This window comes from Diadema antillarum, unplaced genomic scaffold, assembly GCF_040938485.1.
Source record: "Diadema antillarum isolate AM-2024a unplaced genomic scaffold, OU_Dant_1.0 scf00000015, whole genome shotgun sequence".
Taxonomy (NCBI): Eukaryota; Metazoa; Echinodermata; class Echinoidea; order Diadematoida; family Diadematidae; genus Diadema; species Diadema antillarum.
The window spans coordinates 1,071,357-1,143,445 of record NW_027270904.1 but is presented as its reverse complement, the minus strand read 5'-3'; the positions used below and the strand labels follow the sequence as shown (position 1 = coordinate 1,143,445).

General features: G+C 38.3%; 4 protein-coding genes across 4 annotated transcripts in view; 1 reads left to right on the top strand and 3 right to left on the bottom strand.

Moving 5' to 3' along the window:
* The window catches only part of LOC139724232 (nose resistant to fluoxetine protein 6-like), a 20,124-nt gene extending 6,579 nt beyond the window's left edge, over positions 1 to 13,545 (bottom strand). The window contains exons 1-10 of the mRNA XM_071635379.1: positions 13,293 to 13,545; positions 12,478 to 12,629; positions 10,983 to 11,064; positions 9,963 to 10,065; positions 9,376 to 9,614; positions 8,643 to 8,825; positions 7,814 to 7,907; positions 7,051 to 7,143; positions 5,378 to 5,537; positions 116 to 195 (exon numbers count right to left, since the gene is read on the bottom strand). Coding sequence (XP_071491480.1) covers positions 116 to 195; positions 5,378 to 5,537; positions 7,051 to 7,143; positions 7,814 to 7,907; positions 8,643 to 8,825; positions 9,376 to 9,614; positions 9,963 to 10,065; positions 10,983 to 11,064; positions 12,478 to 12,629; positions 13,293 to 13,545 — 1,439 coding nt within the window. The remainder of the gene's footprint in view (positions 1 to 115; positions 196 to 5,377; positions 5,538 to 7,050; positions 7,144 to 7,813; positions 7,908 to 8,642; positions 8,826 to 9,375; positions 9,615 to 9,962; positions 10,066 to 10,982; positions 11,065 to 12,477; positions 12,630 to 13,292) is intronic.
* An 11,805-nt stretch (positions 13,546 to 25,350) lies between these two features.
* Positions 25,351 to 45,394, bottom strand: LOC139724222 (nose resistant to fluoxetine protein 6-like). The gene is made up of 15 exons (XM_071635369.1): positions 45,142 to 45,394; positions 44,379 to 44,527; positions 39,851 to 39,932; positions 38,330 to 38,432; positions 37,151 to 37,392; positions 36,150 to 36,332; positions 34,929 to 35,022; positions 33,500 to 33,592; positions 32,605 to 32,761; positions 31,781 to 31,860; positions 29,823 to 29,924; positions 28,848 to 28,998; positions 28,091 to 28,277; positions 26,947 to 27,089; positions 25,351 to 25,479 (listed from the first exon to the last, which is right to left on the bottom strand). The coding sequence occupies exons 1-15, from the start codon at positions 45,392 to 45,394 to the stop codon at positions 25,351 to 25,353; spliced, it is 2,148 nt and encodes a 715-aa protein (XP_071491470.1).
* An 11,110-nt stretch (positions 45,395 to 56,504) lies between these two features.
* Positions 56,505 to 61,235, top strand: LOC139723641 (NADH dehydrogenase [ubiquinone] 1 beta subcomplex subunit 4-like). The gene is made up of 3 exons (XM_071634871.1): positions 56,505 to 56,636; positions 59,847 to 59,990; positions 61,047 to 61,235. The coding sequence occupies exons 1-3, from the start codon at positions 56,505 to 56,507 to the stop codon at positions 61,110 to 61,112; spliced, it is 342 nt and encodes a 113-aa protein (XP_071490972.1). The 3' UTR covers positions 61,113 to 61,235.
* A 6,022-nt stretch (positions 61,236 to 67,257) lies between these two features.
* Positions 67,258 to 72,089, bottom strand: part of LOC139724211 (calmodulin-alpha-like) — a 36,759-nt gene continuing 31,927 nt past the window's right edge. The window contains exons 4-5 of the mRNA XM_071635359.1: positions 69,082 to 69,214; positions 67,258 to 67,420 (exon numbers count right to left, since the gene is read on the bottom strand). Coding sequence (XP_071491460.1) covers positions 67,258 to 67,420; positions 69,082 to 69,214 — 296 coding nt within the window. The remainder of the gene's footprint in view (positions 67,421 to 69,081; positions 69,215 to 72,089) is intronic.

Sequence of the window (72,089 nt, the reverse complement as noted above, 5' to 3'; positions counted from 1 at the left end):
CAGCCCATACCTTACTATCCCTACCAACCCTCTCCTAGCAAAAAGATTTGCCCAAAGTTATTGCTTGCCAAAAATACCAAATGATTCATAAAAAAGAATAAGGAGAAAATCTCACCGATAGAGGAGAATCAGGAGAAAGGGGCTGATGATGAAGAACTGCATATCATTGGCCAGATACCACACCCATCCTATACACTGGACAGTGAGATATTAAAACATTTCATTACTTACACTCAGTCTTGTTCAAAAGCATCTGTGTAGTATACAAATGATAAAGATTATGGATGCAGTCCAAGAGCTTGCAGGACCAGAGGTTTGATACAGATACAATACTCATGGAATGTTGGTAAGTCAGGGAAGAGCTCTAAGAAATGTACAGTAAGATCTCAGGTTGTCTTTGGAATCTTAACAGAAGAAAATGTGGGTATAAACTTAATAGATATATCATGAAAGAGCTAGAGTGTACTCCTGTTATAACGAACACGGTTATAACAAATTCCTGTTACAACAAAATAAACATTCAGGCCACAGCATAATTGGCTCTATGTTTTTTTAATGTTTACATGTTCAGTTAAAAACAAAATTTCGATATAAAAAAAGAAAAGTGCGAATCCTGAAGACTTCCTTATAACGAGAGTCCACTGTATACAAATGTGAATGTCTTCATTCAGTCATTACATGTTTTATATTTTCATTCATTATCTATCAAAGCCATAGTGGTTGGAAGGATCAATAATGTATACCTTGCTCACAAATCTTCTTATAAGAAAAGCCATTCAGATCTCTGTAAATCTTTAACCTAAATCGTAATGCAGTTTAGTGTAATGCAGTAAAATAGCTACTACTACTACTACCACTACTACTACTACTACTAATCATAATAATAATAATAATGATGATAATGATAATCAGAATAATACAGGGAAAAGTGAATATTAGTGACAAAGAAAAATCATTACACGCACATGTTATGTGACAATGAAAGAAACAATAATGATGAAAAAAAAAATATATATATACACACATAATGTACAATTTTTGCAGAAAGCAGTTATGAACAAATGAGTCTTGAGGGCAACTTTAAAGGAGTCAACATTTGAAATGTAATGGATAGCTAAGGAATGACTCAATCTTCCGCTAAGAAGAGTATCAAAAATGTAACAAAAACAAAAATCACTTTAAAAGTGTCAAAAAGGGTGTCAAGAACATTGACAACTATTAACATGAAAGTTTTGATGATTGTTTTTCCCATGAATACATAATATGTAGGAATTCATATCATTTTGGTAAATATATGGCATGACACAATTTGGAATTAATAATAACAATAAGTAGAAAAGCACTCTGAGAGCGCTGACCTCCGCCAAGCAGCTACCTTCCATCGATGATCTTGCTCTTCCCAAAGAGATTTTTCTCCTCTCTACTATTGGGGAAAAGCTCTTCCATAGAGATCAGTGATTTCCACCCATGCCCGATTTCCCAATATCTGTAGAACCCTTTGTTACGTCATAAACCTTCAGCTGCGCGGCGCACCTCGCCCTAGCAGAAAGTGGAGCATGCACTTTAGTGCACATATGAAAACCTAAAAAATGGGCAGCTTGAACTCCCAAGTTCATTGACCCTACCTGCCAAAATATCAAAAATCCCTCATAAATTCCCCCAAAATTATCTGATCACTACCAAAATTTAATCATCTGTTTGTATCATTCTAGACCTTCCCTGCAAGTTTCGTCCCAATCTGTTAACTATACTTTTTGAGTTATTTTGCACAGGGACAAACTAACTAACAAACAAACAAACCAACAAACCAACGGTAATGAAAATATAACCTCCTCCCTTGGCGGAGGTAATAATTTTGAAGATATCCTCTACAGTTCAAATACCACCCCCCAAAAAAAAAAAAAAAAAAAAGATACGTCAAGTACTTATATCATGATGCACAGAATCTAAAGGTCATTCATTGTCTTCTTCTTCATAGAACAGGAATATTGCACAAGTCTAGAAAGCAGGTTCATTTGTGTTATCTAAGGTAGATGTTGACTTTGGAGTATAACAAGAACTTTCTGGGACAGCTTCCTGTGATCAATGGTCTCTCACTTTTCAAACCTGCATTGGGTAGTGAATACAGGGCCACATTTCATAATCAATGTTAGGCTGGCATCTCTTGCTGGAATGGTAACTTCCCATAGCAACAGCCAATCAGGAAGCTGGATTCCTGTCATTGCCATGACAATTGCTGTTCCAGCAAGAGTTGTATTATATCAACCTTTTATGAAATGGGGCCCAGTCTGTTTCTAAACAAGAACTGCATCCATGCGTATCTCAGCACCATGATATGCAGATGGGAATGTGGAACAGTGCATGATATGACTTCACACACGAATAAGAATGCCTGTCAAATCATGCAGTTGTATCCAAGTAAACAAAAGGGAAGCAGGGGACAGCAAGAAAAGAGAATGATATAGTGGCTAAAAGATAAGGAAATATGCTGACATAAAATCAAAATAGAATTCACAGCTGAAGAACAGTCTGTGCAGTACCAACAAATTATCAAGAGTGCATCAATGATGAACCACTGTGAAAACCTAAACCATCTCACATCACTGGTTTTAAGTGCACTGATGAGAAATAAAACTCACAGGGTTGGAACACGTTAATAAAAACAATGCCGATGAAATATATGATATACACAGGAATCATATCTCGGTGGGAGATGAGCTGATTGTCAGATGATAAGGCGAGTATGGGAAACACACATGAATGACAGTTATCAAAACACTATTAAAACAAAGTTAAAACACACATAAATAAAAAAGGCAGTGATCATGAAGTAAGTAACACTGGCAAATTTCCAACTTGGCATGATTATTTTCAGATCACAAAAGAGTTATCTCAGTAAAGTGGTTTGGTGTTACATGGAAGGAGTAAGCTTCTTTGGAAATTATTTTGTCCTGAATGTGCTTTTGTGGCTGTCATGTTGGTGCAGTGTATTTGGTATCTGTACTCAAGGATGTGCGCTGGCTTGCTGCATTCATGCATGCACAATTATTTTCGGTGTGCAGTGCCCCCCTGCTGTAAATGAATTCAGATGGCAATATTATGCTCGGGTAAGCTTTGGATCAAGATTACAGTCGGGATGTTTTGTCTGATGTTGGGTGCTTCGTCGCAAACTATCACAATAACATCCAGTGCAGTGGCAATAATAAGAGGTGAAGCACCATCTCTTGGACCCAACGAGGAAAGTGTAGAGACTGATGATACATGAGTTATTTGAACCCAAGCTCAATGGACTAAGCCTGATTGACATACTGTATACGCTGTTATTTTCACGTACAGATATTTTCGCGAATTAGGTCACGGACATTTTCGAGAGATGTTGTTTTCGTGAATTGACACAGTGGCCTACATAAGGCACTACTACCTTAGCATAATGGTGACATTTTCATGTGTTTTTAAATTCGCGGTCAAACTGAGATTCGCGAAAATTAAACCCTCGCGAAAATAACAGCTTATACAGTAGTATGCTTCACCGAATTGTTACTGTAGCATAACAAGATTACCAACCCACAAGAGTGCTATCTCGAGATATGATAGGTTAAATGTCAGAGTACCATAATTTTGGGGTTGATTTGTGCAGTATTCCACTACATCACATGAAAATTGATGAGAGATGAATAAATATTAATTTCGGACAGAAGACAGACAAAGAGATTTTCTTTGAGATAAAGTTTCATTAGAACGTTCACTGGGTCTTCCAGACTAACCATAAAATCCATTAGTGTACAAACCCCACACGTTAAATTTTGATTAAAGATTTAGGAAAGCCCACAATGAAAGAACCAGCCATAACAAAATAGTTTGGAAGAAAGTATTTTAGAGAATGCAGTCAACTCTGTAAAAGACAAAGATGAGAATGAATTGGAAGAGGTATAACATAGTATGTGAAGTTCAAGGATTTATTAAACACCCTTAAGACCAATAATCAACTCTTACTATGATTCATTCCATAATTGGGACATTGCTTGGCTTGTGTTCTTCATGCCAAGCCGCACCAAGGTCCTGCAACTAACTGTCAATAAATATGGATCATGTAATCCCAATAATAATTCAACCACCCAGGTTCGTATGAGGGACTGCGTGGGATTGCTACAATAAGGTAAACTGTCTAGATCTCAAACCTGTCAGGTCAAATCATCGGACTATTAGCAAATGCCACTGCAGCAGCCAGGGAACATGTTGACAGACCTCTAATGCCATTCTGATCAGAGGTGATGAAGCATGCACATTTGATGGGACTACACTAAAGCACTGATGGTTTGTGAAATGTGAACTATTCATGGAGCTAGAGCATCTTTTAAAGGGGAATATCAAAGGAGAGATGGATGAGCTCTTGCTGCTAATAATGAGAAAAGCTAAGACAATACAATGCTGGTTACAACTGCTTTTGAATCACAAACAACTAAATACAGATTTGCAGCAAAGAAAATGTAATGTGAGTTGACTATCATCAGAATACATATATGGAATGACACAACATATATCTTAAAGGAAAGAAAACAGAAATGTAAATCTTGTCATGCTGAAAAACATTTAATGATGCTCTTAACATATTCGATATGTGACAAAATTGTTCTCTGCCAACAATTTGTCCAACTTGTTTGCACATTCATAAATACCTGAACTACTGTAAAAGTGGATATTTTTCGTGCTTGGCCGTCTCAGATGACTTTTGCGTGTTTTTAATTCCACGGAATCAAGACATCTAGTACTGGAACATGTGGCATGCAAAAACATTTGCGTGCTTTTATTTTCGCGCTCGCTTCTCGTTGCATGAAATGTGCAAAACTTTCAACATCACAAAAATTTCCACTTTTACAGTATTGGATGGAAAAAGATAGATTGGCTTCATCTGAGCACACCAGAAATGTGAACTTGAGCAGTGCATTGCCTGTCAAAGTACTTAACCCTTTCTGTGCCTGGAAATTTGGACAGTATATCAGACCTCCCAACCTTTCTAACTGAAAAATAGGGATGATTTGGCTCAAAAGTAGGAAAGAAAGAGCAGTTCCCATAGGAGTGTGTAGTAAAATCATCCAGGAAATAGGAAACTCTTGTTGAAACAATTCAAGAGCTGGGAATGGTCGAAATTCATATTCTTTCCTCCAAATTCAGTACAGTTGGGAGGTCTGGTATATATGCAATGCTATGGGGGTTTTCTGTGCCAATCTGTATTAAGCACACAAAGGTATTAAATTCACTCAGTCTCCTAGGCAATAATGTTCACTTGCAATATCAATAGGAATTTAAGCTTGCGGTCCTGTCATGGTAAAGGTATGAAGCACTTGACTTAAAAGTTGCATGGCTTTATTCCACTCACCGCGCCCGAGCCTACAAAGTTGTTGATGTAGAGAACGTTGGTCCACCATTCCTTGGGGCAGTAAACATCTTGGACCTGGACCTGCCAGATTGGTCCACTGCCCAGGTGGGGCCGTATGTACATCTGAATCAGCATAGTCATGACCAGTGCTGGGGTCAGTCTGAAGCAAGTAAGAATTAAGGAAGAAATAAGTGACTTTTTGTTAACCTATCCCATTCCAGAAACCATATCTATGTGTTTTCATGCTGTACCTTTTTAGTTTTTAACCATTCAGTACAATCGCTTGATAAGGTAAAATTTAAAAATATATATATTTGAATAATTTGTTGTCTATGGTGTGATTGTTGCTTTCTGTTGCACAGTAGTCAGAGCCTACATATCTAATTCTTTAAACTTGCAATACATATTAGAAAATAAAAGTTTCTGTTTCTCTCTCAACTGGCAAATTGCTAAGATTTATATCTGGTTCGTGAATATTTAATGAATTCAAAGAGATCTATTCAATCTTTCTCTAATATAAAAAAAACAAGTAATGAAATAGTTGCAGAAAAAACACTTTGAAACTTTGGTTCCAGGAGGATAATAGTTGAATCACAGTCTAATCATTCATCAGTTTCATATCTCTAAAGTTTAGAAAACTTTCACTTGTCGCAACACCGTGTAAAGCAGCGTGAAAATATCAGTTTGGAAACTAGAATATATTCATATTCATAAACCCTTGATGTTTCATCAGCTGATGCAGTTATTGAATCAAGATTCTCACATACACCTAAAATTCCCATCCATTTCATTTTCAAATGGGAGCGGTTTCAATCAAATGATACAAGCAAATCATATTCAGAACTTGATGAAAAAGGCAAGTGCCAAATTGTGTCTCGCCCATTTGCGTAGAAGAAATTAATGTTTTTCTAACTCCTGGAAGTTCATTGACCCGCCTATGACCTTTGACCTTGTGGTGACCTTCAAATCCCCAAGGGACATTTACCATCCAAGTTTGGTCACAAACGGACAAAGGGATTAAAAGTTATGAGCCATAATCGAAACGCGCCATAAAAACTTAACATTAGGCCCTAAAAGTTCATTGACCCCTGTCTGTGACCTTTGACCTTGTGATGACCTTCAACTCACCAGGGACATCTACCATCCAAGTTTGGTTACAAACGCACAAAGGGATCAAAAGTTATGAGCCATAATCGAAATGCGCCGTAAAAACTTAACATTGGGCCCTAAAAGTCGTTGACCCCTTTCTGTGACCTTTCACCTTGTGGTGACCTTCAAATCCCCAAGGGACATCTACCATCTAAGTTTGGTCACAAACGGACAAAGGGATCAAAAGTTATGAGTCATAATCAAAATGTGCCGTAAAAACTTAACATTGGGCCCTAAAGTTCATTGACCTCTGCCTGTGACCTTTGACCTTGAGGTGACCTTCCTGTTTGGTAAAATGTGTAACTTTGTATATCCACTCTTCCTTTCAAGTTTGATTGAAATTGAAGTCCTCAGTAGAGAGTTATTCAAGTTTTTGTAGCGTCACGGACAGACGACGGACAGACAGATGCCGCAGGCGATCCCTTAGTCTCCCCACACCTACGGTGGGCTCGACAAAAACCACACATGATGCAGCACATATTAGTAGCGGCTTCATTCTAATCTGCCCTCTTGCAAATGCTCACCTCCAGTAACGATGAACATAAAACCAAAGCCACGGAATGTGTCCATTGGTCTTGGCCATTCTCCCTAGCGTTAGGTAAGCCACAAGTAAGCCACTGAGAACAAGAGAGACATACGACATGACATAGTTTATTAGGCTTAGCAAGCATTAAACTCTTTGAGTGATAAAAGTGTCCATTAAAAAAAAAAACACTGACAAGAACATGTTGAAAATAATGCCAAACCTTCTTCTTAAAACTCTCAGTGTAATGCATAACAAGTCTTTTCTCTTAAAATTTACTTTAACCCCAAAATGACCGTCATCATTCTCTGTCTATTTCTCTTTCTCTCTCTCTCTCTCTTTCTAATGTATGAGTAAAATCACTGCAAAGAGTTGTAAGGTAAGGTATTAACTGAAATATTATTTCACAAAATCATCATTTATTCTATAGATCCTTCGCCTCTGATGACAATTTCTTTTCTCGCATAATAATTGAGTAAAGACTACAGAGCAAAAGCTGATCAATAAGAGCTGGTTGTAGGAGAATTGTAGATAATACGGTTGTGTCGATTTCACACTGAACATGTTCAATAATATATGATATCCTACTCCTGAAGTAATATATTCATGGTGCAGTCAGTGCAGACTTTTGCATGAAGGTTTCTTATCAAAAGAGAGAGATCTTCAAATTTGAAGTATGTTGAATACAGTAGACATACAAGGAAGTTCACACAACAACATTTTGAATACTGTAATGTGAATTGCAATACCTGACAATGGATTACCTGAGAAAAAAGAATGAATCCACCGAAAAGAAAGCATTACCAATCGCCTGGAAGCCAAAGCCAGAAAAGGCATTCAGCATATTTAGGGGGTTACCTGTTTGGAAAGAGATAGCACCATTTTCATATTAAGCAAACAAGCATAGATCTTCTCTACTGGATAATCCTACAAAAATTATAGTAGCGTAGCTCTGGCCTGTATGGTACTTGCCATCAGATTGACAACTGAAGTGGAGATCAAATGGTTGCAAAAATCCATGCATATGTGAAGCAGGAAATTATTTGAATGTTCACCTGCAAACTTCAGTTTATCTTACTTGATAAAGAGACAAAACTCTTTGTTGTGCTTGCAGCTCTTCTCCTTATTCTTCATGAGGATTTTCCATCCTTTCTTTGACTTGTTTTGGACTATTCAGAAGTGCAACTTGATTGGTTGTTGTTACTGGAATGCTACTAATTCATGACAAAATTGCGCTTTACATAATGATGATTTAGATCATGACCATGCCATGATTTTTATGTGTCACTTATTGAAATTGTCTTTCTTAATCAACCTAGTTCTAGGAAAAGAAAAAAAAAAGAAAAGAAGTGGTATCTGTACAATTTGGTGTCTGGTTGCCCAGTCAATCATTTCTATAAAACTTATAAAGATATATCACATCTGAACAGATAAATATCTATATATTGTTTCAGTTCCAAGATGACCTGTCCCACAAGTGAAAATCATTCAAATGCCTTCAAACAATCTCTTTAATGCCATATAAAACTTGAAGTCTTCAGGTTATTGTCACACTTGACAAAGAAAGAAATCCAAACAAGGGGGAATTCTCACCGACAACGGGTGTGCCGAGGACGAAAGATGCTGTGTGACCGAGAATGACCCATGACATACTGATGACCCTAATCCCGTTCAGACAGCTGATACTGCTATCGGAGGTCTTGGCGTTCATAAGCTTAGACAGGTTGAGGTTGACGGCAAAGCTTAGCAGAAACTGATGCCACGCCCGGGCGCATTCTTCAAGAAGACAAGCACAAATTTCAAAACGAAATGTTAAAAGTACTACGAATTTGACAGAGGCCCTCAGTGAGCAACAAAAATTTCAATGGAGAGCCATTTGTGTCTTTCACAACTTTCAAAAGACTTTCATGACAGTTGTATAGAATAAGTGTGATAGAGTTGAAGGATATCATACAGAGCTTGAAGAAATTGCCATTGATCTCATTTAGTGATTATTGTTGCAAAATGTGCACTCAAAAACAATGGTAATGCAAGACATGTGATGTCACAATTACATATAAGCAACGCTGCACACTGTCAAGTGGTTCCAATTTGTGTAAATATCACAGGAATATATTTTCTCACCCAGGCGATGCTACCTGCCAAGTTTAGTGAAAATGAGACTATTCATCACCATTACCTCCGCCAAGGGAGCAGGTTATGTTTTTCAAGAATAAGATGAAACAGTGAATTGACTAATAAAATGAATGATCATATTAGCTCACTTTGGCTCAGGTGAGCTGAACAATTTCTGACTGGATTAGCAAAAAATCTCTGCAGTCTTCACCTGTTGGTACTTCCTTCTGCTCCACCTGTTCGGGCACTCCGAGGTCGGCATCGCTACCAGGACTGAACTCTGCGCCGGAATCTGTCGCCCTCTGGTGCACGTTGGTGCCAGAAGTCCCAGCGCGGTAATTGACGACAACTTTCTGTGACGTGGCCGTGGGTTTGTAATCAACCGACTTCAGCGTCTTATCTAGCAGGGCACCCATTATCATCAATAAACCAATGAGTCCCAACAATAGTCTGTAGGAAACAGTAAATGTAGAGGAGGGTTTTTTTTTTTTTTTTGTGGTGTCAAAATCTTCTCATATTTGGGACTCTCCCAAACTCTATACAGCAAATACATATAGGCCTAATATGCAATTTTTTTTTCGTTTCTTTTTTAGAATATCAAAATGTACGCCGCAAATACATCAAACACATATATTCAGACCGTCAGGATTTATGTATCGGAAGACTGTTACCCCATTGAGGACGAGTCCCCAGTATACTCGGGCAGGTGTCTATGGGAAAAATCAAACCATCCTCAACGGGTTAAGCAAGTCTGAAGATAGTAAGTTGCCATCCATGCTTTTTCCTTGCATCACTTACACTGTAACAATGAAGCCGCCATCATACGGAGCAGGTGGATCTTCTGCACACACCACATTTGTAGCAGTCACAACAGATATGTCGAAAGGGGCTTGCACTTCAGCTGCAAAGAAAAAAAAATGAAAATGAAAATAAAAAAACAAAATGGAGCTTTCCATACAGCATTGAACAGATTCACATCCCAGATACGTATGAAAGGAACGGACCAGTATTTGCAAGAATGGCTATTGGAATAGATGGTTATTTGACATTTCAATGCTTGATTAGTTCAATGGACTTAAAGCTTTGATTCTGTCGTACATCTGTGTTTTTACTTGTTGATGCATCATTCTGTATACTCTTGTCACCACTTTCAACTTTTCATATTGTATTTGGATGATTTCAATTTTGTTTTGTTCAATTGCTAAACATATTGCTTTTTTTTTGGGGGGGGGGGTGCACTAGATTATTCATTCACAAATAAAAGTAGTGAACTACATTCAAAGGTATTTTAATTTTTTTTATCTCAAAATGCTCCCAAACATCTATCATTCTGCCATATCACATCAGCAAGACAAGTTTTTTGGTAGACCCTTTTGATGTATTGCAGGGCAAATTTCAAATGGTGGAAGATGAATTTTGAACCCTTCTTAGAACAATGTTTTATCCCTTTAAGACAACTTAACCCAATGAGGACGAGTCCCCAGTATACTCAGGCAGGTGTCTATGGGAAATGTGTGTTACAGCAAAATAAGCCCATCCTCAACGATTTATTGTAACATCAAGGCTTCCGGAGTGGTGGACCAGCAATGACAAATCTCTACCTATCTCAGATGAGTCTCAATGAAAGTCAATTCCTCAAGTATGATGCCACACTAATATATCCTAATAGAGTATCAATCTCTCATGTTTTATGGATCTATCATTGAATAATGCATACTTTTGGAATAAAGGGGATAAAATATATATCACATAAGTAATCTAATACATATAAGGCTTGGAAAACAAAGTTTCCGAATCTTTTAAAGATAATTAGCTCACCTAGGAGGGACTCCAGTGATGAGAGTACATCTAAATCAGAGCAAGATTCTGGAATGCACAGACCCCAGGAAAGCACTGGAGCCTATCACCAAAAAGGATGAATACGACATGTTGTAATTGAACGGTCAATATTAAACAAAAACATACAAAACATATGACCACAAATACATGTATAATTGAGGAAATCAAACTTAAATGTGTACACTAGTATCCTTCTGTCATAACTTCAGTGCATACCAAACTTCACTCCCTCCCCCCCCCCCCTCTCTCTCTCTCTCTCTCGTATTGCAATTACTGTTTATGAGTCAAAGTTGTGGTTTGATATGTATGTGTTTGTATATACATAAATGTACTGTCTGTCTGTATGTATACATGCATGTATGTATGTGTGTATATGCATATATGTATAATGCATGTATGATAATGGTATCATGTGTATACATGTATTTCATAATCAAGAAGTTTCACTCTTGGTAAATTGAACTCCCTCCTGTACTCAACTGCAGTTTTAGGACCTCTCTTGGTCTGTTGCAGATTTTATAAAAAAAAAAATTCTTGTTGACACGGGCCGTAAAGCAATCAGCCAAGCACACACACACACACATACACATGAACACCCTACAATTATGTTGTGCGCTCATACCAGGGAAGATGGTGTACATTTGTGTACATTTCTGACACCATACAAACAACCACGTGGTGATGCCTCAAGGGAAGGTCACATGATCCTTTCCTCTGAACAATAGCAGGGGTTAAAGTCCGTATTTGGCCATTTCATGCAAGTCATAATGCAGCTCATAAATTGTTAGATGTCTGGTAGCGTGTTTGCTAAACACATGCTGCATAATGGCAAGGAGACAAATATGCCAGCTAGCTGCCATTTTCAATTCAAGCAACTGGTATATCACCCCCCCCCCCCCCCACCTCCAAACCCTACATGTACCTCGAATAGATATCTATGTGGTGATTAAAATATCTCACCCTGTTCTAAAATTCAAATATACAATGTAGGACTGAATTACAAATTGAAACACTTTATAAATGAACAAGTGTATCTATAACAGATGTAAAATTAATGCCATAAAAACCTTTCAATCTCTTGTTAAAGACTCATTTCATATTCAAGTTCATGCAAATGCTTATTTAGTTGAAGGACATATATTTTTGAATTCCTCCAAGATAAAAACCTAGATCTGATACTACCTGGGCCCTGTTTTATCAAAAGATATACCCGGTAATCAATTTTAAATTTCCTTAACATACAAGCTGCCATAGACTTACAGTTGAAATCAACCATATAATCAATTTTAATTCTTCATAAAACAGGGCCCAGATTTTATGATTGAGTTAAAATTGATAATAAAGTTAATTTCTATGATAAGTCTATGGCAGCCAGTGTGTTAATGAAATTTAAAATCAATAAATATCTTTTGATAAAACAGGGCCCAGGAGCACTAACTCCAACAGTATGTAAAACAGAACAATTTCTACTCACCACATGTGCAACAGTAGTCACAGATATATTGAGTTTGAGTGTGCTTAGACAGTACCGAAATCCTTCAATGGCAGAGCACTCATCAAAATGGCCAAGCCAGACGAAGTCTCCCGCCACCATCCCAGCTGCAGGCTTGCCAATCGAGTCGACAACTGGACAAATGAACACAGAAGACCCTACCTGAACACATTTCCTTTTTGTTTGTTTTTGTTTTTGTTTGTCTGTGGACAGAGTTCTGTAAATTATCAAAATACAACCTACAATCATTTGAAAGAAGAGTTCGGATGTCATCTTCTAGTCACTGGAATGAGTGTGACACAGAGAAATAATGAGCAATACCACACAACAAATTTTGTAACATAAGCTCGCTTTGATAATTAGGCAAGAATCACACTTGAGAAAAAAAGGGTACACATGTAATATACTGCACATTGGTTCTTATTTTTCAAGTGAAATTCTTTAGGGTTTGAGTTTTCTTCAATTTGTCTCCTTCTGTACAAATGAAATTTGTAAGATTGCAACTGCTGATTGTACATTTTTAACAAACAAGTCAGAAAAATAGGAAGTAGCTGGAATCAAACCTGTCATCTACAGGTTTCTGGGTATTTGTTCCAAGTTCATTGTGTCACTGTTGGCAACCAGGGATAGCCTGGTGGTAGCATCTGGGTGGTAGTGTTGCTGCAAAGGCAGTAGATGACAGGTTTGATTCCCGCTGGTTCCTTCTTTCTGATATATTTGTTTAAAATGTATTTAATTTCTTGCTTTCAAATAAAACTCTTGGATAAAGATAAATTAGTAATATTGAACAGGGTTACCTTTCATGAGGTTTTCAGTGCCCATTGTAAACATCTCCCGCAGGTCATTCTGACACTGGGAGGAGACAGCCCCCTTGACGTATGGCTGGAGGGAGAGGTGGTCTCCGGTCATTATATCAAGAGCCATCCTAGGGGGCAGCAGAGCAGACGTACCATGGATGGACAAGCAGAGTATGCAGAGGATGGCAGACGTAGGTGTTGCAAATTTGAAAACAGGTCGCAAGCTGTGTGCGTGGGTATTCCTGAGGTCCATGTTGCTCATTACAACTTTAATCAAATTCTGCTGGAATTATAAAAATTAAATGGATAAAACTTGTATCAGATCTATAGGCCTACTCCATGCACCAGCACGTGCAGGGATCATTCTGCAATGTCTTAAGTTATTTCTTTTCCTTTTTATCAAATATACAGTTCAATATCCAAGGGGATGAGGATAGTAGATTTGAGATTGTTTAATCATGGGGTTAAAAGCCCTCAATCAGCCAGGAGGCTGCATGTTTTTCAGAGAGGCAGTGAGCAAAGTATTTGTCATTTAAAACAGAACAAATCAAAGATTCAGAACGAAACAAAATTAATTCAAACATAGAGGTGATACAAATACCAACAAAGAACAAAACACAACATAACAAAACACAGAATAAACATACTCTATACTACTTTCATGCACGGGTACATAAGAGTAAAGGTAAAAATTACATAAGTCTTATATAATAGTATACTGTATTCTAAGGCACAGGTGGAAAAGACCATCATCAATATACAGGCCCAGCAAACACATAACGTTTTCAGAATGTTTCCGAAACATTTTTTGAGGTTCCGTACATCTTCGTATAAAATGGACATTTTAAAAACGTACATACAACGTCAAAGTTGGGACTTAACACTTACCGCAATGCACAGGTTTTTTTGAAAACGTTTTTAAAATGTCAATGAACGTTACAAAACGTTTTTATTATGTTTGCTACGTCTTCGTCCTTTATAAACGTCCACAAAACGTTTTTATTAAGTCTGCTGCGTCGACTTCGTCTTAAATGAACGTTTAAAAAACATTTTAATTTGTTCCGCTACCTGTTCGTAATTGGTTTCTTTATCATGAATATTCATGCCTATTTATGAATAAGATTTGAAAACTAGTGGAAATAAGTAGATAAAAGACATTGAAATCTAAAGATTTATAGTGGGTTCAAACTTTCTGTGTTAAAAATAAACTTACCTACGTTTACAAATATATTGTTCAGTTATTCACAATTTCAAATTGTGTTATGAAGAGGTATTTTCATATGCTAATACTACAATTGTAATAGGCCTAATTAAGGTGTGTGTGATCTAATTTTAGTAACTTTGTCTTCATGCATCTTAACATTTTGTTGGTATATAAAAGAATGTGATACAGATTCATCAATTGGGAATAGGATGTAGTACACAGGTATAGGTGGTTGGACATTAGGAACAGGTTAGGATAGGATTATATAGGATTAGGATTAGGGTACATTAATCCCAGATTGTGCCTAAAATCTCAACTATATTTTTTTTCAAATATCCAATAAAAAAATGAAAACATTAGACGTTCTTAAAAGGTTTTCTGGACGTTCTAGACGGATATGAAAGGTTCTCTAAACGTTCTGGAACGGGTCATAAGACTTTTTAGACGTTCTTTAAATGTTTTTTGAATGTTCTAGATGGTTTTCAAAGGTTTTCTGGACGTCTGCAGAACGTCCACAGAACATTTTGAATATTCTTAAAAGGTTTTACTGACATCTATAATGTCCAAAAGGTTTTCTGCAGGTCCTTAAAAATTCCGAAAGGTTTTTTATTGGGGTTTTTTTTTTTACGTTTAAAAAAAGTTTTTATAATGTCCATTTGAAACGTTTTAATTACGTCGAAAACCTTCCACAAAAAGACGTTCTGAAAACGTTTTGACAAAACGTCCAAATAACGAACTTGGAACGTTTCAAGAACGTTCAGAAAACGTCCAAATGTTAGCTGGGCTTTTCCTTGGCTGGGATAACTGCATTGATATTCACAAAGGAATTGCATCTTTGTATTCTTTTTCTTTTTTTGGGGGGGGGGGGGACTGAAGGAACAAAAGAAAAAATGATGAAAGCGTAAATAACTCAACATTTATTGAGTATTGACACACAAAATACTAGCAGCATTTTATACAAGAATGTGCATGTGTTAAATACGCAGCAACTAATAGCCTGGTTGTGATCCTCTATCTTAACAGAGAGTTCAGACATGTATCTATAATAATGAAAGCTAAAAATCCGCCAGCCATGGGGAGAGGATGGAATTAAAAGGGGATGGGGCTATAGTAAAAACAGAGTTATAAGTACAATCTACGTGATGGATTTGATTCCGTCGGCCTACGCAACAAATGTAGTATTATACTAGTAGACCGGTGCTGTCGGCAATACAGTATTACGGAGCATGGTAATACAGTTGGCCCCTCACGACTTTCCTATGAAACAGTCATTAATGACATTTATTTTGACAACTATTTTCGGGAGACCTCATCGATCATTTCTAAATGGAATTGGCAGTTAATATTTGCATCGCTTTAAATGATTGGTTTTTTTTTTTTTAATTCATTCAAGTACAACGTACAGCGAGTCCATGCACAAAACAATCTGTTTCAACAAGAACACAATTAAACTTTTCTGCAATGTGATGTGCCAATGAGTCAAATGGGCACAAATTCTACACATAAACCAATGGACAAGAAATAAACAATAAGGCACACAAGTCAATGAGTTAGAGGCCTACAATTAGCCATAGCACACAGTAAATGTACAGTACTTATGCGTGAGTTAGTGTACAAATAGTATGAGTACATGTACTGGAACTACCATGGGTCATTGCAGTCACTGGAAGATATTATTGCCAGGGCGGGTACTAATATGCGTCTGCATCGTACAGGTAAATTTACTAGGTCCTACCTATAATATGGTAACCGTCGCGCTGTAACCTCTGACTGAGTTTCCACTATCCACTAGCACTTCTGACTGGTGATGATGGTGGTGGTGTACTGAAAACGGGAGTAGGAGAACAAATCACGCTCACTGTGCAACGCCCACTTGTACTTCATTCCACAGCCCCATCTAGATACAGTTGCAGTGACCAAGATCATGAGCTGCGCTTACAGCCAACCGACACTGCCCCGTTCGGTTCAGAGGTTCAAGGGGTGTCTCGTAAAAGTTGCATCTCTCGTGGCTGCATGCGCAGCTGTTGTGTTGATGTTATATTTAGCCGCTGACGTCGCTCAAGCCTGACAACATAACATTGCGCAATCACAGGACAGCTGATCACACCACGTGAACGAGACTATGAACAATAATGGAATGGTTATTTGAAAATATACACAGATGGATCAAGGCAAGACAATAACAATACTGGAGCTGCTTTTTATGTTGATCAGTATGACATAGGTAAAGTTATTAGATTACCTTCAATATGTATTACGAGAGCAGAATTAACTGAAATTATAATGGCATTAGGAATGGTTAGAGACTTTTTGTTGTATTTCGATTCTCTAGCTGCATTACAGGCACTAGAAAATTTGTCTTCTATTACAAGTGTCTTAGTTGTAGAAATTTTAGAGAAATTGAAATGTTTACAATTGCAGGATATAGATGTAAATTTTGAATGGATACCCTCCCATCGAGGAGTAGAAGGTAATGAAATAGCTGATAATTCAGCAAAAAGGGGGTCATTTAAAGGAAATATAGATGTTGATATTGCTTATACGAGACAAGAACTTACCAAATATATGGTGTCATATTATAGAGATATTTGGCAAACAGAATGGGAAACATCTGATCGAGAGAGGAAGAGATTTCTTCAGAATACAATCGCAGGTATATCTAAGGGAATACAGTTACAAGGAACGAGTAGAATTTAGTAGAAAGGATGAAGTGTTAGAACGTCAAATTCGTCTTGGGAAATTTAGGTTGAATTATTCTCTATGATATTAATTGTCACGAAAATGGATTATGTGATTCATGCCAAGTGTTAGAAACAATAGGACATTATTTATAGGAATGTAAACGGTACTGAAGAAAATTGATGAAAAAAATGATGAAAATAGATGCATTGAATATTAGAAATATAATGAAGGCTAGTATAGAATACTTTTAGGGCTTTATGTGTGCATTTAAAAAATACAAAGCGTTTATAAATGACGCAATAAAGATTAATTATTGATATTGTTAGTATTTATTAGCAATACGCACACTTTGTGAGCTCATATGTTTACATGATAATTTAAAGTAGAATGAAAAAAAAAAGAAGATTATGTTTATATGTATTTGTATATAGATGCACTGCACATACTGCACTATTGACGGTGGAGGGAAATTGATCTCACACACTGCCACTTGACAGGTAAGCCGAAACCTAGAACAGAGTGAGCGTGATGTGATCAACCGAACTGAGCTTTCATGGACTCCTAATACTATATAGTATGGAGAAGACGTGGCGCAGATAATCAGACTGATTGAAAAGCGCCAATAAACACGTACAACAACAACAATGCTCGATACTCTGTACACGCCGAATATTTCGCGAGGTTTTTATTTTCGCGAATTTCACGAGTCAGGTGCTATTCGCGAAATTAAAGACACGCGAAAATATTGACTCTGATCCCGATGTGAATGTGACGTACGCGTGTACATTTCTCCGTTCAGTACAGGGGGGCATTTCATCAACGAGTTCGTCGGAGTTTTCACCGACAAATTTGCTATCAGCCAATCAGATGCAAGGATTTCATTAGCTTTTAACAGTCGTCAGTGTAAATCCTTGCGTCTGATTGGCTGATAGCAAATTTGTCGGTGAAAACCTCCGACGAACTCGTTGATGAAACGCCCCCCAGGACTTCCCGATCGCGAAATCGTCGGGAGTTCCCGATTCGCGAAAATTTAGACTCGCGAAATATAATATGGCGTATACAGTATGTAGGCCGACTGTTGACTTCTTCTTTTGTTTTTTTCGGTCAAATCTGAGAGGTGTTTATAGTCAGCAGGTGCAGCAAAACGGGCGCGGAAGTGATCCAGTACTTATGGTGCTCGTATAGCTGGGTCACCAGACGATATGGTGACCATCCCCTCCTCCCCGATATACATCCCCATCATTGTATTGGACCCTCCATCCGCGAATCTACTCCGTCTGAGTGGATCAATGACCCTCGAAAAGTCAAGCCTTTGTTGTTGTTTTTGTGTTCTTTTATGTTGTTTTAGGGGTAACAGCTGGCCAAGAAGGGAGTGGGGGCTCCATCCGTTCAGCGGCCTCTGACAAGCTACAGGATACCTTCACCCCCACCCCCCCCCCATCACCCCCCTTCCCTATTTTAGCTCCGCCGATGATGAATGAACCTATAATGACCTAGTTGGTAGGAACTATATACATACCACGCCGTGTAGGCCTATTTGATCACATGGGGTGTCGATCGGGAAAATGTTCTTACTTCTTTCTTTCTTTCTTTTTTAATAGAACACTGTACAAATATTTCGCCCAAAGTGTGCGCCACGGACTGTTGGATTTCAGTTCTGATAATACAAAATCATTTTGCCCCCAAATAATTCCCAAGATGCAGAAAATTTTCTTCTTTTTTTGACTGAAAATGTCCAAACATTTCACCCATAATTATGTATATTTCGCATGTTGTTATGTATACTGTTCTGTTTGTAATACCTATATGCACTCTGCACAAATGTCCAAAAACAAAATCTCTTCATATTTTTACATGACAATAAAATATCTTTAATTGTGAATGGTTTTTCCATCAATGTTACATGAAATAGAAGTCAAGTTGGAAAAATATTCGTGTGCTCAATTGGCAATGCAAATATTTGTTTTGTCCAATAATTCACTACTAAACCTATTCACTACTAAAGTTTGTTTTTTGTCTTTTTACTATTGCTTGATGTATGTGATCTTATATATGATAACATCAACTTATATGTTCTTGGAAAAGATTTTTTTTTCTTCAAATAAGGAGTATACATTCCTGTCACAACCATACTACAGAACGTATCAAAAAAAAAAAAAAGAAAAAAAAAGAAAAGGTAATCCAACTTTGGAAGGCTACGCTTTCACAATCGTCACCAATGGAGAGTGCAGTGTTGGTTGTGAGGAAAGGAAACACTTCCTCTTTCCAATGATACCTGATTAAGTTGACAAACGTCATGCATGACTGAGCACATGAACTTTAAAGATAATGATGATGAATTGCACTTTTTCCAAGTTTGAGTGTTATTGTGAAGGAATCAATTAATGTCTCATTGAATCAATGAGATCTGTCATGAAAGTGGCCAAATAAACAGGCCAGCCCGTACGAATACAGATTTGTGTTTAACCCTAAAAGGGCCGGGGAGGGGGGGGGGGGGGGGGGGTTGAATCAACCCCCCTCAACATTTTTCGCGACCATTCTGCCGCGCGAAATTTTTTGACCGCGCCACTCGCTGACTTTTCACTTTCAAGTCTTGTACATCTTACGACACTGCAGACCTTTTGTACATGCTTGTCAGACCGAAAATGGCTCAAAAACGTGATTTTCTGTAGAAAGTTTATGAAAATAGAGTTTTTTCACCTTATTCAAAAAGGTATGATTATTTTCACTTTCAATGGCTAAAGTCAATTAATTTTAGCATAATTATTCTTAAAATAGGTTCTGTAATAAATTTTGTGGAAAAAATGAAAAAAAGGTAAAAAAACAGAGAAATACATAAGAAATTTGTGAAACAATAGGATACATAAGAAATTAACTTTGATACCAAATTTTTTTTCAAGTCAATTGTTTAGGAATGCTAAAAGGAATATCACCAAAAATTAGGATGCCATTAGCTTTATTTTCTGAATTAGAGCAGAATTTATGATTTCACGTATATTAATTGATAATAGATATAACAAAATGAAAAATTCAATTTTGTCTTTTATAGTTTGTTAGATTTTGCAACAAGTAATGTATATGCCAATTTTTGGCAATTTTCAGGGCGATTGCGCCCTGAAAATTGCGCCCATCGACGGCCGAGATCTCGGGGGGGGGGGGGGGGGGGGGGGGGGGGGGGCCACAGAACAGGCCAAAAAGCCCGGCCTGGTTAGGGTTAAAGGGATGGTACAGTATTGGTGGAGATGAGAATTGGGCTTTTAACTTTTTGCAAGATACCAAGAAAACACTTACGAAATAGTACAGTGCATACCATTTTAGGAGGAATTCAAAGTTTATTCTATGAAAATCGGGTTTGGAATGACTGAAACATCGAAAAACAAAGTAAAACAAAGTGATTGTAATAAAGTGTGGGTCCCACACTTTACTAGAATCGCTCTGTTTTGTATAGGTCTATCTCAGCCATTTCAAAAACAATTTTCATCAAATAAACGTTGAATTCCTCATGGAATTACACGCTCTTTCATATTTCACAAAAGGTTTCTCATTATCTCACCAAAAAATGTTAGAAACCTGAAAGTAGGTCTCAACCAAAGCTATACGATCCCTTTAAGGTTTTGTTTAGGGTTTCTTCTAACATTTTATGGGCCATGTGTCCGATAACGTGGTCACTCCAACTAAGGCCAACCCGCACAGTCCATTTTTCTCTACTTGCATTCAACACATAGTTGGCAGCCGCAACAAACCATGTCTCGGATATGAAGAGAAAAATGGATTATGTGTTAGCCTTTGTGAGAGTGACCAAGTTATCAACAACGGTGGCCATGTTGAAGGTTAGGGACCATAAAATGTTAGAAGCAACGTTAAACACAGACCTGCAGTGGTGCAGGCTGGCCTGTTAAATTGACCACTTTCGATAGATCCCATCCCTTCAGTGAGACATTGTTCCTTCATGTTTCCCTCAAACTTGGAAAAAGTGCAAATTGTTATTGTTGTCTTTAAAGTTCATGTGCTCAGTCAAGCATGACATTTGTAAACATAATTAGGCATCAACTACCATTGCACTCTCCACAGCTGACAATATAAAATGGTAGCCCTCCAAAGTTGGATTACCTTTTTTTTTTCATATGCTCTGTAGTGCACAAAAAACACAGACAGATACACACACACACACACACACACACACACAGGTCACATACACATGCCCACACATGCTCAACAAACACATGGTTGCAAAAACCTTCAAACATGGACCTCTCCTGTAAGTATGATTAAAAAAAACCAAAACAACAACGACATGTACACGGGTAATCACAAGGCACTTCCGTTACAACAAAAACAGTTAACAAATCTTATTACAAATGAAGTAAAAGTTCAGTTCCCAAAATTGATTACCACGAACGATTATGGTGCCAAGTTAATTCTCTTCATTATCAGTCTAGAGGACTTAGTTATAACAGGAGTAGCCTGCATAATACTGGATCCAAGTTTGGGGGAGTTAATTACAATGAAAACATTGCCCTCAAGTCTCATATCACTCAAATTTAAATGTCGTCTACTCAAAAAACTAATAGCCTGTATCCTAACAAACAGGAACCAAGTTGAAAATATTTTTCTTGTATGTGAGATATGTTGCACCTGCAAGGTAAGATAAAAAGACTTTTGGTGTCCAATTCTAAGATTGGTTTGTGTTTGGAGGCATTCACCAATGCATATGTACAGAGAGACAGAAACATAATTATACAGACATATAGATAATGAACACAAACACATACAACACATACTCCTGTACGTTTGGCTAATCTAATCAACAAGGCCCTTTTCCACAATACAAAGTTTATTTGATGGCTGGCTTTCTGACCATTTCTGTTGTTGGTTTGCAGATGGAAAGTGGAACAAGCTGTACAGGATATCAAGTTTGGAGAATACCACAAGAAGAAAATAACTGTTCGATGACTTCATCCAGGTCACATATTCACACACATACATTTGAAATGTATTGTTTGAAAGAATTCAATCAATTACAAATTGCAAAAATGCAGCAAGGTATCCATGAGTAGTTATTTTAATTACCATCATGCCAGTGAAATTCATTATACAGACATACAAACAAAATTTGTGTAATATTTCTTAACTGGGCAAATACAAGATCTTTCCCTGAGCATGATTTACGTCATTTACAATCATACAAACAATTCATCTTCAGCTTTTTCTTTCCTTACTATTTCAGGTACTACACATACAGTGCCCTCCCGTTATAACGAACATGGTTATAATGAAATTCTGCTTACAACGAAATAAAAATTCACGTCGCAACATTATCCGTTCTATGTTTTTTCATTGTTTATTTGTTCAGTTATAACGGAATTTCGATATAACGAAAGAAAACTGCCTGTCCCGAGGACTTCATTATAACGGGAGTCCACTGTATTATCTAAGCAAAACGATGAAATGAGAAAGTTGGTTTAAATTGTAGATGAACACACTTAGAAATGCTGGTTTGAAGGATGTGCACATATGCCGATGACAGAAGACAATAGCTCAAGCTTCTTTATATTTTCAGATCTTCAACCTTCCCACCAACTCTATCCTTCACCCATCACATAATCATCTTTCCAATAAAAATGCAAATTTCAATAAAAAGCAGATGTAAAACACTTAAGAATGCTGATGATTCTGTCAGTGACATTATACTTTTGAGTCCAGCAAATGCAGCAAATCAGGTACAATACTGCCAACATAATATATCTCCATAAAACTAAGTATTGCACAGCTAGCGCTAAAAATATTTGGTACAAAAACCATTATCAAATTTGCAAAGCTATGGGCACACGCCATATGGCATACATGTACATGTTGCAATAATGTAATGACATTACACTCAGCAATTCTGAGGTGGAGATGAGCAAAATTTTGTGATAAGGGAACAGAATTACGGCTGTACTCTTCAGTCATTGATTAAAGCAATCTCTTGATCTTATCTTGTTAATTTAGTCATGTGACTGGTAATTTGATATAGCATCATATATGCAACGCTCACTTTTTCAGCAGTCACAGAAATCTTCTAGCATTATTTTTTTAAATTATTTTCAGAAGTGGTTCAGGAGGTTTTAATTATATGCTGAATTAGATATGTGGTCTTGTCACCTCAGGTACATTATGAAGAGTGCAAATGATTGAAAAATTGCCTTACTCCAAAGTCAATAAGCACTGAATTAATCAGTATTTAATTCAGTGTTCATTTACATTGATGTGGGGCAATTTGTCAACCAGTTGCAATAAAAACAACTCGAGGCAAGAATTTCATTAATTTGAATAAATTAGGAAGATTGTCTTGAGTCAAGTTACGAATAGATAGTGGAGTTTTCAGGGATCCTCCACACTAGAATCAGGGAGGCTTGACAGCTCTGCACAACTTGACATTATCAAAGGGAAGATAATCTCTCTTTAAACTCAGGAATTTATCTTATTAACTAGAAATGTCGCTATGGCGACTGATGCCTCCGCCATAATGCATGATTCTCCCAATAGGCGTATAGTACAATGTCTTCGCAATGTGTGATCCATGACAGTTTCACATAACTGGTAAAATATTGATATGACAGGTTTGTCAGAAATGACTTGAATCTTCACTTTCCTTGAACTGGGTTTGCTATAACTGTCGAAGAGTGCAGGTACACATATTTGGGAAATTGAGAATTTTTACTTGAATTCTGACGGACCCTTTTATAAGTTTATGCATTGAGTAATTCCCAAGGTATGAAGAAAGAGTGTAATCATAGTACAAATTTTTTTTTTTTTCGGGGGGGGGGGGGGGGGGGGGGGCATTGAAACCTGGCCTTTCACCCTTAACCTTTGACCTTTGACATTCTGGCTGGAAATTTCCTGGAGAATCTCCATTAGGTAATGCATGTATTATATTAAGTTGGAAAACTAATAATGCAAGCATTTCATATACTAGTGTATGAGGGAAATAGTAAAATATTGAGGAGTTGACCTTGACCTTTGACCCCATGACTATTGAACTATGACCCCCAAATTCCCTAGACAATCTCTGCCAGTCAGTCCATGCGTATGTACCAAGTTCCATGAAGATACATTGAACCATTTGTGAGAAAAGTGATATTACAACATTTTCACCAAACCTTTGACCTTTTGACCTTTGACCTTATGACATGAAACTCTCTCTGGAGAATCTTTATGCAGTAGTACATGTCTACACCAAGTTTCAAGAAAATACCTTAGGGCATTGCATAGATATTGGGGAAATAGCAATATTTTTAGCATTTGACCTTGACCTTTTGACCTTTGACCTCTTGCCAATGTCACTAAAATCTACTCAACTAATTGTCCAACCATACATCATCCTTGGACCAAGTTTGGTGAAAGCTGCTTCATCCAGTTTTGAGTTATCACGTAAACAGATAAATTTCAGGATTTGACCTTGATCTTTGACCTTTGACCTCAGTCCGATTTCACTAAAAAACTATTCAAGTAATTGTTCCATCATACATCATCCTCCGACAAAGTTTGGTGAAATTTGCTCAATCCAGTCTTGAGTTATCGCGTAAACGGATACAATTTCATGATTTGACCTTGACCTTTGACCTTTGGCGGATTTCACCCAAAATCTAATCAACTAATTGCCCCATCATACTTTATACTTGGACCAAGTTTGGTAAAATTGAAGTCAATATTACTCAAGTTATCGCGTAAACGAAAGCGGACGGACGTACGTACGGACGTACGTACGGACGTACGGACGGACGGACGGACGGACGGACAACCCGAAAACATAATGCCTCCGGCACCTCTTCGTGGCGGAGGCATAAAAAGAATGTTGATGGGAGTGCAAACAGCACATCAGCATGGAAACAAGACAGCATCACAGATTATGGATTCATCTATGCTGTACAATGTCATTACTAGGATCACATCATTCAATCTTCTCCATGATACTGAGCAAAGTATGTAAACGTATTTGACTGAAAATTGGAGAAATGGAAATTCACAAGAATTCAAATTTCACTGTATCATTACACAAAGCCACTGGAATGATGGTTGTAAATATTAGATATAGATTACTCACAATTATAAGATAAACAAGTTTAATGACATTGCAGGTCTGTCTAATTATAATTTTCTCAGATGTACTACATCAAATATCATCCAATTTTAGCTCGCCTTTGTTTTACTTGAGGGCATTACCATCTTTTCCAGGTTTCCAAGCGGGAACTCTACTAACAGCGCCATCAAGACAGCAGCACTGTACGCCAACACGAATACACCGGCAAACTCAAATGGCTGGGAGAAAGAAAGATTAGAATGACAGAGAAATGAATTCATGAATTGTCTTTTTCTTTCATTTGTCTCACATTTAAAGTGAAAAATCACTCCATACTAAAATTGAATTCAGAAGCTACAGGAATATAAAGAAACACAGATGTTAAAGTATATCTGTACCCTGAAATTTAAATTTGAGAGGTGTAAGAACATGTCCTTAGTACCCTAGAGAAAGTTCTTGCTCATCGAAAAAAGCACCCACAACTGAGAAATATTGATTTTTAATATCCATCCAAGACCATGCATGCTACATTAGTAGAAAAGTTTGTGAACAGTAGCCACACTTAGCCCTTTGGTGTGTGCACGTTTCCTTAGCTTGTCTCTGTCTGCAAATATTTTTATCAAATACTTTCTATCAGTATCACCTCGCTTATTGATACGCCTACACGTACGTGCCTGCATCTGTGAGTTCAGAAAGCGATACCGTACATCGAAGTTTGCACAGAAAGCTATCAAACTATGCAATTGAATGCAATTTACACCGCTAGACGACTAGTTTTACATCAAGGTGCCTATAACTTTACGTGTTTGGGGCTGATCTTTTTAATTCAATATCTCTGTATGGGAGCTACCTCACACTATAAGATTTCTCAGCGATATTACCAATACAATAAACTACAATGTCAGAAAATTCAATTTTGGTGTGAGATACACTTTACGTTTGGTGTATGATAAGGCAGTTAACATGTCATGAAACAGTGACATCCGTCAAACTACAAATGCGACCCTGCATCATAAAACCAAGAAAAAGTCACCTGACATGAATTATCTGTTAGAAACAGATTCTGAAAGAGCAGACTCTTAAGCTTTAAAATGATGTACAACTCAATAGAACTGGACCTTCCTAACCTGTTTAAAACATGGAAAGAAAGAACACACCCGAGAAAAGTGTTTACTGAGAAAAGGGGCTTCAAGTTTAGGGTCTATTCAAGCCTAATTTCACAAAGCTGTGCTCTGTGCAATAAATGGGGCGAACAAAAAATACGATGTAAAACTCTGTAATACCACAATGAAGGGATTATCAGATTAAGCTAAAATTTTCCACTTTCATGGAACATATTCTATTCATGACTGATACCAATTTTAAATGCAGTAGCACTATATTTTCAAATGTTATCAGAGTTGAAAACAAACAGTGTGTAAACAGTCTTATTGAAAAAGCACCTCTGACACATAGGCTTACTTAATCACACTATTTAAAAAAAAAATGGTTCTGTGAGAAATAGCTAAAATTGCCATTTTCCATTTATTTTATTAACCAAAACTTTAGAACTACATAGAAGAAAAATTGCTCTTTCACGCAAAAACAGGGCTTGCGACTTTTTGTTGGTTTTGTAATGCGCGGTCACAAATGCAAAGTAGATGAGGAGATGATGCCATCATTATTGCATTTCTTTCCTTCTTGGAAAGGCTGAAGCGCAAACTTACCACAGTGAAGTAGGAGAAGTAGTAAGGGTTGATCATGTTGAAGGAGTAGATGTTTAGGATGATTGGGTGGAGAAGGTAGGCTGAGTAGGTCAGTCGACTCATTGGTATCCACAGCTCCCATGAGAGGAAATCGTTGACCCAACCTGGTAAAATACAATATGTCCAAAAAAAAAAAATACAATCGGATTTTTGCATTGATAACTTCCAATATGATTAAATCATCTAAATGCTACTTCAAGGTCTTAGAATATAACATCTTAGCTCTATTTTGAAGAAAACCCCATTAAATTTGGTTAAGCGGTCACAAAGGAATGTGGATTGTTGTAAAGCACATCATGAGTCTGATTCTTCCAAGTTCAGCACTTGGATGCTCTTGGAACTGCACATTTATGTGTGAACACAATGGACAGAACTTCCGGAGGGAAGGGATTCCTGACATGCTCTACAAAACTCCTCATTTCTCTTTGACCACTGAAGCAAATCAGATGGGGTTTCTGTAAGATGTAGGCAATAAGTTATACTGTAGTTTCAGACCCTGAAATTGTATTTGGATTGATTCACTATCTTTAAAGATATCATTGTGGAGGGTCCTGTTGTATTTTTTTGGGGGGACATACGGTATAACAGACCAACACAGTGCAAGATACTGTAAATCGAGGAATATTCGCATGCATTTTAATTTTGCAAACTTCGCAAGAGCCAAGATTCATGAAATTAAATGCATGCTTAAGTTCTTGTCCAAACTTTATGCATTGAATGCCAGTGGCAAATTTGCGAAAATAACAATGCATACAGTAAAGGGCAATATCAGTCCCCCTCCCTTCTAAAGAGGCAAGTCAAATGCTCTCTTATTATGTGAGAAAAGTGAAAACAAGTTGAATTTTCTCTGTATTTTGTTTTCAATCGTTCTACACTTGTGACGCCACAAGCTGTAGGTAGTCTTCTCATCCAGTCCTGAAACTTCAAAATTTCATAACTTTTGAACCGACCATCTAATCCACCTCAAACTTTCACTAACATGTCCTATCAAAAAAGGTGCATTCTCTCAATTCACAGTACAACGTATATGAAGGTGAAATTGTCTTGCAGTCCCACAACATTGCTAGAATACATTGCGTATGTACTTCAGCAAATCTGAACTTACCTGCATATCCGAATCTGCAGGCAAAGACAACCCAAGACAGACACACCCCCCACGCAAATTTAGAGAGAGACATGTAGGCAGCGCGTCCCACCACAGGGATAGGGTGACCGTGGTAGTCACCGTAGAGACCGTAAACAAGCGCCATGGCGACGGCTGTTGCCACGGCCCACCCTGTGGCTGCAAGGATCTAGGTGGAATTAGATGGAACCAAAAATGTAAGCATTTTACTTTGATCAGTTTATAATAAACAGAAAGTATCCAATAAACCAACATCTGTGGATGAAAGGAATGACAACCCAATCATGTTAACATGGAAGAGAAGAGTGAGGGATAACAAAGACCAAGATAAAAATCACAAATGATTGATTTTTACACCAAAACAGGCATTACGGGGCAAAATATGTAAATTGGCTAGAACACCTGAGAGATGATACTTAGCTGCCACTGCCTCGTGTGCAAGAAGAAAAATCTAAACAGACAATTACACATATTTTCAGAGAGTAAATAGGTCTTACTGATGGATTTTGAAAGAATTAATGCATTCCATTTCAATGCAAACACTCAGTCATTTACACTTGAAATGGTTCCTGCCTGTAAGTAATCTCTGACGAAATCAAGAAGTGAGACTGCACATGTCATAAGCATCTATTCAGAACTTGAGAAGGAGTGCCTGAACATAGTTTTGACAGACGATATGGACTGGAAAAAATCTGGGGCGGGGTGGGGAAATAAATAATTGTCAGTTTACTGTACTTACTGGATGAATCTTTACTGTCTTGTCTTTGTAATTATGCAAAAGATATCCCATTGCCATGCCAACCAAGTAGGGCGCGATGCGGCAGTACGGTTTGACGTAGATCTCATTCTCAAACGAGTGGAGGGGATTTGAGGTGGGGTCTGCGAAAAACCTGACATATTGAACAGCAGATAACACATCACAAGGAATGAATGCATTTAACAGTTTATGAAGTGATGTCTCATATTTGGGTAGGGTTGTTCAATAATCTGGCTTGCTACATATATCTCGTGGGACTTGGGCAAACTCAGGAGGCTGTTACCATGGTAACGCCTTAAATGATGCATGAGAACACACTGTTCCTGAAATGCCTCGAGTGCACTGATGTATACCCTCCTCAATAACGACTCCACAAGTCAAGATTATTCTGCTTGCTAGAGCACTAACATAGAAATTAGTGATAAAACTGTACATAATTCCTTACTGAGATTCCCAAGCACTGTCTATTTTGAGTCGGCAGCCTTCCCATTACATTACGCGTACACCTGGCAGTTGCGGGGGCACAGCTGGATGATAATGTTGATCATGTTAGTAATGATACGAAGATTGCTGAAGTTGAGCTGTCATCAAGAGTAAAGCACGTAGGTGTTGCTAGGGAACGTTGCCTATGTTGTCTTCCGCACGCATCACGCAAGTATATAGTATAATGCCAGGGTGCGTGCTTCTTAGTATGACGTTACAGAAGAAGTTTGCTACAGCTGTCACCACGAGCCAAACTGTGATTCGACCACTGACTACAGTGGATCGGACTTCTGCAAACTCATGGAAGTGGGTTACAGCGTAAGTGCTAAAAGGGAGTTGATAACATACTAGGTCTCTGTAGGAAACTTGCGCTGTGCACCCAAGTATGCATTCATCTAAACCACCAGGGCTATGTGACTTTAACATGGTTCTAATGTACATGTATAGTGGTAAAAGTGCATGTTGCTGACTTACACAACATCTATTCGGAACTTGTACTTCACCATAAGATATGCTGTTACCACAATACTGATGATAGTTAGCACTGCCAGAGACAAGAACCCACAAACTGGTTTCCTGAAAGGGAGAAATGAGTAATATGTTATGTAGTGCATCAATGCCTGAAGGCACCCAAATCTTAAATGTGTATGAAACATGATAATAGAAACAGACTATAACATTCAAATTTATCTACTCATTTATCTATTTATTCCAACATATTTTGACAGAATAGCAAGATCAGCAAGTAAATGCTGTTTCACATCAAGATACTCTACAATCTGAGTTAGCAAAATTAGCACATTAATGATTCTTGCATTGCATTGTTTTTATTGCAACTGATTGACAAATCATCCTTCATCAACGAATTAATGAACATCGATAATGTATTCAGTGTTTAGAGTAATAGCCATGCTATAAATCATGGCCATACAGTATACTGTATCCCACCCCAGCATGTATGCTCATGCTTTTAACATGGTTATTACTCTAAAAACTGATATGGGTGTTCATATACATCGATGAGGGCAATTTGCCAATTAGTTGCAAGACTGCAAAATTATCTTGAATATGCAAAAAGACAGTGTGATTCTATAATCTTGTACAAACTAAACAGTTGATCTCACAAACTAAAGCCACTGTTCTTACACTCTCTCACAATCCTATTTTACATATTGAGCTGCAGCAATATCATATGTCATAACTTCATTGCTGAGCTGCTTTCTTTGATTGCATACACTGAATTTGAATATGAAAAGTATTTAAACACTGCAATTACTAGTGCATAAACACACACACAAATAGATGCAAACAAAGTACTAAAAAGATTTTGATAATTTCAAGTCTTTGCTTCTATGTGTATGTCCAGTGTCATGGTACTGGAAAACCAGAAATGCTCGCATGCATGAAACTGTCATGAATTTCGTAAGAGGCAAAGATTCGTGAGAGTAAAATGGACCCCAATTTTTTTCTACACAATGCACTGAATGCCAGTAGCAATTTGCAAAAGTTTCATGCCAAAATGCATCTCTTTTTACAGTATTACACTGCAGACATTTGTTTTAATTAGGCCTCCTCTTCACTACCAAAGCATGCCAATGTCTTCATAATGAATACAGACATACACAAAGATACAAACACACACACATACACACACACACACACACACACACACAGAATCTTGGTTCTGTTTTCTATCAATCTGCATTCTAATGCATTAGAAGTGTGTGCTTTATCACAGGTTAAGATGACTCACTTGTGTAAATGCCATGATTACGAATACAACGGGATGAAAAAAACTTTAATTCTCACATACTTTGCTAACAAACCTCTGCCAGATTAATGAAAGACAATTGGAAAGTTAAGACTACACAAATATAAAAAGAACATCAGAGCACCATTTCACAAAATGAAGCTACAATTATCAAATAGCAACAATAGCTACTCTTGCTGCAACAGCAAATGTCATGGTAACGATAAGAATCCTGCTCCCTGATTGGCTGTTGCTACTGAAATTTGCCATTCTGGCAAGAGTTTGCTATCCTTAGGTATTTTATGAAATGGGGCCCTGTTGTATGCACTGCAGAAATATGAGAATTGCAGGATTACTGATGAAGCTACTTGTGCATGCTCTAAGGGCATAAAGGCAATATCTCTAACAATCACACAAATGCTAAAGGATATGATGAGAAAGAATTTTTCACAAGTTAATGTTTCTTACAATCTTCAACAGCAAAGAAGCATGATAGGTGTCAAAATTACATCTTTTATGCACCTCTGCAGAAATGCTGACCGCTCAGAAGTAAATGTTCATTCATCACTATCAACAGTCTCACAAATACACACATACACACACATATATGCACACTTTTTGTCTCCTATTCATACATGAAAGAAAAAGAAAAAATGAAAAGGAAATGAGTTCTTAAAGTTACCTGTAGAGGAGAATCAGTATGAAGGGACTGATGATGAAAAACTGAGTATCATTGGCCAGATACCACACCCAATCTATACACTGGTATCAATGTAAAAAAAAAAAAAAAGGTGAAAGTGATTTCAGTTAGTATGATATGACACCATTTCGTTGTGGGACGACATTTGAAGCTGGAACATTATTTGGCAGTAGGACGTCATTTGAAGGTGGGACATCACTTGTAAGTAGGACAATACTTGAGGTGCAGTGTTAGTAACCCTTACAAACCACTATGGTACTCACATTGCAAGGTTACAAGCTTAATATACCACCCATAATGGACATTTTTATGATGTTACAGAGCCATCTTTACATATGCATACAATGTAGGTACACCTTGAACTAGTCTGGAAGAAGTCTGAAGCCAAGGGAAAATACCGTATACATGTACCACCAATCACCTGGTAAATTTGATTTAATGTGATTGTCATTTTGTCAGTTTAACTTTTGCTTTTTAATTTGCTAGTTGGCCACATGTGTTGTCTGAGTACGATAGGAATGTAAACATAAACATGAATGAATGAACAAATGTTTGCCCCCAAGGAAAAATGCAGTATCGTCAGACATTTTGGCATAAACAATCCATTTTCATGTGATAAAGTCTGTAAATTCCGTATGTGATGACACATACGGTATGTGGATGTACACTTTTCACAGGTCGGCTAATAGTGATAAACTTTCTTTGCATATACTGAGTAATTGGTATATATGTGTTAGTATGCTAATGGGTTCAGTGCTCTTTCTCCTTCTCGTTCATTTTTCCTTCATTCTGTCTCTCTTTCTTACCTTATTATCATAGAAGTTGTTGATGTACAGAATGTTGGTCCACCAGTATCTCTCACAACCTGGGTCACTGACCTGAGTCTGCCAGGCTGGGCCTGTGCCAAGGTGTGGTTTGAGGTACAGGTGTACCAGCATGGTCACGCCCAATGCTGGAGTTAGCCTACAGATTGCATGAAATTAAAGGGAACCACAATGGACGCAAAAGAAAAACAGAAAATGAGACATGAAATCGTCTGTTGAGAATGAGAAGGGCTTTAAGTCTTCTCGAACACTATGGGTTTTGTGGACACTTATCGCCCTTATCATTCTCAACCGAAGAAATGTAGTATATATAATGCATTATGCCAAATTGTTTTTACATATACAGTGGACTCCTGTTATAACAAAGTCCTCCGGACCCGCAATTATCTTTCGTTATATTGAAATTTCGTTATAACCGAACAAGTAAACAATAAAGAACAAAGAGCGGATAATTTTCCGGCCTGAATTTTTACTTCGTTGTAATCAGAAATTTGTTATAATTGTGTTTGTTATACAGGAGTGCACTGTACATGAAGTCCTATCTAACTCTTCCTTACACACTTTTATTGATATACACTAAATTGATAATTATTTTCCTATCACCACATTCAAGAGCTCTCTGCTTTATTACAAATATGTATATGTATATGTGTTTTAGTTTTTGTTTATTATCGTTTCAGCCAAAAATATTGAACAATCACTTAAGAATGGAAACTTCAATGGAGACTTCAATAAACTGCTGAAATTACAGAAACAAAGGTTATTGCTTGAGTTTTCATTCATATCATATTTTAAGAGATATGCCTTCAATCCAATATGATTTGTTTTCCTATAATGGAAACAATGTATGCAAACAAAAGAAATCTGTCCCTCTTACCTCCAGTACCTGTGAAAATAAAACCAGAGCCACGGCACAGATCCACCTGATTTTGCCATCCGACCCAGTGTCATATACGCCACTAGTAGGCCACTGTTTGAAGGGGACATATAGGGTTGAATAGTATGATGCTATTTCCATATGATTTCAACAATATTCTTGCCTCTACTTACTATAATTTCATTCATGTGCATATAACTATAATCAGGTTGTACTGGGTTTTGAAAATTATAATGTTCACTCAATGCATGCAGAAAAATTAGTCATACACTCGGTGAAAATTTGTCAATAATTGGGTAATACATATTGTATGTTTGGGGGGGGGGGGAGAGAATTGTACAGTTTGCTCAAGTTTGCTCCGTGCACAGACCTCTCACTATTAAAATATTTTGAGATGTTACAGTAGTAGAAGAACATACAGGAAAAAAAATCGTAGGAATATCTTCAAATATGACACAGTGATGAGCACTTGACCTAGACTCTACCACAAGCATGGAAAATGATGTTTGCCTTATCATAATTTAAGGAACAAGTTTAAAAGGGAGAATTGAATTTATATAATAGGTTAAAGATTTGTGACAATTTAAAGTTTCATAAGTTTTTAACCAAATAGTGCTTTGGTGGCAACAACATATTATGCATAATTATTACATGATGTGATGGCATCACAAACTCCTTCCCGTGCACCAAAATATCAAGAATCATACCATGTTTGACACTTTACATTTATACAACTTCTTCCCCTAAAGAAGTAATCATTGCTATGTTATTGCACCATTACCAAAAGCATCTTTTTATACCATGGATTCATTTACATCCCTATCTGATTTCATATCAAAAGAAAAAAAAAAAAAAGATTTTGTGAATATTCGTGGGGCACTTGTAAGATAAATGACATCATCACTTTACCATCTTCGCATGAGGCTGCTACAAGTATCACTCTTTCATTAAATAAGAAAAAACAAAACTCCATAACTTTAAAGGGATCGTAAAGTATTAGGCGGGAAGAGGATTGGGCTTTTAACTTTTTGCTAGATACCAAGAAACTACTTTAATATGTAATAATACAGAGCATACCATTCCAAGAGGAATTCAAAGTTTATTTGATGAATGTCGGTTTTGGAACGGCTGAGACATCCTAAAAACAAAATAAAACAAAGCGATCCTAATTACAGGTGGGACAGACCTTTTATTAGGACTGCGGTGTTTTGGATATCTCACCCATTTCAAAACCAATTTTCATCAAATAAACGTTGAATCTCTCTTGGAATTACATGCTCTTTCATATTTCATAAGAGATTTCTCATTATCTTACCAAAAAATGTTAGAAACCTGAAGTTAGGTCTCAACCAAAACTATATGATCCCTTTGAGATTTTACATCATTTAGAACCAAATAAAAAAAAAAAGAAGAAAGAAATAACACTCACCTGAGAAAGAAGAATGAGTCAACTGAGAAGAAGGCATTGTTTATAGCTTGGAACCCAAACCTTCCAACCTGGTTGTAACCATACATAACATTACCTGTTAAAGAATGTACACAACAACTGAAAAAAGTCATGGTGTCATGCATTAAAATCCATGAAAACATTAGTGTAATACAGCATACTATTTTCAAAATTATATTTCTTCATTAAGAGTGATACAAAACAGGTCGAGAAATTATGTAATAATGATTGTGAACACTAAACACAGATTACTAATGATGATTAAACATTTCAAGTGATCTTTCTCTCCAACATTGATTTCAGTGGAACACAAATTAACCCTTTAGGTTCCCAGACACTTAGCCCAATTTGCCAAACTCTTTTAAGCATTATGCCATCCCACTTAAACTTAACTTAGTTGTAAAGGGAACGAGCCCACTGGCACATGCAGCTCACTCCAACAGAAAGGCCAAGGAACACAATAAGGATTAGGTAATCTCTAGTCTTTGACAATAAGTTTCCAGACATGTGAGCCAACTGGCAAACAAAGCGCTCCAGCTTGCATGCCAATCACCATACCAAGTACAAGAGTAGAGAAAAATTCAAAGAGTTGGGATACATGTAAGCAAACCGGCTTACATAAATAAATGTACAATATTTGTCTGCATAAGAGTATAGACAGAAAACAGTTTGAGCTTCTCTGATGCATAGCTCACAGGTGCTTCATCAGGCACATATAGCAACTGTGACTTTCTGAAACTGTGGCCGTGTTATCTGGAGCCCAAAGTGAACCTAACTGTACCATACTGTACCTGCACTACATTATTTGCCATTAGGAGTATTCAAGCACTTTGTGGAGATAGCGTTCCTTGCGAGTTCTGTTTGGGACTCACTTCAGAGGGGTCACACATTGCATAAGAATGGTGTCAATCACTTTGCCTGCTCACGCTACAACCCAGTGTTGCTAATGCACAGAATCAAGTCTTTGTATTGTGTGTTAAGCGCACTCTTCTCTTTACAACATACAGCATGCTTTTAAACTAGGTTCAAGAGTTCTCTGACGCGTTATGGGTATGGTACCATACTGCTTTTGGACCAACGTGGTATGGTTTCGTTAACTTTGGGAGCATTTGGGTGCTCCTCTAGTGCGAGTATGGTGTGATATAGTATGCTTAAAAAAGAGTGATTGACTACACACCCTGTCACTACCAGAAGAAAACTCACCTACTGTGCCTGTTTGTAGGACAAAGGTAACAAGATGACCGAGGATGACCCACGACATGCTGATTACACGGATTCCATTCAGACAGCTGATGCTGCCCTCGCTTGTCGCCGCCTTCATGAGCTTGGAGAGGTTGCGGTTGACGGCGAAGCTGAGGAAAAACTGATGCCATGCCTGGGTACATGCTGGATGGGACACACAGTTTGTTCAAGTAGAATATACATGTATGCATTGGGTATTGTCAGAAATTGTCACCTCATTCTAAGTATGTAATTGCAATATTATCTAATACAATCTCTGCTAACACTTGGCAGTTGCATCCCAGAAAGAGTATACGGTTGGTTCATTTGATTGTGTTCAGGAGTTGTGTTTATCATTTATTTCTATAGCACATTGCAGGGACACTTTCACTTGTTGCATTATGAATTATTACAAATAGTTGTAAAGGATTTCTGTTGAAATATATCATGTATTATTCATAACAACAGCTTTTCTTGCAAGAGGGAATAGAAAAGATGGGTGGCTCTCATTACAATTTATGTAAGGAAAAACAGCATATAAAGTTGTTTAGCTTATTAATACAGTAAAACTCTTGTAAATGCCATGTCTGATTGACAGTCACAAAAATCATCGCATTTCGGTCTATTCTTGTACGTGTATATAAATTTGACACCTAACCGTAGAACCCAGTATTTATCATTTCCCCTTGTGATCCATTGGGCCTTGCCCTCAACTTGAAGTTTGAGGTGTGGAATGATCACAGAAGCACGGGCAGATCCATGAATTCCAAAATGGGTGTGGGGTGCAAAAAATATTTCTGGTGCCACTTTCAGGTTCCATTTCATTTTTTTCTCTTTATTTCTTTTGTTTTGACAAAACATAAAGGGGGAGGGGCGCACGTCCGGTGCACCCCCCTCTGGATTCACCACTACAAAGTAAAGTGCCATGACAATTACACCCAGGGTATTGAAGACTTAGGAAGGACTGCTGATATGTTACTCACCTGTTGGGATTTCCTGAGGCACCCATGGCTCTGAAACAATTGGTTGGTCCCCTCTCTCACTCCGCCCCCCTTCAGGGGTGGGATCCACCACCCTCTGGTATGGGTGTGTGCTGGCGGTGGCCGCATTCCGGTTGATGATGAGCTTTTGGGTGGTGGGTGGGGCCTTGTAGTTGATGGACCTCAGAGTCTTGTCCACAAGGGCACCCATTATTACCAAGATGCTAAGGACAGCTATGAGACACCTGCAGGACAACACAAGGTTAACCCAGAAAGTCGCTCAGTGATTTGACGGCAGAAATTATCATCCTGCCATCATCAAATTGACAACTCTGAATTCTACTGCAAATCATATACTTGAAAATATCAGATGAAATTTGTATGAACTACCACACAATGATGTGAAACTCTTTGTACTATGCACCCAAGGATATGTCTAATTATGAATTTATTTTTCCAAAATGGAATAAATCATCACTTTGACTATTAGAGGGATGAGAGGAAGATGAAATAACACCTCTTTTGTCATATATGCAAACTTTCTTGAAATGTGTATGAAGTATTCTTCCACTTCAAAGAACAGTAAACCTGATAATGCATGGCCCATCAATAACTTTTCTTTTTTTACTTGTCCTTTGGGCAAATAAAATCATCAATGTTTAAATTTGAACTTGCCCAAGAGAAAAAGAAAATACTGATTTTCACATTAACCTGTTGAGGACAAGTCCCGAGTATACTCGGGTAGGTGTCTATGGAAAATGTGTGTTGTAACAAAATCAGCCGTCCTCAATGGGTTAAAATAAAAATTTTACCCCCCCCCCCCCTCAACCTGGGCTGGTAACTTTAAACATTATTAGATTTCACTTGCCAGACACACAATTTCACTTGCCCTAGGCAAGCAGGCAGGTGCTAGGCAAGCAGGCAGCTGCACATAATGGCTGCTCACGTTTCTCTCATCATAACCTAGCATTTAAATGAGAACAAGATGGTACGCACTAGCTGGTAAGAGGGTGCAACACACCTCCTATTGGAATATGGAAAAGGATATACAGGAAAAACCATTACGAGAGCTACTTTACAATGAATTCAGGGCAACAACGAATAGGAACTGGTTTAAACTATCATACATCTGAGTGACCATGCAAGTCTAGATTGGGTTTAAGGCCAGTGATAGGAACTCACACGGTGATGATAAAGCCTGTGTTGTAGGCTGCAGGGGGATCTGTCGCACACAACGCTGCAGAACCATTCACAGCAGACAGGCTAAAGGGTGCCTCTACTTGTTCTGGGAAGAATATGAACAGAACAGAAAGCACAAAAGTCATATTTAGATAAACCTCTAAGAAATCAGCCTAAAATTCTTCCATCCAACTGATAAGATTCTTTGGCTGTGTGTGTACTAATACATAGAGATCAGTAATAAAGCTATGGTATACAATATCTTGAATATATTTGAGTCCCTTCCTTCTAACTCAAGATTTTCCCACGCTACTGAGTATTCAATGTTGACTAAAAATTTCTCTTTCATATGATCCCTATCTTAATGGAAGAATTATCAAAAGCCTCTTATTTGCTTTTTTTCAACTGATTCTTAAAACATAATAAAATATTTAGGAAGATTTAAGTTAATGTTTCTGTCTATCATTGGCAAAATATTGTACTTCCTTTCTGATTTTGAGCAGACTTAAGATTTTTTTTTATCAGTTCTGTCTATTCTTTCCCCAACAATAAGTATGAATATTAGTAAGATCATGTAGAAAGTTATGGCTACTTGCATGGGTGCATACAGCACCTGTGATTGGTCAGTACCCTTGATAGTACCCTTTCCTCAACAACCTCTACCTGGTCATGTCATTGTGAAACAAAGCATCATTAGATCCAAACGCAATCTACCAATGATTTAAGAAATAAGACCATTCCATGTTTGTCAACATTCTTTAAATGCTCACTGCATATTCTAGTCACTTTACTGGTAATATGTGGCAGTATTTGAATGCAGTTCATGAAATATCTACCACTTGGGCTAAAATTCTCATCTATCGTAAGCCTACAAACATTCAAAAATCCCTCCTCCCTTCCAGACTGTTTGAGAACAGTTTGCCACCATCATATTTGTCATTAAACAACAGGCCCAGATTTATGGCATCAGCCAATCAGGATAGTTTGTGACTTCTAAAGAAATCTGCTGCCCTCTCTGATTGTGAGGTATGAACATCTAGCAGTGTATTCAAAGCCTGCGGCATGCTATACGACTTTCGGTTGCATGACTAAGCGACTTCGGATCTGGAATAAACAAGCGTGTTTATTCTGAGGCCATTGTGATTTATTTTGGACCAAAAGTCTGCCAGTTGTGCGACCGAAGGTTAAATAGTGTGCAGTGGGCTTAACCTAACAAAGTCTCTCTCAGCCTACCACTGTAAAAGTGGATATTTTCGTGTGACTAATTTTTCGCGCTTGGCTGGGTGAGAAGAGTTTCGCGTGTTTTTAATTCCGCAGAATCAGATTCTGCGGAATTAAAAACACCTGTCAATCAAGACATCACGCACAGGAACATATGGCAAGCAAAAATATTTGCGTGCTTTTATTTTCGCGCTAGTTTCTGGTTGCGCGAAATGCGCGAAAATTTCAACACCGTGAAAATTTCCACTTTTACAGTATGGCACACTCATTGCTGGAGGGACTGGGGTGAAGACAGATCCTTACCTACAAAATAGTTCAGTGATGACAAGACATCTGAATTGGAACAAGATTCAGGAACACACAATCCCCATACCAGTGGAGGTTCCTTCACAGTGAAATAGGCAGAATCAAACAAGGAAAAAACAGAATAGATAACATTCCCTGGATACACTCAACCCACATGCACAACATTGCAGACAGAGAATGATTGACATGCCATAAGCCGATCACGTGCATGGATTGTAGCCAGTGATCTCTATGTAGTTGGGATCAATGATTGTATTTGCATAATCTAGAACAATAGGCACTACTGGCCGGAAGGCATGGTAGTCACATCAGTGGACACATCCCCTTTGTGGAAACCTACCCGGAGAAGGTTTTTCGGTGTGTGTCTGTTAAATTCACAGTACCCCTTGCTCTCTCCTGCAGTTTTATTGGAATTTTGGAGGAATTTTGTTTTCTGGACGTTGTTGCCAAGTTGTTGTGGTAAGGTCTTTTAAACAGGGCTTTGCAGAGGCAAGTCATGTGCTCTTTCAGAATGCTACAAAAATAAAAATATTAAGAATTCTCTTCATATTTTCTTTGAATCATTGTCCTTCAGAGACATTCTGAACTGTTGCAGTCTTTTAATTCAGCAATAGTGATGATTTGTATGTTATTTTTCATCAATAACAGGGGCGGATCTAGGCATTCCATAAAGGGGAGGCACCTGCAAAATTAAAGGGGGGCGCACGCATCCCCATTTTTCTTTTTAATTTCTTTTGTTTTAACCAAAAATAAAGAGGGAGCGCCTGGTGCACCCCCTATGGATCCGCCACTGAATTTTAAAAAAAGACTAGATATATCTCTACGGCGACTGATATGCCTCCGCCATAATGCATGGTTCTCCTAATAGGTGTATAGTACAATACTGAATGTCTTGACAATGTGTGATGACAGTTTCACACAATTGGCAAAATATTAAAATGACAGGTTTGACACAAATGTGCTGAATGTTCACTTTCCTAGAACTAGGTTCAATTGGATGAATGATTAAAATGTCGGAGTGCAGGTATTTGGGGAACTGATGATTTTTACTTGACTTTTGACCCTTTTATAAGTTTATGCATTGAGTAATTCTCAAGGTATTGAGAAAAAGTATAATTTCAGTATCAAATGAAAAAATAGCATTATCTAAACCTTTCGTTTGACCTTTGACCTCACAGATCCACAGAGAATCACTGTTGGGTAGAACATGCATAAATATGTAAGTTTCATGATGATACCTTGAGTTACTTTCGAGATATGGAGGAAAAAGTGCAATTTAGCACTTTCACTTGACCTTTTACCTTTTGACCTTTGACCTTTTGGCAAGAAACTTCCCCCCAAATATATATTGGGTAATACATGCCACAACGGCGTAGCCAGGATTTCATCTTAGGGGGGGCGGTTAGTCTTCGAGGGAGCGAAGCGACCGAGCCCGAGCGAGCGGAGCGAGCGAGGGGGGGAGGGTGTGGGAGGGGGGTGTCCCCCCTCCCACGGTAAGAACTTTTTGCATTTTGATGTTGTAAATGGTGCAATTTGATGCATGCTTTTGCGCGTTTTATCGACGTGAAACAGTCCCACTTGTTTAAGGTAGCAGTTTATTTTGATGTAGATTATTATTGAACAATTTGCCTATAAAATGGTATAATTTAAATACACTTCTTGTATTAATTCTTTTCACTGAATATCATGAACGCGACTGAACCCGAGCAAGCGGAGCGAGCGAGGGGGGAGGGGAGGGTGTGGGAGGGGGTGTCCCCCCTCCCATGGTGAGAACTTTTTGCATTTTGATGTTGGAAATGGTGCAATTTCATGCATGTTTTTGCGCGTTTTATCGACGTGAAACAGTAACATTAGTGTAAGGTAGCAGTATATTTTGATGTAGATTATTATTGAACAATTTGCATATAAAATGGTATATCATTTTGAATAATCTTCTTGTATTAATTCTTTTCACTGAATATCATGAAAGCGACTGAACCCGAGCGAGCGGAGCGAGCGAAGGAGGAGGGGGAGGGTGTGGGAGGGGGTGTACCCCCTCCCACGGTGAGAACTTTTTGCATTTTGATGTTGCAAATGATGCAATTTGATGCATGTTTTTGCGCGTTTTATCGACGTGAAACAGTAACATTAGTGTAAGGTAGCAGTATAGTTTGATGTAGATTATTATTGAACAATTTGCATATAAAATGGTATCAATTTGAATAATCTTCTTGTATTAATTCTTTTCACTGAATATCATGAACGCGACTGAACCCGAGCGAGCGGAGCGAGCGAAGGGGGAGGGGGAGGGTGTGGGGGGGGGGGGTGTCCCCCCTCCCACGGTGAGAACTTTTTGCATTTTGATGTTGCAATGGTGCAATTTGATGCATGTTTTTGCGCGTTTTATCGACGTGAAACAGTAACATTAGTGTAAGGCAGCAGTATATTTTGATGTAGATTATCATTGAACAATTTGCCTATAATATGGTATGATTTAAATACACTTCTTGTATTAATTCTTTTCACTGAATATCATGAACGCGACTGAACCCGAGCAAGCGGAGCGAGCGAAGGGAGAGGGAAAGGTGTGGGAGGGGGTGTCCCCCCTCCCACGGTGAGAACTTTTTGCATTTTGATGTTGCAAATGATGCAGTTTGATGCATGTTTTTGCGCGTTTTATCGACGTGAAACAGTAACATTAGTGTAAGGTAGCAGTATATTTTGATGTAGATTATTATTGAACAATTTGCATATAAAATGGTATATCATTTTGAATAATCTTCTTGTATTAATTCTTTTCACTGAATATCATGAAAGCGACTGAACCCGAGCGAGCGGAGCGAGCGAAGGGGGAGGGGGAGGGTGTGGGAGGGGGGTGTCCCCCCTCCCACGGTGAGAACTTTTTGCATATTGATGTTGCAAAATGGTGCAATTTGATGCATGTTTTTGCGTGTTTTAACGAGTTGAAGCAGTCCCACTTGTTTGAGGTTGCAGTATATTTTAGTGTAGATTATTATTGAACAATTTGCCTATATTTAAATACACTTCTTGTATTAATTCTTACACTGAATATCATGAATGCTGTCTGTTCAGCAATCAAACAGAAAAAGCATGCACACGAGGTTGTAGATAGGGGCATATCCCCTCCCACACGAAGGGGATTTTGCGTTTTCAGACCTGAAATTCAGCGATCTGGTGCAAATTTTTGGTGCAATACTTTTTCATCGAAGTGTTAAAATCACGGAATTTAGCTCTTATTCCGAATGTGCACCATCTGTGTGTCAGTGTATGGAAAGTCTAGTGAGGTAGAGCTTAGGGGAAGGGGAATTCCGCCTCCCGCTCGCGGAGCTTTTGCGTTTTTAGAATTGAAATAAAGCGATCTGGGTATAGCCACAGTCTACTTATATGCATGGCAGAAGAGGGGGGGGGGAGGAGGGGCGGGTGAGCAGGGAGAAGGCGTAGGCGAGTGTTATCTCCACCTTTCCCTTCCGATGGAGCTTTTGCCTTTTTAAGGTTGAAATTGAGATATCTCTTATACGCCTATTTGATGTAATCAACATTTGGGAAATCAAAAAAAAAAAAAAAAAACTGATGGGGGGAGGGGACTGAGGGAGGAAAGGGTCGATTAAAAGGGGAAATTCCCCTTATACATGAGGGAACCTTGAGTTTTTGGAAGGTATGTGATAAGTCTTGTGCACTCAGAATTATTCATAATTTTTTTTTTGTAAATCTAAAAAGTGTACTAAGCTAGGGAAGGAGGCACAGAGGGGGAGGGTTTGGGAGGGGGATACCCCCTCCCAAGCACGAGAGATTTTGCATATTTTGAATTGAAATTCAACGATCTGGTGCACACTTTGAGTGAAATATTCAAAAAAATATCTTATTTGATGAAAGGTTGCAAAGGAGACCCGCATCATGTGCATGCATACAGTATACACGGATTTTTTTTTCCACCTCCCAAATCCCCGGTCCAAATCTTAGGGGGGGCGACCGCCCCCATCGCCCCCCCCCCCCTGGCTACGCCAGTGACATGCCATACATCAAGTTAAAAAAAAAAAAACCTTCAGGCATATTGCATTTTAAGGAAAGTAGTGATATTTTAAGGAGTTGACCTTGACCTTTGACCCCCCTGACCTTTGACCCATGACCCCCAACTTCCCTAGATAATCACTGCCCATCGGTACAAGCATATATACTAAGTTCCATGAAGATACCTTGAACCATTTGCGAGATATGGAGAAAAACATGAAACTTCAATTTTTTTTTTCACAAAATAACCTGTGACCTTTGACCTTTGACCCTGTGACCCTAAAATCCACACAAAGTATTATCCCTCAAGGATATACCCTCATACCAAGTTTGATTTAAAACCACCACACGGTTCTTGAGATATCGACAAAAACAAAACGGGACGGACGGACGTACGGATGTACGGACGGACGTACGTACATACGGACGGACGGACGACCCGAAAACATAATGCCTCCGGCCACTTCGTTGCGGAGGCATAAAAATCCTTACAAGCAAATCAAACAATGGTACTCACACCTATGATTGTGATGTTTGGCAGTGTCACCTGGAAGTAGGCTGCACAATACTTGAATCCAGAGATGCCCATGCACTCGTCAAAATGACCCAGCCATGCCCAGTTACCAACCAGTATACCGGCCTGGGGCTTCCCTGTGGCATCAAGAACTGAAAACCAAACAAATATAACATACATGTATGAATATATAAATTACAATGAGTACCAGTAATAAAAGGATAAACAATTGGACAAATACATTAATAAGTAAATGGAATTTTAAATGATCAATATGAAAGTAAAGCAAATATACAAATAGACAAAAAGGCAGATTATGAAGCAAGGCATATGTTTTGCCACTATAGTAATTGGATATGCTAGATAACAGGCATTTCATCATCATCTGAAAATAACAGATTTGAATTTTGGGGGGGAGGGAATTTGCAATTTAATCTTTCTCTGTCTTGTGCATTTCTGGAAAATGAAAGTAGATGAACTACATTTCATTAATCATGTTGCACTTCAGTAGGTCATTACAAATAATATTTTCTCCACTTACTGAAGTGTGAGCTGAAGTTGCCCTGGGTAAGGAGGCAAATAGGTCTACTGAAACACCATGTTCAGTACTGTTCAGTACACTGTTGTATATATTTCTCCATGACTTACTAATGATCCAAGACTTCTCCTAAACCCTGAATTCTCCATGAACAATGAATTTGATGAGAGTAACTTGCCAAAATCTCACTCCTAACAGGTACAGAGCTGAGAATACTCTGCATGTTACCTTTTACCAGTTTTTCACCACCATCTACAAACAGCTCAACCAGTTCTGCATCGCACTGCTCAGAGATCTTGGATGGGTTGTGTGGCTGTAGCAGAGGACGACCAGCAGACAGCATATTACCCACCATCGTGGGCGTCATGAAGCCTGAGGCACTGGGGACGTAGAGCGACGCGATCATGGAGACTTGCAATATTTGTTTCAAGGCTGCAACAACTTTGCCGGAAGTGAGTCGAGTCTGCACCTTGGATGCCATCATTCACCGACTGACCTTGGCCTTGAAAACACTACAGATAAACAAGGAGGCAAAGGGATTACGGTAATGAACTTGCTGAATCTATTTGAACATTTAATCTCTTGAAGACTAGTTTCCAGTACACTCGGGAAAGTGTCCATGGATAATGCATGTGGCAGCAAAATAAGCTTGTCATCAATGGGTTAAAACCTTATATAATCATACACATCAACAATTAAAAAGTCTCATGCATTTTGAATAGGCACGAGTACGGGTATAACACCTCAGGGGTCTAATTTCGCATGCTCACAAGCCTGTTAAGCTTTCACTCACGCTTCACAAAATAAATCCCCAAACACACACACACGCACACACATATTATGCGCTTACGGCAACATTGTATTATTAATCATAGAACACATACAATAGTGTATAACCGGTACGCCATATATTTCGTGATTGTGGAATCTTGTACTGAATGGAGAAATGTGTGCATATATGTACGTCACATTCATATCAGGATCAGAGTCAATATTTTCGCCTTTTTTCATATGAATAGCAGCTGACTCGCGAAATTCGCGAAAATAAAAACCTTATGAAATATTCGGCTATACAGTATCTAGACCACTAGCCTGACCAGACCGCCGCTGTGCATAATGTGCAAAGCACATCACAGCCACTGTGCGACAGCGGCTGCGTGTAGTTACTAGACCACTAATTTATATGGATCAGGTTGCAAGATGCTGCCTACAGCACAAAAATGCTAAAACTCCTTACCACTGGAGAAGCTAGGATAAGGAGCAGTGGTGAATCCAGGAAAAGAAAAAGGAAAAAAAATGGGGGAGGGGTGCATGCCCCCCCCCCCTTTAATTTTGTAAATGGTTATGCACCCCCTCTTTAAGGAATTGAATCCTGGAATACTAGGCCTACTGGATCCGCCCCTGAGCAGAGGATCGAGGAGTGGGGCCACCCTCGGCCCTCTCCCCCCCCCCCCCCCCCCCCCCCCCCCACCAAACAGGATCACTCACCCTGCTTTCTCTCTCACTTTGGTCATTTGGGTCTTACACACCTAGACTCCTAGCTACTCTTTGGCCTTTTCAGCTCTGTATGTTAAATCTTCTAGGCACCAAAGATAATAAACCTTACCTACTAAAGAGGCGAGAATGCATGCATGCTTTCCAGGCATGTTACTGTTTTCCAACAAACACAAAGGCTAATGGGTGGGACTGACCTAGATCGGGCAACAACACGAACAAGAACTTAAGAAGCCACCAAATATAAACGGACATCATCGAATATCAATTCTTGCAGCCCCAAGAAATTCATGCAATGGCTGTAACTTTCATTCAATTTGCTGTCAAACATAGTTTACCTCATTCACAATTTCCGTATTTTGGCAGCGTAGTCCTGCACCCAATAGCTCGCTCAGCTCAGCTCGCTAGCTCATTCATTCCGATCAGGGAGGTGAGACAAAAATTGTGAAATTCTGTATTCAAAATGAATGTACATTGTAGGCACTTTCTTCCTCATACTCACGGTTGAATGGGTATGTCGCAATATTTACTCTTGTCAAGCAACCGCACTACACTGTACATTCAAGAGTTGGTTGAAGGGTTTAAAGTGCAAAACAGATAGTTAGATTCTTATCAATTTGAGATATCCAGATTATGTTTATTAAGCTGTTGAAAAAAAAGAAGAAAATAATTGGAAGATCATATCTTCACAAATAGGCCCTATTTCTTGTTATACTAACGACTTCAGTATAGGCCTAAGTTGAAAATAATTTTATTTGATGATGACCCTGCTTATGAACTCCGAAAATGGCGTTTCAATCCGTTTTTTGCATTGTTAAAATGGAAATCTTCAATTGCAAATTTATATAGGGCATACTGAACTGATTGCAAATCTCTGTCAGATGTTGGGTTGATTGAGAATGATTTGCAATGAATCGCTAGTTTTATCGGATAATGTAGGCCCTACACTATTTGAAATTGGTTTTATAACTTTTACTAGAAGACGGATATTGTATGAAATCAATTGTAAATTTACGATTGATTCGAATGAATCGTATAAGTCTTTAGACGGGGCGCGGCCCTGGGACTAAATAAACTGCAGAGCTAAGATACAGCACTATATGGTTTGTGCCACATTTTTTCTCTATTCTCCTTTTTAAGTCATTACATTATGGGGGTACATTGCTCCTTACCATGCCCACCTTTGTTGTGTATTTGTTTGTATTATCTGATTGATTATGTTTTCCTGTCATTTTTTTTGTATTGTATTTATAATCCCATTTTCTTTGCTCACTTTTCCACTAATTATTTATAATCATGGTACATTTCTATGTGTTTATATCCGTGCACGGACATGTTGAAAAACAGCCATTGGCTAAATCTTGTTGCCGTGCTTAAATAAATGAAATGAAATGAAATAAAATGAAATGAAAATTAACAACACTCGGGTAAAAGAGGGGGCGCCTTTACAAAACTTAAGGGGGCGCACGCACCCTCACCAATTTTTTTCTTTTTATTTCTTAACAAAGAATTAAGTGTGTGTGGGGGGGGGGGGAGGGCGCCCGATGTGCTCCCCCTGGATCCACCACTATAAAGGTCTAATACTACTCGAAAATGAACGCCCTAAATTGCATAACAATAAGCCAGTTCGGAGTTAGCTCATTTGCATGGGCACATTGGTACGAATGACCTTTCTTTTTTCTCAGTTGGTTAGGGGCACTTCACTCGTTTTCAGAGCGACATAATGCATAAGCTTTACGTATAGGATTCATCAATCCCGTTCAAACAAAGAATAAACTTGCGTAGACCAGATGAGCAGAATGATCTGTCAATTCACACTTGAGAAAGCATCCATTTCATTACTAAGTATTTTGCATTGGAGGTATTGACAATCTCTTTCTATTGATATTGCCAAATACCACTTTTGCTGTCAGGTGGATGTGCTGGCAAGCGGCATTTATAAGGATTACATGAATAATCATTACATGACAGATGCTTATCCCAAAAACCAACATGCCTGTTGGTCCGAATGACCTTGTTTCTGCTCATGCGCAAAGTGGATCTCCGAACTGGCTTATATGTTAGCCGCACATCATAATTTAGAAAAACGTAATTTATCAACTTCGTTGAATGAAACGACATGTGCAGGGGCGGATCCAGGGAGGACCGCAACCGGCGCACGCCCCCCCCCTTTATTTTTTGTTGAAACAAAAGAAATAAAAAGAAAAATATGGGGGAGGGGTGCGTGCGCCCCCCTTTAATTTTGTAAACGCGCCCCCTCTTTACGAAATTCCTGGAGCCGCCCCTGATGTGGCTTTTTGCAGTGGCGTATGGGGGGGGGGGGGGCAAGGGGGGCACGTGCCCCGGGCGCCACTCCTCGGGGGCGCAAAAAAAAAGGAAGAAGAAGAAGAAAAACAATAAGAAAAGAAAATGAAGAAGAAGAAGAAAAACAACGAAAAGTAGAGATTATGCGGTGCGTAATATATGCCCCCGCCGGAAGTCGCATTTTGTAGCAAAATGTACAATATAGGTCAAAAATCAAGGTCAAAGGTCAAAGAAGTCAAAGGTCAAAATTCTGTGTTGAAGTTTTGAAGCCCTCACTTAGTGCCATCACATAAAGCAAACGGAATCGAAATCGGGTTAGAAATGGCAAGGAGTAGCATTTTGTAGCCAATGTACAATATAGGTCAAAAATCAAGGTCAAAGGTCAAAATTCTGTGTAGAAGTTTTGAAGCCCTCACCTAGTGCCATCACATAAAGCAAACGGAATCGAAATCGGGTTAGAAATGGCGAAGGAGTAGCATTTTGTAGCCAATGTACAATATATAGGTCAAAAATCAAGGTCAAAGGTCAAAGAAGTCAAAAGTCAAAATTCTGTGTAGAAGTTTTGAAGCCTCACCTAGTGCCATCACATAAAGCAAACGGAATCGAAATCGGGTTAGAAATGGCGAAGGAGTAGCATTTTGTAGCAAAATGTACAATATAGGTCAGAAATCAAGGTCAAAGGTCAAAGAAGTCAAAAGTCAAAATTCTGTGTAGAAGTTTTGAAGCCCTCACCTAGTGCCATCACATAAAGCAAACGGAATCGAAATCGGGTTAGAAATGGCGAAGGAGTAGCATTTTGTAGCAAAATGTAAATACAGGTCAAAAATCAAGGTCAAAGGTCAAAGAAGTCAAAGGTCAAAATTCTGTGTAGAAGTTTTGAAGCCCTCACCTAGAGCCATCACATAAAGTAAACGGAATCGAAATCGGATTAGAAATGGCGAAGGAGTAGCATTTTGTAGAAAAAATGTAGTGCTATCATATAAAGCAAGCAGAATCAAAATTGGCTCATAAATAAAAGAGAAGTAGCAAATTGAAGATTTTGATCACACACGGACGCACACACGGACAGACACACGGACACACACACGAACGGAGCCCGTTTCATAGTCCCCTGCTCGAACTCGTTCGGCGGGGACAAAAAGAAAAGAAGAAAAGAAGAAGAAGAAGAAGAAGAAGAAGAAAAAAAAAAAAAAACTCGCCCGGAAAGGGGGGGGGGGGGGGAGAATGGTGTGTGGGGGGGGGGGGGCAGCTTTTGAAAGCTAAAATTTAAAAAAAAAATCGACTCGCTCTCTGCGCTCTCTCGCCAAAATTTATCAAAAAAATAAGAAGATAAGAACAAAACGTGACGATGACGCGGACAAAATGACAATGTCTATCATGTTCACACATGTCATTTTATATTTAGCAGGAAAAATGTTACACGGAGCAGCGGCTGCAATCTCATTCGTTCTGAAGCGATCGCCGATTGGATCAATTTTAGAGGAAGCCAACGGTTTCGAACATACGGGGGGAAGGGGGCGCTAAAAAAAAAAAAATCAAGAAAGATAAGAACAAAACATGATGATGACGCGGAAATACAATATTTCGGCTTAGTTAGAGTATTTCTTAAAGTCTACAGTTTGTTGGTAAAAATCGTTATCTATAAGGCCGTCACTATATCTTGATTGGAATTGTAAGATTTGATAAGCAAAAAATGACAAGAATTCCATGTCTTCTAAGCTGAAATACAAAATTTTTTCGGCTCTCTCGCTGCGCTCGCTCGCCAAAATTTATCAAAATTTATTACATTTAAATCACCCTCAACGACCATTTTTAAGTGCTTGAAAAAGCATATCATGTGGACTTGGATTAAAGTCCCTACCGGGGGGATGGGGTTAGGGTTGAACACTTTTTCAGAAATTAGGGGCGTAATTTTCGCGCTTGTAAACCCCGGGCGCCATTTTAGGCCATGGGGTGAGCTGGTTTTTTCGCTTGTTTCGTTCCGACAACTGCGGCACTAAAATTTCTCCACAGCTACGTGTAAACAAATAACCAAAAAGGCTACAGGAAAAAGTTCGACACAAACCCTCCTGTAGTATTTTGGTAATTTAGGGGGAAACAGTGAACTTTTTTGTCACTGAGGAGCTGAATATGTACACTTTGCCGTGTACGATATTCATTCGCGAACGATCATGTGATGTATGTTATCCAATCCGAATCGAGAATTATTGTTTACGAGTCAAAATGGCCGCCCCCTGTGAGCCTGTCGACGCGTCTACGTCGTCTGCTCAGCCGAAACTTTTAAGATGCGTTATTATGCATGTAACATCGATGAAGTTTGAAAATTTCACGGCTATGACAAACCTAAGATAGACGAAACCTATTTTGTGTGCCAAAGAGTGGATCAAATTGAGTGGGGGAGACCGTGAAATCGCAGACCAGAACGAAGTGATTCAGCTGCTTAGGGGGACTGACTGCAACCTACGTAGTAGGATAATTTACAGGTTAGTTTACGTGCGTACAGTCGTAGCATAGCAGTCGACACTGCAGTGCAGTCTCACTCATATATGCGTAATGACCATGATGACTACAAGTACAACGTTAGCTATGTTATGAATGTTGCTTGTGTATATAATGGGCGCTAATGCAGTAGCTTAGCCGTTAGCATGTCTGTTACATTTTAGATAAATTATCTTGAATTTCACCTTGGCATGGCATAGCGCCGTTATAATGTAGCCTAACCGTTAGATGTAATTTTACATGTTGTTCTAATAACACCCCAGGTTAGGTTGATGTAGCTGATCGGTGATATTGTTTTGTAAAAGTCTTGACACACAGGACTGGATTGAAAATGGTCTAAACTGCATGTAAATTTATATTTTCATAATCATGGCCATGGAGTATTAATATTAAAAATCCATCCTGTTTCTCTCGCCCCGAAATTGGCGAATCGCCCCTCAAAACACATTTAGCATCTCATTAAATTAACTTATTAATATTTGATATAAATAGATCTAAAAAACCAACAATGACAATAACATAATTGCAACAATTAGACTCTCTAAAACATATGATTACCATTATGTTGTGCCAAACTATAAAGCAGTGGGTGGTGGTGATAGTGAAAGGCCAAGGATTACTAGTATTAATGATGATAAGGCAGTTGTATTTATGATTATGATAATTGATATTGCATGTGATCAGGTGCTGAAAGCTGTAGATGTAATTTAAAATCAGTAATTGCACTGCAAGTACAAGTTGAAGTAGTTGATGATGACAATGATCATGAGGTGTTAATGATTACCTGACATAGTACAGTGGAAACTCGATATAACGAGATGGTCGGGACCGAGTCATTTTCCTCGTTATAGCCGATATCTCGTTATATCAGTAGGCATAAAAGAAGGCATAAAATAAAGACATTAATTTGCACATGTGGGACTACCCATCATATTTCAATCAATACTGATAACTTGATATTGTGTGTGAGGGAATTACTCACCTTTATGGGTAAGAAGATGTTTTTCTCCAAGGAAATCCGGCAATCCAATATCAAGAATGTGTTTCTCATTAATTGTAGATGTTTGAATTTGTAAATTTATATAGCTTGCGATTGTATCAAGATCGTCTGTGGATTGGTATGTGGTTATCGTATGGGTGTGTGTTGTGTGGAAAGCTTGAATATGGTCTGCACAATGCTGTGTGTGTATGTGACACATTCTGTATGTACATTATGACTGCGTGTGTGTGTGAAGACGGGGAATTCCCAAAGTAGAAGGCCAATCACGGCATCAGATTGCCTCACACCTGCTAAACGTCATGATGATGTCATGTATACACATGGCCGTCCCACCACATTTTCTGCATACAGTGTGCGTGCACACACACACTTCACACGAACAACATGCAGTGCTAGCTGGAGTGCACTGAAGAAAATGATTATGTGTGTACAAGACAGTTTTTGGCGCATCAAGCTTTATAATCTCGGAAGATGATAGCACAGGCGAAGTAAAGCACTACCGAAGGCATTTTGCTTTACCTCGCTATAGCAGGTTTGATTTACTATGTTTTTCTTTGTTTGGAAGTCACAAAATTTATCTCGTTATAGCAGTTATTTCGTTATAGCCGATCTCGCTATAAGAGTAGCATTTTACATAGACTTGTGTGGAAGGAAATTTGGGACCGAGAAAATTTCCTCGTTATAACCGATATCTCGTTATAGCAGTGTTCGTTATACCGAGTTTCCCCTGTACTAGGGCCTATTGGTAATTACAAGATTCAAATATTGGCAGTCAATAGTCTACCGTACATTTAATGATATATTGAGTGTAATGTTCAACCCCTCCCTCTAGCGTTTAGCCTTTTTTTCCCCCTAACAAAATCCAACGGCTAATCACTGCTGTTCATTTCTCCATTGTATTAAATAGGATTCCATGAAACATGCTAGGAAACGAAAGCTGAAGGAGGAGCCTGGTCCGTCAGCAGGAGCATCTGTTTCCTCCCCTAAGACGCTCACATCAAGATCAAGATTTTCTTCTGGAAGCTCTTCAGGTTCTGCTGTGTTGCCTGTGAAATGCATCATTTGCAACAGAGTCAACCTGCTCATTACTTGCCAAGGGAAATAGGTTAATATGATTGATATTGAAGCATGAAAACATTGTCATGTTACTATAAGTTGTCCTTGATTAAATGGAGCAATATATATACACCACTGAAACATTCACACACATACACAAAGAACTTCAGTGCAAAGTTCAGAAACAACAGAATGTACTGTAGGCCTATATGCACCAATGCTTTGGTCGATGTGATTGATATTCAAGAATTGACATCTTACCAAAGTTGTGCATGATAAAATGTCTTTGTATCCAAATACAGATTGCTTCCTGTATTTTGAATGCCAATGTTTATGCAACATGTTTTGACTCCTTGCCTCAGTATGTGATTGTTCGCCCTTTAGCAAACATTTCTGCCCACTATTATGATTTGATTAGGGTTGAATTATTCTAAGAACAAAGATGTTTTCCTAAGTGTGTTTTTTTTTCATAAAACTGAATGACTACGATTAAAATTTGTTTCTCCCACTCTGGGGAAAAAAATATGTAACTATTATTAATACTGAAACAGAATGTTCATGTAGAAAGGTCAGTACAATGTAGGTGTGAGTACAAAATCAGTTTGCTAAAACTAATACACACCAGCCAAATGAAAATTGTGCATAAGTTGAGTCAGGTTTGCACAGATCCTCTGATATTGGAAGTTAATTGCAATGTTATCATAATTTTTAATGCCAAACCTGTTTTATTCTCTCCAAGATTTTCAGGTACACATTGCCTCCAATACAGAATCCAACAGTTTTCACTCATGAATGGGTAAACTATAATTTTGCCTTTATGTTATATATTGGCATTTTTCAAAACTTTTACACCCTTTCAAGGATATTTGGACCATGGAATGTTCCAGGAAATTTATTAAAACTAGAAAATTTGACTGATTATCATTTTGAGCTATCTGAAAGGAGGTAGTGTCCCACCATGTTGTAACCTAATGATAGCAATGAAAACTTCAGGAAATTTTATGAAGAATAAATTTTCTAGTGCTAAAGTAATGTATAATATTTCATGAACAACGTGATTGCTATGTGATCTAAGTATATTAAAGCTTCTTAAGAAGAAGAAGAAGAAGAAAAGAAAAACATGTTTACTGATAAACAATATGATCTGTTTAATAGTAATGTCTCATGTGTGTAAATGAGTTTGTATGTGTGCGTGTGAGTGTATATAATATGTCAGCGTTTTTATGCAACTGTGTATGTGTAATGCACTGATCAATACATGTATTATATCATTGTGTGTGTTCATGTTTATGATAATCTTTTTTATGATGCTGATGTGATAAATGGCCAAGGCATGTAGAATAATATCTTAATACACTTGGGTATGTTGAATCTTCATAACTATGTGTGTGCGTATGTGTGTGTGCATGTGAGGGTGTGTGTGTGTGTGTGTGTGTACAATAAGATTCTCCCACATGCACGCGGACACACACACAAACAAACGCACTGAATTTTTTTTTCTTTTTTTTTTGCCTTGAATGATTAGTCATTTGATTAATAACATGTCTTTGAACAGAATATAAAGGCATTTGCCTTGACCTCTGACGGTCAGTCAGTGCTCTCTCTCATATGGTCTTGAACCACTTTGCTCTTGTCCTCCTTTGCATAGCCAGCATCAGGAAAAGCTGAAACATGAGATATAATGCAACTATTACAGAGACTCCAACTCTCCCGTTTTCGACGGGAGATCTCCCGCCGAAAACCCATTTTTGCAAAATCCCCCGTTCTCCCGTTTGAGATTTAATTTCTCCCGCCCTGGCTCAATGTCTCCCGTTGGAAAGGATTTTTTACTTATAGCTATCGTATGTTGCAAAAATAAGCCTTAGATAGCACCAGAGAGCATCTATAACCCTAGGAACTTCGCGCTTCGCACACATAAACTTGGGTCTCCCGTTTGCTTGGAGTTTCAGGCGGGAGAATCTCCAGATCAGAAGGTGCTTGGGGTTGGAGTCTCTGCTATTAAACCAAAACTTCACTTTTTTTTCGAAGTATATGGCTAAAAGCAGTGCTTTACAAATGTGTATATGTATTTCAGCTTAGAAACACTATGGGAACTATACTGCGGCTAGCAGCCCCATACGCATAACTGCGGCCAGCAGCCCCATACGCATAGCGTCATGGGGCTGTGAACTGTAGCATAGAGGATCATGATGGATGTTTTATCGCGGACAAATATCAACTTGAAATCGGGAAAAAATCTTCAATTTGAAGACTTATTAATAAATTTGAAGTATTGATAACAGAGTTCGTGCAAGGTTTGCTTCTGCAAATAGTTCCTTTCTGTTCAAATTGATGACTAAATGTGACTCGGTCGAGAGGAAACTGGGAGAGCTACACTGAATTGACGGCCAGCGCATGCACACACAGACATCTAATATCCAGTCAATGGATTCGAAATTTGTGCGCAGTGATGTGTGCGCCTGCGCTGACCGTCAATTCAGCGTAGCTCTCCCAGATTCCTCTCGACCTAGTCATATTAAGTCATCAAATCGAACAGAAAATGACTATTTGTAGAACCAAACCTTGCACGAACCCTGTTGTCAATACTTCAACCTTACTTGTAAGTCTTCAAATTGAAGAATTTTTGTTCGATTTAAGGTTGACATTTGTCCGCGATACTACCCTGTCATGATCCTAAATGCTACAATCCGCAGCCCCATTACGATATGTGTATTGGGCTGCTGGTCGCAGTTTATAAAATATGGATTTTCGCGAAAACTACAGGATATTTCGAGGAGAACTTTTTACAGTATATTTAGGATGTACAAAACATCACATTTCCGCATTCAGAAAGTAGTGCCAGTGTTGCTGGAACGAAACCCATTTTCTAAGCCTCTTTTTCAGCTTCACCCCATGGCCTATTTTCCCTAGATGCGCCACTGGTTTTTTGTCTATGTAGATTTAGGTCTATGAAGACGAGACAATATAAAGTAACACGTGAATTAATTTACTGTGATATACAACATACTGGACACAAAGTTTGCGGATTATGATTTATGAAGATTATTCACGAGTCAGATGAAATGATATTTTTGTGCATGCATAATCGTCAGCTCACAAGGAGATTTTCTCCTCCTGGAGAAAATCTCTTTGTCAGCTCATCACCTCGGCTCATTATTAGGCCTACCACCAGTGCCGTGTAACTTCATACAATTGTATATACCGCCCTCAACGTTCCCAAGCGACACGAACGGACAAAATGTCGTCTCCGTCGGAGTGGGGCATTTCGGCTGCCGAAAAACAAGCCGAATTAGAACGGTCTCAAATCCGGTCGAAGCTTAGAAATGAATACCAACGAAAGATCAATAACCCGAGGTTCAGGGGAACTATAGTAAGTAACTATTAGATATTGTAGTTTATAGCAATATGGAAGGAGATGGCACGCGACCGTGTATCCATTTTCTGCGCACACTGCACTGATGCAATAATGAATAGCCCCATGTACTCGGTTCTCTGTTGTAAATTGCTTACCATACAGTGCCACTTTCAAATTGAATAAATCTGATTAGATCTACTAACAGATTAGATCTACGGTTATATACGATCCGTAACTATGGCACCACATACAAAGACACTGAGGCAATCCTATCCTGGGTTTAAGGTTGACCGAAAGATTGGTCTGTATCTGGTCGGTCGTCAGTAAAATTTATTTAGAAGTCGTCGGGGATATGTTCCGCGCGCCGCGGAGACTGCGTCTGGCTTCACACAGATACCCTCCTGTTCCCACAGTTCCTGGCTGAGGAGAGTTGACGTCAAAAAGATAAAAGGCTCTTCCAGACAGACGGATCTTTCTGTCTAAGTTTGAGGGGGGTATATTATTTTTGGCTTCTAACTTCAGCACAGCCATTATACATTTATAACGTTAGTATTTTACCTAGAGTTGAAAGGTTGGTCTGTAGAGCTACCGTAGGCTAGTCACAGACAGAAATTTCCATCTGTCAGGAGGAGTCTTTTATAATTTTCACATTGTCGCTCTCCTCCGTAGACAGACGGAAGGTATTAGTACCCATCGCTGTGTGGATGTTCTTAACCACTGTCTCTATGGAAAATTGGGTGACATGAGGTACCTCGCCCTTCTCAATTGCGTCTAATTCACGGCCCTAAGTCAGCAAATTTAAGCTTGTATAGCAAAATCAACATTTCAAGAATGCACTACACTCACCAGATTAATGAATAATCCAACATTTTGGTAGAATTTTCAACGTAAAACACACATCAACCAGCCCATCGCGTCGTCACGTTCAAATTGCAGAAACATACAGTATGAATCTATTAGCCAATCACATGGGAGGTACAGGTTGTAGTTTCTACGTGTTTTTTTACTAAAACACGTACCTCCCATGTGATTGGCTTACAGATTCAAAATGGCGACTTACGGCTAGCGAACGGCGATGTTGCGATATGGATAAAATTTCTGCATTATAACCGAGTTACTGTAAGTATTTCGATTGCACAATGTGAGAAATTTTCCCCCAAATATTGCTGCATAATGTGTCATGTCATGTCAAACTTGTTTGAATGTAAAAAAGCTGTCTGAAATTTGGTTTATCGTAACGTTTGATCTGTGCGCGACTGCTCCACACAGGAGCCGGCATCATTGACTTCGGTCTGTATACGGATGGGATCGTGAAGCCAGACGCAATCTCTGCGGAACATTCCCCGACAGCCAGATACAGACTGATCTTTCGGTCAAGTATACACCATGTACAATTTGTATTGCGTAATCCGACTGTATTTGGTTGTCAGGGATATATTCCGCGGAGACTGTGTCTGGCTTCACGGACTGAAATCCCCTCGGAGGAGAGCCTAAAAAGTAAAAAATGATTGAAGACTCCTCCGGTCAGATGAATTTTTCTGTCTAAGCCATACCTAACCTTTACCCTCGCCCTAACCCTAAACTGTAACCCTATTACAGCTTCAGTGCACTCCCGTTGAGTTAACGAACACGATAGAACGAAATTCCGACGACAATGAAATAAATATGCAGACTGCAACATTGTTCTAAGATGTCTTTTATTGTTTATTTGTTCGGTTACACCGAAACTTCGATATAACAAAAGAAAACTGCCAGTCCCGAGGACTTCGTTGTAATGGGAGTCCACCGTACCCCTAAAGCCACCTTAATTTGATCATATTCAATACTTTGATACATATTACCTTGTTTTTTAATTCATTTATTTATTTATTTTTTTATTATTTTTTTTTTTTTGCCTTGCTTTCTGAAGTCCATAGATCTATGTATGGCTGAAGTTAGAAGCCTAAAATAATATAGCTAAAAAACAACAACAACAAAACAACAAAAAAACTAGGATTGCCGACACTGAAATGTATGATGTTGTATATATCAATGTGGAATGTTGAAATTTGAATGAGAAATTTTCAGTTCCAGCCCTGATGGAGGCTCATGGCATGCATGCTGAGTATGACTATGAGTCTTGCTCTTTTGCCTAGTAACCTTGGATAACATATGAAGTGGGTGTAAAGTTAGATGGATGTGAGCATTAATATCTGCATGTTTCCCTCTGATGTTTTTTGTTAATTATATTAGTAACATGAAAACATGAAAGTTATGCTCGGTATGGGGAAAGGGGCATTCCAGTGTCTTGTACTTATAGATGTCTGGACCTAAATGTAATTCATATGTTGACAGATGATGTCACTGGCAGGATCCTGTTGCTATGGAAGGATTGTTCGAAGGTATATCCAAGTATCCAGAGGACAAATGATAGAAAACTTATAATCACATCTTTATTGAACATACATGTATTTGGATATTCATTTGGCCACATACGTGATGTTAAAGAAGAAATCCACCCCTAAAATAAATACAGTAGACTTCAAAAGAAAGAGAAACATTTTCCCTGTACAGAATGATACAAAAGTGACAAAAATCGGATAAGAAATAGGGAAGATATGACATTTTGATATTTCAAGTTTCTATTGGAAAACATTTCTTGATCAGTCCTTATGAATATTCAAATGAGCGAGTTGATGATGTCATACATTGTCCCCTCACAATTTTTCATTGTATGTTACACAATGAAATTCAGGAAAATTGTTATTGTTAGCTAATACAAGTAAGAGCATGTTCCCATACCAAGATATATCAGAGTCAACATTTGTTCTTTTTTATTCTGGGTGGTTTAAGACAAGTTTTATATTTGTATAGCTGAAATATTATATTTTTGTAATTTCTGTATAAGAAATGAAGAAGAAATAGTGATAGCATGACATCGTCAACTTGCTTACTAGTATTTGATTATTCATAAGGACTGGTCAAGAAATGTCTTGTGAAAGAATGTGAAAATTCCAAAATGTCATATCTTCCTTATCTTTTATCCACTTTTTGTCATTTTTGTATCACTCTGTAGGGAATATTTTTCTCTTCCTTCTGAAGTTTATTCATTTTTGGGGTGAATTTCCTTGTTAAAGGTATCATGAATCTATACAAGTCAACATGCATTTGCATTAGGGTCTATCATAGTTCCTTTAAAAATGAAATTCAATTTCTACTGCATGAATGCCTAACCTCTGCTTTCAGATTGACCCAGCATACTTCCGATGGAACTATGCAAGGCATAATTCCTACCAGTTCTTCAAGGCGACTCCCAAGACGTCGTTTGCAGGAGCCTTGATGGGTGTGATTTTGCCGGCCAGTCTGGTTTATGCCATCGTAAGACATAGGGTAAGAAGATTTACCTCTGTCAAATGCCCTATCAATTTTCATCACACACTTTACCCACATCATTAGGCATCATCTACATTGGGCAAGCATGCTTAAATTTTTTTTTTTCTACCAACCTACAGCACTGCACATTTTACATTTGGTTCAGCAATAGAGATAACTACGATGTATTGTCCAAAAGTTCCCTCCACTCTTCAAATTTAGTCAGTGACCCTGAATTTGCTGTATAGAGTTGTGTTGTCTGAGTGCATTGTGATCCTGCCATTGAATATGATATTTGCTGGTTTTATAAACTACATTGTACTCACGCCATACCAAGTCCAATAGAATTGGGCGTTCCTCTGTACATGTCCCTTCAAATGTCTGTTTATTCATTGTGTGAGAATAAATCAAACAGGAGTTAGTCCAATGATGATTCTATTACTTTGAAAGCTTTTAAAGGAAAATAAATGCAATTGTGTTGGTACTGGATGGAGTGAAAAGACTTACATAGAATTAAAGAAAATAATTATATGTGTAAGTTAGTGGTAAATTAGAATGAGCTAAATATCTATTTTCAGTTTATCACAGAATATTAAAGCACTTATTTGTTTGTGGTACATACAGTAATTGTCCAGAAATTTGTTAGGTGTCATGGACTTTGCAAGAGTCCCAAAGTCCCCGAATAATGGGGTGGCATGATGGACTGCATTAGCAGCAGTTTGTAGTACGATGTAGATTGTAATTATTTGATTTGAGTGCAGAGCGTAAACAGTTAAACTCTCTGCAACTAAAACTACTACTACTACAACCATATACTACCACCACTATCACCACAACTACTCCAACGTGTACTGTACTACTTCTACTCGGCAGAAGCATCCAAGAATATGCAGTGAGAAAGCATCTCCCCCTGTCAAAATATAATGACAGTGTTTGTTTGCATGTGTTCTGTGTCATGTCCAATATGTCTTGCAATTCAGTCGCTATAGCTCAGTCGTCTTCTTCCTCTCTCTCCTTCCCTTTTCTCGCCCCAACGCTGCCACTGAATCCCGCCCCTGACCTCCCTTCCTGCAGAAATACTCGGATGAGATGTACGAGTCTGGACAGTGGATAAGACCAAGGAATCTCGTCAATGGATGAGCACTCCCACCCCGCCCCCCTGCTGTGCTAGATGTCCAGTTAGTAGCAGTATTGGAGTCACCCCAGGGGGACAAGATGAGGACTGTACATAGAATGTTATAATGACTGAGTCATATTTTATGAGATGGATATAGTAATGCAGTGGCTTTCCCTCCTCCTTCTCTCAACCTGTGCTACAGGATGCCTGATTTACCAGTCAGAGCGACAGTGTTCTCAAGTAATGTTGGGAGAGACAACTGGTGTAATACATTATGATAGATGACCAACAGGCTTATGTTTATGTATACTTCAGGCTCACATGATTACAACCCATGGGCTGTTTCTCAACTTCATGTCACGTCACTAGCAACCTTGTTAATCAGCCACAGCAGACATTGCAAGTGAGGAAAAACAAAACATGCTCTGAAGTATTTCCAATTGAATTTCTGCCCAAGTGTGGTTTTTTTTTTAAAAATCTTAATACCCATTGCCTACTTGCCTATCTTTATACATATACACATGCATACATGCAAAAGATAATGTGGGGGAATCTCTGAGCATTTACCTTTGGCAGGGAGACTTTTATCTGTGACGTACTTTTGGCTAAAAACAAAGAGCCCCCCTAACAAGAATACTAACAAGCAAACAAACTACAACCACAAAACTTGATAGACTGTTGGATTTTGATTTTGATGGAAATGTATGACAGTGTAGCCACCTAGTTCTCAGTCTCTCTCTATGTCAGTTAGGTATTCTTACAACAGTAGGAAGCAGGAGAAGTTGTTGACTCTTTGCTTCTAAGATGTGGTCATTTGGAGAGTCATTGAATTCATGGTTCCCTCCAAAAAAGGGTCGAATAAAATGAACTGGTTTATTGAAAAGTGAGTATCTTTGAATTATTCATGTGATTGCGTGATGTTAAAACCACACAGGCATGAGATTAACTACCCAGTGTGAGTTGTCAAGGGGAATGTTGAAAGCTTTGTCTCCACTCTTGTCATCAGAAAAGGAAATGTTGAGAAAATGGAGGATTATACAGCTGTACATACGGAAATATCTCATAATAAGCTTGTAGGAGAATGCTGACGGATTAATGCTTTGTGTAACTATGGAAGGGGCTGTGCACAGGTGTGTGTGTGTGTGGGTGTGGGTGTGTGGGTAGATGTTGTGTATCTTGTATTGGATGTTGTTCATTGGTATATTGTTTATGCATGTTTAGGAGTGTGCAAGTACTATCGTTATTTCTTGCTCAGACCTGTACAAACACTGTCCATAGACCGCAAATAACCCAGTCAAAATGAAAGACATGGCTAAAAATGAGTTATTGTGAGAACATTCACGAAATTTATGACACAGTAGAGCCTCATAATTTACATCGAACAAAACAAGAAATACATACAGTATTTTGAACCTTAGTATATTTTGGCGGCAGCACATACAAAAATAATATATACAGTGTGCAGTTATGAAGAACAACAAGCATATTATTGTTTATGTTGAATACAATGTATTACATAATTGTAGATCGTAAAATGCACACTCGTGCTACAGGACTTCAGTGGATCTGGGAGAGGAATCATTACCCTTTAGAGAGAGACACGTGGTTGCTTTCGTAATCAGTTCGTACATTGCACTGGACAAGTTTGATAGACTACGTACGCAGTTAGTTGCTATCAGTTGTCTTGACATGAAACATATGCTCAAACCAACCGCCACAGATACTTTCGTACTAGGTTTTGAGATTTATGGATTTTTCCCCTTTCTGATAACCAGGCTACGGGCTGTCAAATCCACACACGTTGCCAAGTAAAAAAAAAAAAAAAAAAAAAAAAAACTTCTCATTACACATTGCACAGTACCTAAAATCCACTTTTCCTGAGTCAGATATTCCGTAGGGGAAGCCTCGGCCAATTTTTGCAGTTGTCTGGAATGATTTCTGTGATGTGTGGTTTGAAAAAGAAATCAACAGGATGCATACTTGTTGGAAGCCGGTAAAGGTAAAACATCCTGATAAAAAAAGGTCATTAAGATAAAGTGGCTGATACACTTCACTGTTGATATTGACGAACAAATAATACAGGATTTCATTGGAATATCTTCCAATATGACACAATACAACAATACATTGTAATTTATATGACATGCTGATACGCTATGTACGCTATGGACAACGTAAAAAAAATCGTGCTGATCTAACAAGTGAGAGAATTGGTTTTAGAAAGATATTATGAGGTGCCTATTAAACATAAACTATTACAATTCTTAAGAAACAAAGATATTTCATAGATATGTGATGTTCACACAATGATGCGATGACAATTTTCTAGTGTTCACATAGAGTTGTCTTTGTAAGATTTATTTCATGAGGTCTGTTAATCCGAAAATGAAAAGGAGGTGCGTACTAACAAACCTTCGGAATTACGAACCTTATTTCGTTTTCGGGTTAACAAACCTACGGAATATCGAACCTTATTTCATTCCCGTATCAACGAACTTTGTGGAATAACAAACTGTAACCGGTAAACTTGTAGGCTAAACCTAAAATAAGCCTGCTTGCAATATAGCAGAAACAAAACACGAGACCTAACCAGACCAAGGAAATAATGGTTCTATACATCAACGCAGTAGAGAGTAACTGTAAGAGGTATTTTAAAATGCGTTCTTCAATATTGTTCTTCATCCATTTTGAACGGTTGATGCTATTATATTTGCCGGCAAGGATTTTTGAAGCGTCTTGTCTTTAAAAAAAAAAAATGCCAGGCAAATCGGCGAAAATGTGGAACAAAAGAAGAAGAAGAAAAAACATACAAGAAGAAAACACGGTACCATGCGATGTTATCAAAATATTCATTAATTGTTTTATAATTCATCCATGATGGTCACTGCTAATATATATTCAACCCTACAGCAGATGTCTTGAGTAAGCATCAATATTCAAGGAATATGAAAAAAATTGACCAAAGAAGAGCATCATTTTTCAGTACATGTACCAGGAAAATGAGGAAGTTTGATGTGATACTGTACATAATATCTGTTTTCAGCTGCACATTGTCTCGAGTTGGCTGCCGCAAAAAATCGTATAATCTGCTTCTAGTCTGAACAGGAGTTTAACCTTGGTATCTATATATTTCTGGTCAACAATCAAAAACTTCCTTTCCCTCCCCTGAAATAAAACAACAAACACAATGACAACTACAACAAACAAAGTCTTTAGACTGATGTTTGAGAACAATTTCACTTTCAGATACGTGATGAATTGTCTTGCAGTTGTGAATCTCACTAAAATCGTTAAAAGTGCAGTACTATAGTGTATACTCTTATATACCAAGTAACAAAAATTGAAATGCGCATTATACACCTGTCGACAAACTAATGTGCATATATTCTCCAGCGTCTTTGAAATACACTTAAGTGCAAAGTGATTTATTTCTAACATCTATGAAACCTGCGCCTACAAAGGTATATGGCACATATATATAACCAATACAAGTACTTGAAGACAAAAAACAAACACACAAGCGAACAACCCCCCCCCCAAAAAAAAAATAAAATAAAATAAAATAAAATAAATAAAAAATACAGTATTTCTTGGCAGTGGAATCAACATCAATATCATATCAATAATGATCACCGCTGATGATCACGATTGGGTTGGGGGGGGGGGGGGGGGGGGGGGGGCGGAAGGACTTTGCCCCTGCTGTTCCCCTGTTGTATACTGCACGGGAGAAACGGTACATTTTTTTTTTTACTCCTTGTAACTCTCACCATAACATTCATACCCACGCAAATATGCACGCGCACACATATGCACATACAACATACAACATAATATTATTACAATGATGACAGCCATTAAATTCGTAGATGAAGTGGTAAGAGTGTGTGAATGGGAAATGCTAGCTCTTTTGAATGATGAGCTTTCGTGAAAGTATTACATAGAAATTTGCGTCTGAGAAAGGAGCCTTAATAGTACACCACAAATCATACTTTGGACTCAATGATTCTCGTAGCAACATTCATGCCATTGTCTTATACCCCTTTCATAAAAGCATCCTTTTTTAGTTTACGTAAGAAAGATGTCGTAAATTTAATAAACATTGCGGTAACAAACTCTGAAAATAATCCGCTCATTTTTGTTTTGTTTTGTTTTCTTTATATTGCCGTTCTCTTTTGACGAATAAAAAAGGAGCCTGGAAAAAACGGATAATCGTCATGGTAGCTGCACATGTCCCTCTATGGCAATATAAGGATGTAATAACTCGTGTGGGGAAAAAGTTGAGCTTTTGATCGCACCTTGGAAATTATCCGCGCGATTTTTGAAATGCATTCACGAACTCTAGTCCCAATGTAAATGTCATAGTTGGTTTGATTGCTTCAGGACTGTCACTGTGAAATCAGAGAAACACTGTCATCAAGGTTTACTGGCCAGAGTTTCATCGAGCATACAGAACATCCATCTACAAGTGCAGTATAATTATATACATTTAGACCAGACCACATGTACACCGTTTTACAGATATTTCCAGAAAAGCCGTCCGTCGAATCATCCTGTTTTCTTGTAAATTGCGTCTTGTGCTCAACTGCGCATGCGTGAGTTCTGCCAAGACGCACAAGCAATTCCGAGACGCCATTTTGCACGTACTCTCGTCGGAGTAAAAATCAAAAAGAAAAAAAAAAAGAAAAGAGAAAAGAAACACATATCCATGGCGTCAAGAACAAAAAATATTTAAATCTTGCTCACACCACCAGTAAGTTACGTCTTTTTGTCCACATTGCGCTCATGCTGTCCATGGATCGTTGTCTTTGACAATAAATTCGTGAGTCGATCACACAACGCAATTCATTTTGTGCAACACGCGCGAAAAAAATATAGTCCAGTATGGCGGCTGGGTGGATTGTGCCAAATCAGACCAAAGCGATGTCAACATGGATCGCCCGTCATCAATTCCACAAATTCTGTAAAAAAAAAGAGGAAGAAGCAGCAATCATGAAGAGATATGTGGTACACACACATACACACACACACACACACACACACACACACATATGTATGTATATATATATATATATATATATATATGCATGCATGTATATGTATTTCACATAAGCTATCTTAAACAACGTTAAAGACATTATTTACCATTTGCAGATGAAACAAAAATCCAGCTTTAGCGCTTCAAAATAGTCCTAAAATGTGAGTTGGGGATAGAAACACCAATGTAAAAATTTTGATAAAAATAATCAATGTCAAGTACATGTATTGTTAAATATACAAAATGTGAACTATAGTTATAATTAAATTATGTCTAGAATAAACCGTTTACAGTTATAGTTTGATGATTAAAAAAATGATATCTCTTATATTTTAGGTTTAATTGATACAAAATTTGATATGGTCAGATGGTAGGATGTTTTGTGATACAACCGACCTACACATCATGGATCTAATGTGATAACTCCAACATTTTTAAAATCACTGCTCCCAAAGTTAAGCTGTGGCTGTAAAGCATTGAAAAGGATAGTTACTTAGCTCTTCAAAAAGGCTGATGATTTCAGCACATTATATTTCGGTAACAACAATTTGAAGGAATATGTACGTTTTATGAGAAAATTTTTAGTATTTTTCTTTCAAGATTCCCTTTTCGTTTTCTTACACTTGATATTAAACTGCGATGTTCCTATCCAGAGGGATTTAAATGGGAAGATAACTCTTGAAATAACTTTTGAATGGCCTCTCCGACTTTGCTCATTATACCTGACATTGCTTTATATGAGCCCACAGTGAGATAACTTATGAAGAGAATGATTGTTTTTCTGTTTTTGTATTTGTTCTTTTTTATGATTTTCTGTTTTTATGCTCTTATAGATCAATTGTCTACTACAATTGTATTCTTGTATCTATATCATGTTTATATTCCTTTTGTTCGTTTGTTTTTGTTTTAGTGCGCACAGTTTGTAATGTAACTTGAGCCAGGGCTCCCTTATAAAGCAGACCTTTGTGGCTCCGAATGGAACTCTGGTACCTTGACTTTAAAGAAGGCTTGATGTATGAATAAATGAAGAAAGAAATAAAGAAAATACGAAATAACGAAAGAAGAAAATGACTGAATGAATGAATGAATGAAGAAAATACATTTAAAAAATCAAATAAATAGGAGGATCGTTCTTATACTTCAGCTTCCGCATTCCAATGTATATAACCTATATACCTACCTGCGTAGTTGATTTTACCATCCTGATTGATATCTGCCTGGGCGAACATTTCGGCAACCTGTTCGTCAGTCATCATCTCACCCAGATTTTTCATCGCATACTTCAGTTCGTCAGTACTGCGTTTGAAGAAGAAAATGAATATCTTTCACCTCATGGAATTTCTTTCCATGCATTCATACGTCGAAGTTGAACAATAATAACAATGATAACAATAATTATGATAATAGTAGTAATGATAATAACAGTAATGATGATGATAATAAAAATGATAATGATGATGATGGTAATAATAATAATAATGATAATAATATCAATAATAATATAAGAGTATTTTTACATTAATACCCCTTATTACCACTCTGTGTTTTGGTGCTCAGGGCAGCAAAAATTCCTCAGAAAGCATAAAGAGAACGAAATAAAGGGGAAAAAAGAAAGAAAATTATAAAGAAAGAAAATGAATAATTAAGTTACTTTTTAATTATCTGCTATATTTATAGGCGTGTTTTCTGTGCTGTCTTGAAAGAATCAACTGGGGAGACAGTACGAACATGTGATAGAAGCTCGTTCTAGAGAGAGGATGTGTGAACAAAAGACCTGTCACTCAACATGACTTTTGGGTTAACCCTCTGTGCGCCACATTAATTCCTGTCCATAGGTATACGTTGTTGGAATTTGTGCACATTTGACTCATAGGGCACAGAAGGGTTAACTAATGACAAAGGGAACGATGATGCGTTACGTGTGCGTTACAAAACGAAGTGAGCTTACTAATACTGGAGTGTACTGTCGAAATACACTATAAAAAGTATCAAACTGTAGCGGAACAGATCTATTTAAACAATATAAAAAACAAAGAGGAGGCCTACAAGTTTTGGAGCTCACACAACTCTAAAATACAACTTTCTCCTCATGTATTTGTGTGTACAACACCTAAAATGCCTTTCACATGTGCAGAATGAATTACTTCTGCCAAAAAGTGCAGATGTGGAAAATTTGATATTTATTCAGTGCACGAGTTACAATGCGTAATGATGTCGTGTAATTTCATTTTTGCCCAAGCCAGGGTCCACACATCGAACACGACTGAGGATGCACCGCTGGATATGGTGAATTAAATGTAGTTATGGAGCTATAACAGTTACTTTCTATTTACTTATTCTATTCAATTACATTCATTTTCCCGGGCATGAATTCACGATTATCGTACACCTCCATGCACTACTACAATGAAAAAGCTAATGTCACCTAACGCTAATTCAACCAATAAAAAATCATGTTACATGTACTTAATTCAGAGTACAGAGGTACCCGCACCTCACCAGGGGCCATAAAACCGCCACCCTGCGTAGTTTGGGCTACAAGCGCACCACAACGACACAAACTGAGGCGAAAACATGCCAGTTTTTCATGAAAATCTGAAGTTAATAGACTCTACAACAAATACGTGTTATAACCTGTACGTGTGATCACGGTCTTACGTGCTTTGTCGGGGGGGGGGGGGGCGGGGGGGGGGGGCACGGGGTGGCAAGGTGCGGATCCCCCTTTTTTGTTTTTGTTTTTTAGAGCGAAACTAATGACATCGATCGCGTTTCACAACCATAGCTGGGAAATTCGGCATCGATTACTGAACTTGTGATTCCGCCATAATCTTTTGTTTGATGAGAGTAGAATTTCACTCAGTTTCAGTGATGTATTGTGTACAAAATATTCAACAACAACAACAACAACAACAAAACCCATGAACTATGGTGATGTGCGGGTGACCCAAATATACAACCTTATGTATCCGTTGCCGTCCTTGTCAAAGACTTGGAAGGCATGCATCAGCTCGTCATGTTGATCTGCCTTGTCAGTGAAGGGGATCACCGAAACAAGCTTGATGAACTCGTTGAAGTCGATGACGCCATTTTCTGTGGAGAAGCGAGATTCAAACGACAGACAGGAGCATCATGGACAGGTAACTTTCCTTACATATGCAATGCCACCCAAGGTATAGAAGAGAGTGTTAGAAGTTTTAACAATATCGGACTTACATAGATTATGGAAAAAGGTTATTGACTTTAATGTTTTGCAGGCCTATAAGTGTTTAACGTTAACGTAATAATGATCGCACCATATAATAATGTTATGGAAATTTTAGTTTTGGTGATGAAGTCATCATCCGCCTCCAACATTGTTCAAAGTCTCCTTGTTTGGTTTTAAAAAAAAATCATAAAATCGTGGTTTTGGTCAGAAACCTGGCAACTGCAACCTACTGTATACTTACCCCTAAATCAGCACTCCTAAATCCGTTATCAAAACACAGTATAATGACATGTTGAAAAAGTTAAGAGATATTTCTGTCATTTCAAAACGAAAACTCAGCGAAGATTTTGTTTTATTTATTCATATCAATATAAAACTCATCAGACTCGTCTCATCAAGTTGTCATATACGGTAACAACCAAAATCACTGACAAGTTCTGATTGTGACAAAAGTCATATAATGAAACTTGAAAACCTGGTAACCATGATTTTTGTGAAACTTCTCTCAACCTTTCGTTTAATAATTGGCAAGCATTTATTAGAGGGAACTTGAACATTGAGTGGAATCGCTCTTTAATGACAGGTGAATTACAGGCATTAATTCATGCAATCAAGCAAAATTGCACTTGTGAGTCGACGAAGGACAAAAACAAACGGAACAGCATTAGTTAAGTGAAAATGTGCACTTTAGAAATTATCGCTTTCTACATATGTCATAATATGCACTTTAGAAATTACCGAGTTCTACATATGTCATATTCATACAGACACACCGCATAAAATTCTCAACAGTCTGGAGTTGATTAGCATGCTTCCTTCATCTTGCTCTTCTGGCAGCTTTCCGTTTTTTTCATTCAATTTCTCTCGCTCATCTCCCCCACTTCGCCACCTCTCTGGTTACAGTCAAGCAATCAAAAACTCGACCAGGCGCCATAATAATGGTAAAGTGTCCGAACGTCATTAGTCCAGTATCACCACCTTAAAACCATCATGGGGTGGAAGTGGCGTACTTCCGTGTGGTCCATTTTCTTTGTTGGTCCGACGAAAAGGGGCTGTAGGCCGCGAAATCCTTATTATTACAACTTAACACTTACAACGTACAACATAACAATGTGAATGCTGAGTAATCTGAGTAGTGTGGGTTACAGGGCTATACTATGCAATAAAAAGTTACAATCTCGAGGTAGCGCTCAATAATTCTCGCTTGCATGGGGTGCGAGAGGTCTCGGGTTCGGCTCCCGGACAAGCCCCCTTTAATACATTCTGGAGGAGGAGATAATGTCAGTGGCGTATCTAGGGGGGGTGGGGGCAAGGGGGCACGTGCCCCGGGCGCCACTCCTTGGGGGCGCAAAAAACGAAAAAAAAAGCGAAGAAAAGAAGAAAAAAAACGAAGAAGAAAAAGAAGAAAAGAAAAAAGAAGAAGAAGAAGAAGAAGAAGAAGAAAAAAAACTCGCCCGGAAGGGGGGGGGGGGAGGGAGAATGATGGGGGAGGGGGCAGAAAACCAAATCAAACAAGATAAAAACAAAACATGATGACGCGGACAAAATGACAATGTTTATTGTGTTCAAACAAGAATTCCATGTTCCGTAAGCTGAAATACAAAAATTTTCGGTGCGCTCGCTGCGCTCGCTCGCCAAATATATATAAAAAAGAAGGTAAGAACAAAACTTGATGATGACGCGGACAAAATGACAATGTCTATTGTGTTCACACATGTCATTTAATATTTAGCAGGCAAAATGTTTCACTGAGCAGCGGCTGCAATTTCTTTCGTTCTGAAGCGATCGCCAATTGGATCAAAAGGCGTCAACGGTTTTGAACATACGGGGGGGGGGGGGCGCAAAAAAACCCCAAATCAAACAAGATAAGAACAAAACGCAATGATGACGCGGAAATATACAAATTTCGGCTCACTCGCTCGTACTAATTTAGAGTATTTTTTTAAGTCCTCAGTTTGGTGGTATAAATCGTTATCTATAAGGCCGTCACTATATCTTGATTAGAATTGTAAGATTTAATAAGCAAAAAATGACAAAAATTCCATGTTTTGTAAGCTGAAATACAAAAATTTTCGGCTCGCTCGCTGCGCTCGCTCGCCAAAATTTATATATATTATTATAAAAAAAGAGAGATAAGAACAAAACGTGATGATGACGCAGAAATATACAAATTTCGGCTCACTCGCGCGCACTAATTTAGAGTATTTTTTTAAAGTCCTCAGTTTGTTGGTATAAATCGTTATCTATAAGGCCGTCACTATATCTTGATTAGAATTGTAAGATTTAATAAGCAAAAAATGACAAGAATTCCATGTTTTGTAAGCAGAAATACAAAAATTTTTGGGCTCGCTCGCTGCGCTCGCTCGCCAAAATTTATCAAAATTCGTTACATTTAAATCACCCTCAAAAGACCCATTTTAAGTGCTTGAAAAAAGCATATCATGTAGACTTTGTTTAAAGTCCCTACCGGGATGGGGTTGGGGTTGAACACTTTCAGAAATAGGGGCGCAATTTTCACGCTTGCCCCGGGCGCCGTTTCCCCTAGATACGCCACTGGATAATGGCACTAAGCAATAATAAAGCCATATCACCACCGATAGGAGGAAACGACAAGGACTGAATTTATTCCTCGAGCGCCATGTGTTCATCTCCTGTCCAGAAACTTCTCTATCCACGAGAGATTGTTGGAACCAATTCATGAATACAAGGATTAGTAAATTATGTAAGTCCTGTAGACATATTCATAACAAAAGTGTGTAT

Excerpts from the sequence above, each read along its gene's own strand:
- LOC139724222 (XM_071635369.1), bottom strand. The coding sequence starts at position 45,394 with ATGGCATCCAAGGTGCAGACTCGACTCACTTCCGGCAAAGTTGTTGCA. Across the intron at positions 39,933-44,378 it reads CAAACATCACAATCATAGGT|GAACCTCCACTGGTATGGGG; the intron begins GTGAGTACCATT and ends TTCACTGTGAAG. Across the intron at positions 33,593-34,928 it reads GACTCATTCTTCTTTCTCAG|TGGCCTACTAGTGGCGTATA; the intron begins GTGAGTGTTATT and ends CCCTTCAAACAG.
- LOC139723641 (XM_071634871.1), top strand. The coding sequence starts at position 56,505 with ATGTCGTCTCCGTCGGAGTGGGGCATTTCGGCTGCCGAAAAACAAGCC. Across the intron at positions 56,637-59,846 it reads CGAGGTTCAGGGGAACTATA|ATTGACCCAGCATACTTCCG; the intron begins GTAAGTAACTAT and ends CTCTGCTTTCAG. Across the intron at positions 59,991-61,046 it reads ATGCCATCGTAAGACATAGG|AAATACTCGGATGAGATGTA; the intron begins GTAAGAAGATTT and ends CCCTTCCTGCAG.